This window comes from Leguminivora glycinivorella, chromosome 6, assembly GCF_023078275.1.
Source record: "Leguminivora glycinivorella isolate SPB_JAAS2020 chromosome 6, LegGlyc_1.1, whole genome shotgun sequence".
Taxonomy (NCBI): domain Eukaryota; kingdom Metazoa; phylum Arthropoda; class Insecta; order Lepidoptera; family Tortricidae; genus Leguminivora; species Leguminivora glycinivorella.
The window spans coordinates 64,135-128,352 of NC_062976.1; the positions used below are offsets into that span (position 1 = coordinate 64,135).

Genomic DNA, 64,218 nt, shown 5'->3' on the forward strand with positions numbered 1-64,218 from the left:
GTCATTATGCAGGTTTTGTCCATATTCATACTTAAACCGCATTTTCGACTCTCTTCATCAAGCGTTCTTAGCATATATTCCAAGTGGCCGTGATTGTCGCTAATGAGCACGATATCATCGGCGAATCGCAAGTGGTTAAGCAGTTCACCGTTGATATTTATGCCAATATTTTCCCAATATAAGTGCCGAAATATAGTTTCGAGGAGAGCGGTAAATAGGTTAGGAGATATCGGGTCACCTTGACGGACTCCGCGTTGTATTTTAAAGGCTCTCCCTTCTCTCTCTAGCTTTATTTTGGCTTTACCTCGTTTATATATCTCCTCTAATATTTTAATATATTTAGATGGTACGCCCTGTTGTTGTAGAGTTTTCCATAGAGCTACGTGCGAAATAGAGTCGAAAGCTTTCGAATAATCAACGAAAGCTAAGTAAAGCTCTCTGCCATATTCCTGAAACTTCTCTATGATCTGTGTGACTGTAAATATATGGTCAGTAGTAGAAAAACCTGAGCGAAAACCAGCTTGTTCTTTCGGCTGATTGTCATTTAAGATGGGCATAATCCTTTTTTGGAGAACTTGTGTAAACAATTTATATGTTGTCTGCAGTAAACTAATCGGTCTATAGTTTCCAATATCTTTGGGATTTCCTTTTTTGTAGAGCAATGTAATTATTGAAGTTTCCCGTTCTGATGGTATTGTTTCGTTTATTATTATGGAGTTAACTTTCATCATTACCGATCTTAATTTCGCAATGTGTCATAATCTCATCCCTTTCGAATACCATTACTTTCGTCTTACTGACATTAATTCTCAATCCTTTCTTCTGGAAGGATGAAATAAAACTATGGAAACGGATTAAATCGCGTATTTAATTTACAATTCATCCCAACGTTACGAACACTTTACCACTATTAATCACAGTCTTCGTCGTGCTTGTTCCATTATCAGATGTACGACTGGATGCCAAGCCAAGCTGGATGCTGTGAGGTATTTGTGTTGTATGGTGTTGGACATTTACAGTTTGTTTTTGTCATTTTCGTGTAGATTAATTGATTAACTGTTTTTTAACATAGTATGTAATGGTATTTTTTTTGAATATTGTATAACTACCTTTATAACCCTGCTTACCGAAAGTTTTCGTCTTGCATTGGCCCTGTGCGTCGGCGGCGGCGAGCAGCGCGGCGAGCGCGAGCAGCGAGCGGGCGAGCGGCGACATGGCGGCGGCGGCGGCGGCGGGGGAGGCGGGGAGGGCGGGGACTCGGCGTGCAACTCCACAAGCAGACCGGAGTCTCGCTGATGGATACTGATATGCTGCCACTGTCGTCCTTTTATACCACGCGATACACTTAGCCACTGGCCATAGCCAATCCTGACTACATGGAGATTTCTTTACTTATAGTAATCAATCAAATAATAGAATTAGAAACGTCCATGAATTAATGCGAATAGACTTTAGATAAGCATAATTAAGTCACCCGACGACTATAGCTGATTAACTGAAGGCCGTAGGGTCACTGTGTTCGTTTTCGTCCACACAGCAATACATATAAATTAATAATTAAATCGACGACCGGTCTGGCCTAGCGCGTACCTAGTGACTCTGCTTACTAAGCCGCGGTCCTGGGTTCGAATCCTGGTAAGGGCATTTATTTGTATGATCTGGTACAATTAACTAAATGTTACACTATTAAGAAGAAACAATCTTAAAACATCTTGTATATATTCTTTAACAGAGTAAAGTTATATATTTATTTGTTCATTAAGACCTCAAAAAAAAAATGCAAATAAATTTTATTCATAAACACATTTGGAGTTAGCCTTATTTTCGGACAAAGTAAATATACGTAATGTTTTAGATTATGACAAAAAATAAATATTTTATCACGACAATAAAAGGTAGGACAAATAGAGAGAACCCTTTACAATTACCATTTAATCAATCTATGATTTTATTTAATTATGACATAAATTTGACAAAAACTTTGATAATTACAGCCTGAAATATGCAAATAAATACTGGTGTACCTTTGAAAAATACACTAAAAACATTACATGTGCCTATAACATTTGAAGAGTTCCCTCGATTTCTTCAAGATCCCATCATCAGACCCTGACTTGGTGCCAATGGGACCATCTCGGGGTTATACCCGTTCGATCAAAAAAAAAATTTTGAAAATCGGTCCACAATTCTTGAAGATATCGAGTAACATACATACAAAAAAAAAAAACATTTAGTCGAATTGAGAACCTCCTCCTTTTTTGAAGTCGGTTAAAAAGGCTGAACACTGGCGCATGGCTGGGCACTGGTGATTTTACCCTATCTACGGATGAAACATTTCGATTTGTTATATTTACGGAAATAAAAATTACAAAGTTTTTCAGAAAAATCGTAGTATTTATTGATCGCTTTTATTAGTGTTCCGCTTTGTTAGTGTTCCGCTTTGGTTATTTAATTCTAATCACTAGTTATATACTTAGGTCGGTACTCTCGAACAGGCCTTGAACCGACTACATATAGTCACGTTTGTGAGTTTTGTGACAGCCACCTAAATAAAATAAAACTTAATATAATATCAATACTATTATCAGTTATCGCAAAAAAGCTATAAGCTATAGGGCTTGGTATTGATACAATAAAGTATATATTATTATTATTTGTTTGTCCTTTGCAGTACTCGGGACCACGGGTTCCCGGACATTTGGGAGGCATGTGTGCGGCCGAAGCCAACAGCACAGAGGCCCTGTCAGACCATTTATTATTGATAGTACCTAATAGTTACCTGAGAAACAAGTATAAGATAATAGGAGATAAATCAAACACGACCGGTCTGACCTAGCGCGTAGTGACCCTGATGCCTGCTAAGCGGCGGTTCCGGGTTCGAATCCCGGTAAGGGTATTTATTTGTTTGTGTGATGAGGCACAGATATTTTTTATTGAAAACAAAGGTTACAGTTATAAAACTGTAACCTTTGTTTTCAATAAAAAAAATAAAAACACAGTTTCTAGTTTTTTTCGCCAAACTTACGTTTAACGGCGAAATGAAGCACTCATTTTCAGAGTTAGTACCTTAAATTATATTAAAAGACTTATTCTAGTATTAATACATAATAATATCTTATCAACTCAACAACTTATTCAGATATTTGTTCTTGAGGCATGAATGTTTTCTATGTATATTATATACATATATTATTATTGTCTGATATACACATTACGAGCCTTGGCTTCTTTGAGCTCACCGTGGGACTCAGTCAATCTGTGTGAATGTCCTATGATATTTATTCATGTATTTTAAAAACAAAAGTTAAATATAATAATTATTTTATTTTATATGAAACGCACAGATTTATCTAAAACTATACAACGGAACGGATGTTGAGGGTCCCATATAACCATAATCGGTCGTCGTTCCTACGCAAATCGTCCTATTTTGTGTACACACAGGTCTTCGGGTCTCAATGCTTAGTCGCAGTACGGTCGACGTTTAGTCGAGGCGACCCAAATGGGGACGATTGGTAACAGGCACAAATGGTCACAGAAGTGACATTGTTACCGTTTGGCGACTACTTTACCAAAATCATTCCTTCATTTCATTCTTTTCAAATGGCGACTGTCAGAGACATCAAAGTAAAAAAGAAATAAAAACATTTGACATTAAAATGTAATGGCGTAAGAATTTGTTAAAGATAAGATGTTTGCATTTGTAATATAATGTGGGCTAATTACTATGGCCAATTAAATTGCTCGAGTGATTTCATAAAATAAGTGTAAATTTATCAACGCGCCATCAATTTATCTCAGTTTAACCATCAATAATATTATTGGTGAATAATAATACATGGTGAAGTTTTAGTGCTTCGATGCATATACTATACTGAAATAATAAAAATAATGCCTAGAAAACCAATAAAGTTGTTAAAATATGGATTAAGACTGGGTAATATTCTATGTAAAAAACAGTCGAAAAACGGTCACCAAACGGTCAACAAACGGTCGCAAAATGGCCGTAGCGTACACGCGTGACCGAAAGCAGTGAATCTTTATTGGATTTTTTCCAGGTATCCTCAAACTTTATAAACAATTAAATATGCCGTCGCACTCAGTTGTCCTCACTGAAGAAGATATAAAAAAATTGTAACATGCGTACCGAGCTGCTGGGTTGTAAAGGATCGGGGGACCATATTATTATGGTCTTCTATAGGCAACTAGTATTTTGCGGCATTTTACAATGTTAAAGTGTCGTCATTAATATTACCCCCCCACCCCTCCAACTGAGGGGGGACTGAAATCTTTTCGAGGCTGAGGCGTAGGGTTAGAGCCGGCGTAGCTTTATTTACGTTCATAAGCGCATTGTAATATGCCTACTTGGAAAATAAATATTTCATTTCATTTCATTTCATTACTATCAACATTAATTTCAGCGATCTGAACTTCTTTTGTCAAGATTTTTGTAGAGATAAGTGTCCACAAATTTGTAATTTATTTTTATTTTTTATTTATTTATTATCAGAAAAAGGTACATTTTATGCAGTAACACGTGTCCCACAAAACGGTTTACACAGTTTGACTGTGGAATCAGAGTCTCTTCGCTAATAACTAAGAATAAAATAACACTTACAAAGTATCAATTAGGAACTTAAATAGTCTTCTTTTGAATATATTTCTATTGGCCTCCGACCTGATATCTGCAGGCAGACTGTTTAAGATGTAGGGTAGACGTTTAGTCAGACACCTATCACCATAGTGATTAGACACTCTTGGCACATTGTACTTGCCTGCAGTTACTGATCTGGTGCCGTAATGTTAGAGATAAATAAAACATAGTAGAGTAAATAATTTGTTTTTTTTTTGTAACCCAAACAAAATACTTGTAGATGCAAGTGCTGTGACGATCCGATAATCTCGTTTCGTACAAATCTATGCATGCATATTTAATAAGAATAGGGGTCAATATTAATCATTATTTTCATTCCAAATAGAAACATCATTCAAAACATCGGTAGCAAAAGTTCTAGGAAACAGGTCGGAACTCGACTTGGCGTCAGGCGATGGTGCGCAGCCAATCACGATCGAGATGAGCGCGTCGGCGCTGGAAGGTGCGCGTCGGATGTCCATATATGGTAATACAAGCGAGCAGGGTCGTCGGGGCGCCGGGGGGACGCTAGCGTGGCAGGTTCGGGCGGGGCCGGCACCCGAGCGGGCTATATAAGCCAGTACACGGGGCGCAGGGGGATCATTCAGGAACGAGTCACGGGTCGAGGCAGCCACGGGGAGATCTCTCCAAAGATAAAAAGGGGTCATGTGAGTTCTTTATTATTTATCACTGTTTTTCTTTATGATTTCATTATGATGTTCAATTGTGCTTTGTTATATGACTATTTTGTGGTACTTTGAAACATAACTGATTTATTAAGGGTTTTTATTATACACTTTGAATAATCTATAGATTTTAAATAATTCTCTGAAATTCTGGAGCATATTATATTATAATTTTATTACAATGCTTATCTGCATATTTTCTGTGTATGAGATCCAAGGGTCTTACATTAATTCCAAAGAATGCTGAAGCAAACTAAATTATTTTATATGAGAACTTATTACAATGTTAATTATATGGTTATCTGTACAAGCTTTTGCTTTAAATGGACTAAGGTTCTAAACAACTTCAGAAGAACAATGCTTGACTGCATGCTTTTGTGTTTGAGATCCAAGGGTCTTACATATTCCAAGAAGTCCTGAAGCAAACTAATTGATATTTATATGTTAATTAAGTGGTCAACTGTACAAGCTTTTGCTTTTAAATGAACTAAGGTTCTTAAACAACTTCAGAAAATGCTGAAGCAATTTATATTTTATTTATTTTTTCAGAAATAAAAGATTATTTTATTTCTGGATATTTGATAATATTGTGATATTATATTTTTATTATTTATTATATCTTTAGAATGAGCTGCTAAAGGGGACTATATTTTTTGGAGATTTAATTGCTAAAGTATATGGGATAGCTGGGTTTTGAGAATAAAAAATAATGGGACAAGAAGATATTTCAGTTTGGTTTTAAAATTATTTTTATTATTGAATAATTCCTGGTACAATTCTTACTTCTTTTGTCAATAAAGTTAAAGAGCTTAGGGACTAGGTTCTGTCGGGAATGCCAGTTTGAATTAAATATTTTTATTTCGGATTTGTTTTTGATAAATTAAAGAGACTCAGGTCTTTTCTCTTGCTGCTTGGCATTGAAGTTATGATGCTTGTTTGGGCAGGAGGTCCAGGCTTGAGTATATCAGCTAAGCGTAACGTGACAGTTGAGGCAAGTCTTGTATAGCAATGCGTACGAGCTTACCACATACAATGATGGCCATTAAATGGAATTGTCTTGTTCAAATACAGTAATTGTAATTTTCATTTGTCGATATGTTGGAGGAGAGTCTGGGGTTCTATGGTTTATAAAGTTCAAAATTTTTAAGAGAACCGGTTGATAGGTTCACATTCCAGAAAAGATGATTCTAAGAAAGGATCCAAGACCTGGCATTTTAGATGATAGAATAGGCGACCTTACCTCATGCGCAAACCAGGGGGTATTTGCCTAAATAAAGCCCTAAATACAAAATAAAACAAGGGGTTCTTGGAATTCTTGAATTGCTGAGAGTTTTCCTTTAATTATCTTTGAATAGTATTAATATTGAAGTTGTATTCTCATTTTCGCTGATTCTCACTGATAATATAAAATAGAAATAATAGAAATAGAATTCCAATTTCATATTCAATTCAAAGAAAGAGTTGAATTGGCAAATAGCTTTACGTTGATGGTCCAGTCTCGTATGTATTACCGACTATGTATTGTAATTCATACTAAGACGCGTTGGGGATAAAACACCTTTAAAAATAAAATTCCTAAAAATTTGACTAATAAATTGAAATTTTCACCTTAATTATTGTATTTTATTTCTTTCTACTTCATAAAGTGTATATTTGACTATGAAAATTGAATGAACATGTTGGTTGTAATTGCTCTATAAAATAAATTATGTATCGGTACTCATCTATAGGGAATATCAGAATAGCGGAAACTATTATCATGTTGAGGGTAGAATTTGTAAAAGTAGGGAAATATCTGGTGTGTTGAAACTTCCTACACTTGAGAAAAGGATTTGTGGTTACTTCGTACAACTTAGGCGTCCTTCCTCTACTAAACGATCACATTTTATTATTTTTCTTATGGCCAATCGTTTTAAATGCAGAACAAAACAAACAAAATAAATTGGGATTAAATTTAGAGGGAAGTTCTTAAGCTTAATGGGTTCTTGGGTTGTTAAATATATGGGGTGCTTATGGTAGAGTATAGGCTGGGGTAGGTAGGTCACCTTTTGACTGTTACAGTGCGGAAAAGAGGAAAATCGATACGAGTAGCGATAAATTAATACACGAACGAAGGGAGTGTTTTAAATCGACACGAGTTGCGAATGTCCTTTTCGCACGTGTATCGTACGACGATTTTCAGTACCTAAATCTAAGCTAAGAGTTTCGACCAGACAAGAAATGAATCATTGCTCGCACTACTGCGTTAAAAAAAGCAGCATCTGTACTGAAAAAAACTATTATTGCGCAACAGAAGAACCCAATACATTTATGTAAAACTGCTTCACAAATACTAAGTAGTAACTATCAGCATTCATAACAATATAATATACGTCGATTTTCATTAATATTACTATCAACATTAATTTCAGCGATCTGAACTTCTGTGCCATTTCTGCCTAAACATAATGAAGGTTAGAATAATATTAACTACGTTATGTATAGGAATTTACTCTAGTATCCACTTCACAAGACATCTATTAATATCACAGTAAATACTCTATTTCATTTGATACCTACTTTTATTGTGTAAAGCAATACTACACATCTTTTTTATCAATAAGAATTAAAAATTATATATATTAAGTACTATAAAGTGCTTATCTATTTGTATTATCGTTCTGTACTTTTCTTAACTTTCCCACATTTCTATAAAATGTCGAAGAGTGCTTAAATGGTCGTCGTTGTTTATTATTATTTAATTCGCTCATATTTAAATGATTCAAAGCAACCAGTCCACAACTTCACAATACAGTTTGAGAAACCTTCGTATTTCAGATTGTCATTTGCGGGTACAGTGGTTTAGGAGCAGTTCGGTAATCAGACCTACACATGTGTGTACAAATTCTGTCAATGTCACTGTCAGAAGCCGTTCTGACAGTGACAATGACAGCCACAAATTCGTCCACATGTTGTTACCGTTATGTGTGCATACGTCGACTAATAAGGTGTCGTTAAAAATCATTCTGACAGTGACATTGACAGCCACAGATTCGTACACATTTTGTTACCGTAACAAGTGCACACGCCGACTACATTTTGTTATTGTATCAATACGGTCGCATTGTTTGCACGATATTACCACGCGTTATGTCACATTTGACAGTTAGTTACTGATTTGAAGATTTTGCGACCGAAATGGTTGTAAATAGAAAAAAAAAACCGGCCAAGTGCGAGTCGGACTCGCGCACCGAGGGTTCCGTACAAACCTGCATTTGATATGAATTTCAACTTGATAGCTCTACGCGTTCATGAGGAAAAAAGTAATAAGTTTATATTTATTAAAAAATATATATTTTGTAATGTAACTAAAAATTTAAGGTTTCGGAATTTTTCCTTTATGTGTGCTATAAAACGTTGCTTCATGCCAAATTTCAAGATTCTAGGTCGACTGGAAGTACCCTTTAGGTTTTGATTCCCTTGCGAGTACTTGCGAGTTTCAAAATATGCAGCTTAAATTGCTGTTTCTTTTGATTACGTTGACATAGAAGTTTGATTTTGTTACAGCTTAAAGGTATTATAGACCTGAGTATTTGGTATGAATTTCAATTTAATACCTCTACGCGTTTATGAGGAAATGGGTAGTAAGGTTAAAATTATTAAAAAAAAATATATTATGTGATGTAACTAAAAATTTATGGTTTTCGTAATTTTTCCTTTATCTATGCTATAAGACGTTGCTTCGTACCAAATTTCAAGATTCTGTGTTCACGGGAAGCACCCTGTAGGTTTTGATTCCCTTGCAAGTGTCGAAAATTTGCGGCATAAACGGCTGTATCTTTTGATTGCGTTGGCTTAGAAGTTTGATTTTTTCACAGCTTCAAGGGACAGTAGACCTGAGTAATTGATATAAATTTCAGCTTCATACCTCCACGCGTTCCTGAGAAAAAGGGTCTTGACAGACGGACGGACGGACGGACAGACGGACAACAAAGTGATCCTATAAGGGTTCCGTTTTTTCCTTTTGAGGTACGGAACCCTAAAAACATAGTATACTAATAATATTATCTTATACTTTTAAACGAGCAATTCTTGTATATTTATTTATTTATTTATATATATCGACGATCTCGGAAACCGCTCTAACGATTTCTATGAAATTTGTTATGTGGGGGTTTTCGGGGGTGAAAATTTGAAAAATCGATCTAGCGTATCCTTAGACACCGGAAAAAGCGAATTTTCGAGTTTTCACGAGTTTTTCTTTCGCGTTAGTAAACGTAAAATATGGTCGTTAATTTCGCCGCGCGCGCATCGATTCCGCTTAGCTCAGTCGTACGAGGTCGGTCTAAGGTCGCCCAGATATTATTTAGTAAAGTTTAAGTTTATTTTAATTGTAACTGGTTTAAAATGCTAAATATAATATAATGTACCTACCTAGTTCGTGTATTGCATGTGAATTACGGCAATAAATGATTTTTATTTATTTTTTTATTTTAAATAATTTGTATTTCAAGCCCATAGTTGCTACGAGTAATTTAGCATTTTGGTTATATAATGAAACGTTTTTATTTTATACTTGTATGAGAGATCATATCAATTCAATTATGCGACCGAGTATGTTAAAGGGGTATAATATGCAGCCTTTTGTCTAAAATAATAATCAACGTTTTTACTTCAAGAAAGGTAACTAACTTCCAAGGAACAAATTAGCTTTGCTCAAATGTCATATGACCTGTAGTGACTACTAATATGATGAAATAACTAACTTCCAAAGAACAAATTAGCTTTACCCAAATGTCATATGACCTGAAGTGACTAATATTATGATAAAATAATTGTAAACATTTATTTGTATTCTCCATTTAAGCGATCCTAATTAAATTTGTTTTTGGGATAAATTTAAATATGTAATTCAATTGGCAAATATGGGACATAATAAAACTGCGTTGGTTATAAATCAATGACACCAATTATATATTTACTCGTTAGAAACACATCAAATATTCAACAAGGGAGTAAAATCATAAACATGGTTACTATTAAGTTACGTATAATGAAATAGTAAAATATGCTTATTTTTAATTACAATTTCATTAGTCAGTTTCATCAATTTATTCAGGTAGTTTTCATTAATTAATTTTCATAGTTAAATACGGGTAATTATTATTAAATAATCAGACATAAACAGGGTTGTAGAGTTGTTTATAACGAAACACTAAAACATTAACTTTTTAATTACATTTTCATTAATCCATTTCATAAATTAATTCAGACAATTTTCATTGAATAAATTTATAAATGAATTCAGGTATTTATTAAATAATCAGATTAAGGTACTTCAAATAATTTCATAAACTAATTCAGACAATTATTATTATTATATAATCAGATTAAGGTACTTATCTCTGTTCGTGGCGCTGGTAGAACTAAAAGTGACTGCTCGCCGACGAGCAGTCCCTTTTATAACCAGTCCAGGTAAACTTGCCAGACCGACCCGGTTTCTTTGTCTACCGACATTATTGCCATAAATTTAAATGTTTGAGAGAAACGTACCTTAAAATGTTACAATTATTAAACATTATAATGGCAAATCCAACAAGTAGCACCGTAAGTTAGCAATGTGAAAAGTCAGTGTGCGTAGCCGAATTCACAAACGCTCACGGAACGCTTATGATATTATCTCTTTCGTAGCTATCTATCTCTGTTGCGTATTAACGTGACAGAGACCGACTACATTTCTGCGGCGTTTCGTTTCGCTGAAATGCCTTTCGGCTACGGAGCCAGGTATTGAAGGGACGGGGAATGGCGGTGATGTTCGGTGATCAGGAGTAGGCGTGCTGTGAGCACACTCTCGCGTACAACTTTGTAACTGTGCGTATAGATTGATAATCTATAACCTAACCTTAACCTGACTATGGCAACGCAAAAAAGTGGAGAAAGTTGAAGGGATGGGAGTGATATAGCCTTATTTTTGTCGATTTCTAGCCCCCATCACTTTCCTAAAATGGGGGGTAGAGGCTTGTACAGAGCATTCCGCCATATTCGAATTTAACGAGAAGCCGCTGACAAAAGCTAGTATACATATATAAGGTCCTAATTTATTAGTTGCAGATATTTTAACACATGATACTTTACATTAAAATAATTAACTTTAAATATAAATTAAGAAATCTTTTCATGTAACTTTTTTGATTTCATTTTCCTAACAAAAAAATTAATTATAATTTCGTATAAAAAAAATCATCATGTGCATTATCACATGTCACAATAACACTGTCTGTCATGTCAACAATTGTTTGTTGTAAATGTTGTAAAGGTTCGGCGGGAAAACTGCACATGTCATTGAAGTGGCCAGTTACAGTTAAGTGGTACGTAAAAGAGGTACTAGAATCTGTTCAATGAGTTTTCATTTAATAATCACATAAACAGGGTGTTTTTACGTAGCAAATTTGTTTTTCCGTTTTCTCCAAAAAAACATCGTAAAAGCTATAATGTTTCACGGTTTAATATACTCCAGAGACCGAGTACTATCAGCTGTAAAAATATCTGCATCAAAAAATTAGGACCTTATATACTCGTACATGCATAGGAGTCTATATAATGTAGGTCTAGGTATATAGAGTTGGTTACGGTTAAAGTTAACTAGGAAATATATCGCAGGGAAGAACCTAAGATTATTTTTATCACAAAAACATCGTAGCGTCGACCCAGCAGGGGTCGGCGCAGCATGTCTTCCTTTTACATACATCTCTGTCACCCGCCATCTCATTAACTTCTGCCGTTTCATATCATCTCTCACACAGTCTTTCCTCGGGTTTCCTCTTATACTTCCTTTCACTTTCATTCGTAATACTTACCTACCTTTCTCGTCTCGTGACTTCATCCCTTTGTCGTGTCCTTACCACGCTAGTCAATTTGTTCGTACTTATTGATTTGAAAGTGACGCTAGCCACTTTTTAAATCCTATTATTTTTTGCCAGAGCATGGATATTCTGCAAATGAGACTACTTACGAAACCAGGAATACATGAGGTTCATTATTTTGTTGGCATCGCTTGTTCGGGGCTATTGAAACACAACAGGAGTGAAAATGCTAAAATGGAAAGGAGCCCCCCCCTTTAAATTTGGGAATTTTAGTTAAAATATACTAGTGTTATTAACCAGATTTATCAAAAAAAAATGTCTATTAAGAGCAACTCAGTTAAAAGATATTATGAAAGAATCTTTAAAATTGAGGTTCCGCTCTCGACTGTTTCATTCAAAACTTAATCAATCGTAACGAAATTTGAGAAAATGAACAACAATGAAAATAATCTGTGTCGGACCGTTTAGATTTTTTGGCTAATTGTTACCAATCTTGAGTATCACACCGTTTTTGCGCCACAATGAAAAATGCCGTTTTTGGAAATTGTTGATTGGCTCTAGCGTCTTGCAAAATAATAAAAATATCAAAAAATCAAAACGGTTCGACACAGATAAAAATAATAATAATCTGTGTTGACAAAATCATTGCTCTATCTTCAAAAACCAGGAAGGAAATAGTCGAGAGCGTTTGTATGGAGAATTGAGCCCTCCTCTATAATGATCTGTCTACCTTTCTTACCGCAGGTATGAAGATACTGTATGCTGAAACTACACAGCATCTATAGAAAAATGTAGCAAACAGGTCTCTATTGGTTCCCATAAAGTCTTAAGTCATAACGTATCGTTTGTCCACATTTTCGTTACTCATAATTTGGTTTTTCTCAGAAACGCGTATATTTTCAGGATTGCCATAAAACAATCCTAACCTAACTTATCTATAGATGACGTTAATGAAAACCCTGAAAAGTTAACCGTTTCAGAATTAGGACTAGTGGTAATCTGGCAACTATTACATTATGAGTTTCGTTCATTATGTCAAAGAAAGGGCGACCGGTCTGGCGCAGTCGGTAGTGACCCTGTCCGCTACGCCGCGGTTCCAGGTTCGAATCCCGGTAAGGTCATTTATTTGTGTGATGAGCACATATTTATATATTATATATATCGTTGGTACTCAGCCCACAACACAAGCCTCTTGAGCTTACCGTGGGCCTCAGTCAATCTGTGTAAGAATGTCCTGTAATATGTATTTATTTATTTATATTTATATATAGGGATCCGATAGCAAACGCTTACCCACCAACCACGAGTGATTGTTACTACCAATTGTAATTTCCTTCTATCTGTGCCATCTTCATCTTCCAAATTTTATAATCGTTCATTTACTTTCCAAGCTATTCGACTGTGGAACTCTCTCCCTGTTGAGTTAAGACGTTCTCAATCTATTGCCTCTTTTAAATCAAACCTTAAAATATACTATCTTTCCCTTCCTTAGATTTTATGAATGACACTGTTGTTTGTTTCTTTATGAATATAAACCTTTTGTATTTATGTGTGTATGTTTATGTATGTTTATGGTTATACTTATTTATGTATGTCTATTTGAATGAGTGTTTTGTGTTGTTTGGTTGTATTTAAATTCTACTTCTCATATTTCTTAGAGCCACCTACCATATATTCTGATTATATTAACTCCAGTACCGAAAGGTTGTCTGGAAGAGATCGCACTTAAGCGATAAGACCGCCTGTTGTTACCTCTGTTTAATTTGTTTTGTTTCTTGTGTATTACTTGTAAACTATGTGAGGTGTGCAATAAAGAGTATTGTATTGTATTGTCGCGTATTCCTTTATAAACAGTAGTGTTATCCAAGACGGGTAGCAAGATAAATATATAAACACCACAACTATTACATCCATGAAAGTTTTAATCAAGAAAGCATGAAGTCTGGTACCCTACACAAAAGGTACTGACAACGTTTAATTTTAAAATTGGAAAATTGAAGTCGCACATCATGTTAACGAGAGAGTAAAAGGGTGATTGAATGGTGAAGAAGGTCTAGCCGCAATACTCGACCATGGGGTTGGCGGTGCAGCCGGCCAGGTCGGCGCAGTACACGCTCACGGGGGACACGGACCCGTCCGCCGGGGGCGTGATCACGGGCGCGGGGTAGTCGTTGTTGGTGTTGTTGCACACGGTTATCTTTTCACCGACGTTGTGCAGGGGAGCAGGGCAATAATTCTGTAACGTGAATAATAATTGAACATAATTGTGTACTAAAGATCTCATGAAAATTAACCAGATACAAAGTAATGGAGTTGTTTATCCCAGATAACCCTAAATGCAAAAATTCTTACCCCCGGATATTTCGGGATATTTTGTGAAATTTTTGAGCAATGCGAGGGTTTAGAAGCAAAATGTGAAACAAAGTTTGCCACCGAGTGGAAATTATACACAACAAGAAGAAGATACTAACAGAATAACTTAAACTGTAAATAGTGAAACTAAATAAAAACCGCCAATTTATATTTATGATTATATATCTTTAGACGTTAAACTCTAGTGAGAGAAACATACATTATTATTATAATTTTTCTACATTTATGATTTAAAATCATCATTTCAAAGTCTACACACCAGCCAGCATAAGAATGAATAAAGAAAACTTGTGTGTTACTTTGTATTTAAAAGAAAAAACGCAACTTTATGAGATATAATTAGTAGTCTGGCTACTTAAATAAAACAAGTTATTTTCATTAGAAGATAAGTCAATCTTAACTTGTTGATTAGAATATTATAGTGCTGCCACACTGCGATGGCGCCAGCGCGATGGCTTGCTGTCCCTGTCACACCGTGCCATGTAACATGTATAACAGCCCGCAGCATAACTAGACGAACTCCACAGCATCGGGGATAGCAAAACATTAAAGTTTTGAATAAAATGTGGATATAATGCAAAATGTAGAATTGATTGACGTATAAATATTAAATAGATTTGACTTAATTTGAGATTATGCTATTCCTATTTTTTGTGTCTGCGTAGTGATTTTTTTTTAGTTCATTCCGGGGGATTTAGTTGAAAACAGATATAACGTACCTACTTAAATTATGTATGTATAAAATGTATACATAGGTACTTATTTAATAAGAATAATAATATTGAGTAATAGTTATTTGTTATACAAGGGGGCAAAGTTGTATTTTAACGCCGAGTGTGGAATTGAAAAACGAGCAAGTGAAAGGATTCTACAGTTGAACCACGAGCGAAGCGAGTGGTTCGAGAATAGAATCCTGAACTTACGAGTTTTTTAACACACGAGAAGTAAAATACATTTGCATACCCTCACTATAGCGAAGAAACTACAACGCAAAAATTGTGTTTATCACTGCTTCCAGTAGTTCCACAGGTGGTAAATCATCTTTATTACTAGATTCACCTACTTTTATAAATTTTAAAGCAGTTAATTTGACTTCATTCAAGGTCAAAGTACTTTACCCAATAGTGGATAAAATGCGTTTTTACCCGCTGGTATTAAACTACAAAACACGTGTTTCCGAGCGAGTGAGGGGACAAATATAATTAAATAAAAATATTTGAGTAAGTAATTTCTTACTTTGAAGTCTATTTGCGACGGCCCGTAGGGTAAACCTACTGCAGCTAGAGGTTGCTCGATGTTTGTTACCTGACCTGTGAAACATAGTAATGATATTAAAATACGCAGAAAAACGTCTCACTGCTTTGCCAGTTCATTCATATACAGATACAAGTAAATCTCGCCTTAATGGCAACCGACTACCCTTGAGTTGCAGGCGTCCATAGGTTACGGTGACCGCTTTCCATCAGGCGGACCGTATACCTGTTTGCCAGTGACGTGGTAAAAAAAACGACAAAGTGGGACGTTTTAATAAACACACTCACATATTATAAAAAGCTTTTGGATGAAAAAGAAAAGCATTAATATTAGTTTAAAACAAACATTTGTTTCAGAAATCTGGTTCCATAATAGTATAGTTAGTGGCTCTAAACTTAATAAATATGTGAGACTCATTTAGTAAAAATAAAATAAAACATTAACACAAAACCAAACAGTAATTTTACAGATCCTCCTCCACTGGCTCCCGGGTCCCTCCTCGTGTGTGGATCCACAAACCGGCCGAGGATTCCAGCCCTGCTCCAGCCTGTCCGCTATCATCCGCAGGGTGCTGTTGCCGCTCTCTCGCACACCTCTTATTAAGTGGTGTCGTCAAGACTACATGCTCCAGGGGTGGAAGTAGGTGGAAGTTGGTACAGTGGCTTATCAGTCAAGAGGAGGAAGCTATGCACACCTCTCTCTACCTTGAGCCTTCGTGGACGTCTCTTTTTGTGGAACGAGTCACTCATCATCATCCTCCTTGCGTTATCCCGGCATTTGCCACGGCTCATGGAAGCCTCGGGTCCGCTTTAACAACCAACCCCAAGATTTGGCGAAGGCACTAGTTTTACGAAAGCGACTGCCATCTGACCTTCCAACCCGAAGGGTAACAAGGCCTTATTGGGATTAGTCCGGTTTCCTCACGATGTTTTCCTTCACCGAATTTATTTAATCGTATGGCATACACAAAAAAACAGGCAGTTATATGAATGTCAGAGAATACACATTAAAATACAATTACAATTTAAACTAACTTAACATTCAGTGAGCTCAGCCACGCAATTGCGTCGGGTGTTAGGCGCAGCAGGTCTTCTGGTGGTCCCGAGTATGAGTTCAGAGGGCATCGCTGAATTATATGCTCCTTAGTTTGGACTTCTTCGCCACACTCGCACATTGCAGAGTCTTTCCACCCCCATTTGTGCAGACAGTAATTGCAGCGGCCGTGACCCGTTCTCAGTCTATTTAAGCGACACCACAATTCCTTCACCGAAAAGCGACTAGCAAATATCAAATGTCATTTCGCACATAAGTTCCGAAAAACTCGTTGGTACGAGCCGGGGTTCGCACGCTCTTACCGCTAGGCCACCAGCGCTTCTTGTGTTTATATTTTGTGGAACGAGTCACTGTCTGCAGATTTTATTCACTTCGTCAAGCAGGCGTCTTATCTTTCATTCTGTAGACCAGTATTTAGTCCAGTCCATTCATCCTTTTAGTTTCCGTCAACTTAAAAATCAAATAGATATTACACCCTGCCGCCTCTGTGTGCTGCACGGCACGAAAAATAATTTAATTTTTGAATCCTATGGTAAATACGTTAATTATTCAGAAATTATACCTTTTGTACAGTCACGCGAAATCTATGTTATAAAAGTAGTATACAATGATGAACTCATTTACTCGTACCTATTATCATTGTCGTGCATCTCTGTACCAGTTGTGCGTCGGCGGCGGCGAGCAGCGCGGCGAGCGCGAACAACGAACAGGCGAGCGGCGACATGGCGGCGGCGGCGGCGGGGAGGCGGGGACGGCGGGGACGGCAAGAGACTCGGCGTGCAACCACGAGCAGAGCAAAGCCTCGCTGATGGATAGTTCTAAGCTTCCTATACTGTCTTTTTATACCACGCGATACGCTTTAGACTCTTTAGAGCCACTAGCGATAGCTAATGGTGAATGCTCCATTTTATCAAATTATACAATTAGAAACGTCCATGGATTAATGTGAATCAAAACTATAATAAGCTAATTAACTCTCCGACGTCAATGCCTGGTTAAACATTATAAGATTAGAGCTATATTTGCTTGAAACGAATTTTGAGCGAGGTCCGATTTTTTTGACGCTGAGTGTATTAGTATGGATGTGACTAGGCGTTGAGTTGCAGGTGTCCATAGGTTACGGTGACCCCTTTCTATCAGGCGGATCATATACTTGTTTGCCACCGACGTGGTATGATAAAAAAACCGGCCAAGAGCGTGTCGGGCCACGCTCAGTGTAGGGTTCCGTAGTTTTTCGTATTTTTCTCAAAAACTACTGAAGCTATCAAGTTCAAAACAATTTTCCTAGAAAGTTTTTATAAAGTTCTACTTTTGTGATTTTTTTCATATTTTTGAAACATATGGTTCAAAAGTTAGAGGGGTGGGGGGACGCACTTTTTTTTCCTTTAGGAGCGATTATTTCCGAAAATATTAATATTATCAAAAAACGATCTTAGTAAACCCTTATTCATTAGACGGACGGACGGACGGACGGACGGACGGACGGACGGACGGACAGACAGACATGGCGAAACTATAAGGGTTCCTAGTTGACTACGGAACCCTAAAAACGGGTTACAGATTTTCATAAGTTTCACTTTTTACCAAAGCCAAACACTAACATATATTTTTTTATGCTAAATTCAAATGCTAGTTTTATTATGTGATAATCTGTGTAACCGGCTTAGTTACTACTACTTAGGGCTCTAGAAATATGAAGCTGGTGGATGTGCCAAAGGGCGTAACATATTGAGATATTTGGAGTTGAAATAATTTTATATTTATATTTATACTTTCAATTTAATCAACATAGTACAGTCAACCAATTGGAACCCTGGGCCACTTCACAACCATGTCAAAATGACAAGCAGTAAGAGATTTCTTACAATGTGATTCATAACGTCACTATGATATAGTTCTACACCTACAGTGGCCTAGGGTTGCAATTGGTTGACTATACATATAATAGTACGAAAAATTATACATACATAAAATATTTTTTTTTATATATTATAAATGGGCTTACTCTTGGCCAAAGTCTAGACATGGCCTACGATGGAGTGAGCTCGCCTAGAAGATACCTGTTCACGCTTGATTTGATTTCAATTTTCTATTTCTATAAACATTATGCATAATATGCGGTTTATTTAGGCTATATAATAAATCTTAGCTCATGCTTCCACGCTCCAGCTATTCGCTGTAGTAACTCGAGGGTAGGTATTCCTCCCGACATTCTTGCCGTCGGACGGCGGGGGCGGGAGACATTTGCCACTTTGTTACAATTAGGGCCTTATCACACTTGCGGTTTAGGGCGAGTTGAAAGTGAAGCGAATTCGCCGCGAGTGCGCAGTGAGTTCGAGTTGAGACGCCATGCTTCATTCGTCAGCAAAATTCATTTCTACCCACTTTCGTTTTTTAAATCGATCTTTGTAACTAGTAGTTTATTATGATTCACGACTGTGGGCAGATGGACAAGCAACAATAATGGCACCGTCGAAAGATTCAAACACTGTTGCAATGGATATCGTGACGCACTCGAGGCGAACTCGCTGCGCGTTCGCTTCGCTTTCAACTCGCTCGCAAATCGCATGTGTGATAAGGCCCTAAAGGTCACTTTCCGGTTTCGACTGCATTGAGTCTAACTGCTGCAAATTAAGTGAACTCATTACTGTCGTAACTTATTGCTAGTAAAATGAATTAAAGGCACTAAATGACACTTAAATAATTAACCTATTTTCCATCGATTAGGTAAAGATAAAAATAAAAATTAGTTTATTGCACATAAACACAAAAACAATTGTTGAAGGATAAGGTTAAATCCATTTGTGCATATATATCCTAATTATTATGAACACAAGTTTCCAGGGGTCCCCGCACTAGGCTAGGCCTGTACCGCGGGCGCGGGAGACCAGTATTGCATTTATGGGTCATGTTTTTCACTGTTTCAAGGTTTAAAAGAAAATAAAAAAATATCGCCTTTCTCTTTTCGTTCGTGTTTCCAAGAAGAAATAACTAAGCAAATAATAAATTACCCACAAACTGGCCACAAGCGGTGGCCAATTCGTATACGACATTGTTGGCGTAGAATTTCAGTAGTAGGAACTTGTATGATGTGACATGGTCTAGCTCAATATCCTAAATTAGTAGAAATAGGGTAATGCCGGGATAAGTGTTCATATTGGCCATAAGGGACATTTATTGTCTAACGAAAGATTTCGTTGTTTTGAATTTTTAGTATCCTGTTCATCATACTTTTTAAGGTTCATTAGAGCATACAATGTAGGTTATAGGAGACAAACGCGTCGAAAATAAAAACAAAAAATAGATTAATTGGAAAAATAACTGAGCCAGACTCTATTGTCAAAATTGAACCAATATTTATTATTGGTTCAAGTGCGCTGTTCTCTTGTAACTGTCACTGTTTGAATTGAGGTCTGGTTTATTTAGATTTTTTTTAAGCCATCCCATCCTATCCCATTTATTTTATGAAAATCAACGTTCAAAGTTTACGGCAAAAGTTATGGTTTACAAAAAAACTATGGCCTTGGCGGGATAATCATTTACCCTAAGTTACATAACACACTGAATTTGTATGATTTATCCTGCCAATGGCTCGGCTTGTATGTTGCCGAGATAAGTTCATTTTGATTTTAGCTAATTTTAGCAAATTGACGACGGATACAGCACTCGCATCAAGATGCAGCAGCAGTGTCGCAGCAGCAAAACAGCCACAGCTGGCATGCGAACTCGACTTACTCTCATTAGTAACCAATTTCCTTATCGCACGTGGATAATTCCAATCCTTGAGCATTTCAAATTCCCGTATAAAATTATCCCATAGAAAACATTTCCGTAAAAAATGTTGCCAAGATCATAAATAAGGCTTGCCTGTCAAAAGTTATCAGATCTCAAGTAGAGTCAAACTATTATAGTCATTCAGAAACCGTACTTGCCTTAGCCGTTTTGTTACTACAAGATTTATCTTGAAGTAGCGAGACAGCTAACATAATAATTATGTTTTGTTTATCTGCGGGCCCAGCACACTATTAGATATAGCCTCTCGCATCGTTGCGTCCTTGACGCACTTGACGCATATACAGATCGTGTGAAAAGGACGCGGCGACGCGATAGGCTATATCACACGGCCGTGCTTGCCCAACTGGTTTATCCGACGACCACCTCGAGAAAAGATAGCTTTGCTTGGCTGGTCTTGGCGGTGGCATTGCCGTGCCTACTGATGTTTTTGTTCCATGGTAATTTTGAATATTATGACCTTCAATAATTAACTGCATCCAATTCACTGTTGACAAGAGAAGTACCTAGCATACTTTATTACCCTTTTCATTTCTAATTGGTTTTTAAGGATAAGATTTTAAGGATGTTTATAATTTTATACACATATTGTTAATTCGATACCATTGTTTAATTACAATGCCATGGAACTAATTGTATAAAGTATTGAAGATTTTATATTGGGTATGTTGAGTAGGAAGAGCGGGGTGCGTGGTATAAAAGGACGACAGTGGTGGCATAGCAGTATCCATCAGCGAGGCTTTGCTCTGCTTGTGGTTGCACGCCGAGTCTCTTGCCGTCCCTGCCGCCCCCGCCTCCCCGCCGCCGCCGCCATGTCGCCGCTCGCCTGTTCGTTGTTCGCGCTCGCCGCGCTGCTCGCCGCCGCCGACGCACAAATGGTACAAAGATGCTCCACAAAAATAATAGGTAAGTCCATTATTATATCATACTTTAATTACATAGCTTTCGTGTGACTGCACTAAAAGGTATATTTAATACCTTAAGATTTTAAAAATAAAATTAAAACGTAGAGCAGGTAATGCCCTTTTCCGTGCCATGGCGCAAACAGAGAGGCAGCACCCGCCAGGTTGTAATATCTATTTATCGGATTGTAAAATGAAGTACATATTTAAATGGAATTTAAAAGGAAGGATATACTGGTCTAAAACAGACGGCTGCTTGAAATTCTGCAGAGAATGACTCGTTGTACAAAAAGCGACATCCAAGACGGCTCGGGTCGAAAGATGCTTTTACTAGTCCCGAATGTACCGATGCAGTTCAGTTCGTCTAGTTATACTTACTCAAATATATATATATATATATATATATTTAATTCTACTTTACTCAATATTCTTATGTATATACATACATTATAGCTGTTTTCATGAAAATCTCCCGGAGTGAAACTAAAAAAAAATGACTACGCAGACACAAAAAAAATACGAGTAGTAAATCGACAAGAGAACAAAGAAATTTCATAAAAAAATTAAGTTGATGTCCGCAGCCTTTTAAGTGACGGTCTTGAATCATTAATGTTATGTACATGAATTGATGGATTTTATTTATTTTGGCGATTAACAGTTAGTATGGGGTCTCATTTCGTATAATCAATTCAAATCAAAATTGTTGGAGTGCCATTATGACCTATTTATTCAATAAATTTAAAGGTCTCAAAGGTATTATTTTAGTCTCATGCATTAAGAATATCATTAATTTAATACACAAATCCACACAAACACGAATTCAATGCAATATTTTTCAAAATTCGAATCTAAAATTTATTACACGACTGAATACAACATCAGCAAACTCGCATTGAACGTTATTGAGTCGTCTAAGCATTATTACCTCTCGTCACTAGATGGAGTGACTGTGCATAACGTACGTGATACAATTAGAATAGCCACTTGAGTGCGGGCTAGTCATACGCTTAAAAAACCAGTGTAAGGGCGCTCTCCGGAACCATGATCTTCTTACGCGTCTGGACGGCACATTTTAGACTGGTTACGTAGCCGTATTCAACTCGTGTGCACTCCGTAACCACATGGTTTCGTTAATGAAACTTATGAATGAATGGCGTTGTTGGTAAAACGAAAAGCAATATGTGAAGCCTGGCGTCCACTAAGCGATTAGTCACTAATGCACGCACTTTCATAACAAATTCAGAAGGCGAATTAACCCTTAAGAGGATACGATACCGAAGCACGAATTCAAATTTGAGATTTTTAGGTCTTTATCGCCGTCGCGCTGACGGGGGTGGAACCCACAGAGAGGCCCCGCACGCACACAACCGCGTCCGCCGCCGGCGCAAGTAGCTACTCGCGATCGAGCGCTCTCTATATTTCTCTAGTTTCGGACTTCTGATGCGACCGAGCGGCACCGCCCCCGACTGCGCGATGGCAATAAACACAAAAATCACAAATGAATTCGTGCTTGCCTACCTTATCGTGTTAGTTCTTCATTATTAATAAATCATTTTAATTGTTGAATGTTCTCACATATCTGCATATCGCCGTCGACTGAACTGGCTTCCTGTCCGGGAACGGAGGTCCTTGCGAATTCTCTCCACATTATACTCTGTGTTATTTGACCCGTGTGCGCCAGACTATCTCAGATCTAGATTTAATTTCATAACCGCCCGAACAGGTTGCACTCTTCGCGAATCCCGTAGTCTCAAGCTTGCAGTTCCTTCTCACCGTACTGGATTTGTCTCTAACTCCTTTACCGTTCAGGCGATCCGGCTTTGGAATGATCTTCCGCTTGAGATCAGAAAGGCGCAAACTAAGCTCTCATTTAAGCGCATGTTGCGCAAGCATTTTTTTGACAAGCTCACTGGTTAATTTGTTTATCGTAGGCATAGTATTCTTTGCACTGGGTACATAAAATATGTAGTATATATATGTATATATATATATATATATATATGTAAGTTTATGTAATTTTATAGATATATATGTGTGTATAGTTTATTATTGACAATATGTATTATTTGCTACATTTATGTTTCATTTTCAGTTACCTTTTTTTTTTTTAAGCCTGCACCCACTACTCTGTCTGTTTAGCCTGTTGGTTGACTGGTAGAGAATGTCATTAGGCATTAAGTCCGCCATTTGTACTTTATTTGTTATATTGTGCAATAAAGTTTAAAATAAATAAATAAATAAATGTTGATTAGAACTGTTATCTGGGACATTTTTATTTTTGTCAAAGTTGTACGTCCACCCGACTTTTTTTGAATTTGGAAATTTTTATGTGGTTTCCACTCAGAATCGTGAACTCTTTCACTCCTAATAGGAAAAAGAAGTCTCCCAAGTTTTTTCCCATTCCGTTACCAATTTAAGGGTTCCGTAGTCGACTAGGAACCTTTATAGTTTCGCCATGTCTGTCTGTCCGTCCGTCCGTCCGTCCGTCCGTCCGTCCGTCCGTCCGTCCGTCCGTCCGTCCGCGGATAATCTCAGTAACCGTAAGCACTAGAAAGCTGAAATTTGGTACTAATATGTATATCAATCACGCCAACAAAGTGCAAAAATAAAAAATGGAAAAAAATGTTTTATTAGGGTACCCCCCCTACATGTAAAGTAGGGGCTGATATTTTTTTTCATTCCAACCTCAACGTGTGATATATTGTTGGATAGGTATTTAAAAATGAATAAGGGTTTACTAAGATCGTTTTCTGATAATGTTAATATTTTCGGAAATAATCGCTCTTAAAGGAAAAAAAGTGCGTTCCCCCCTCTAACTTTTGAACCATATGTTTAAAAATTATGAATAAAATTACAAAAGTAGAACTTTATAAAGACTTTCTAGGAAAATTGTTTTGAACTTGATAGGTTCAGTAGTTTTTGAGAAAAATACGGAAAACTACGGAACCCTACACTGAGCGTGGCCCGACACGCTCTTGGCCGGTTTTTTTTTCCTACGTTTTGTATGGCAGTAACGGAATGGAAGGTTTGAAAAATGTATGGATATCTTAAGACATTTTTTTTACTTCCTATCAGGCAGGATCGAAAGACCTTGAGATTCTGAGTATGAATCGCGTAAAAAACACCCATGTTACAAAAAAACAGGGGTGAACAACTTTAAAAAAAATGGCTCATCTGGCCGGCAGCCATATGTAACAGATAATAGTAATTATGTGTTGAAATGAAATGAAAATGAAATATTTATTTTTCAAGTAGGCATATTACAATGAACATGTGAACGTCAAGTTTCAGTAAATAACTAATTTCGGTGTTTTTCTCAATTTCATGAGTAAAAATTACTCTAGACAATGAAATAAAACTATGGAAACGTTAATTAATCCGTTTCCATAATTTTATCTCATGAGTAACTATCGCGGTAACCGAAGACAATATTACTCTAGAAAATGTTTTGTCAAATACCTAGCTACATTACCTTTTATTTTTTATATTAAGTACATGTATTTGTTTACTTAATAATATACATTTCCATATTTATACATTGAAATAGATATCATACACGAAAGGAAAAACGACACCGACGACGGTTTTTTTCCCACATTTCTAATTAACTACGCGCCTGCTTTCGAGTGCTTTAAATTTTAATAAACCAACTCATTCTTTGATTGGGGGCTCGGGCCTCTCAAGGTCAGTGCAAATGTGATGCGTAGAATAGGTACTAGTATAGGTAGGTAGGGGCGCGGGGCGCGGGGCTCTTGTTCATTCACATCCGCTTGCATGTGTCGCGGATAGAGCGAGTACGTAAGCGGCGAGCACACATACTAACCGCGCGGAGGCCGTTTGCCACCCTGATGTATACCTCTATGTACCTAAATGAATTTATTAGTGTGAGAGACCCTTACGAATAACATTCAAGTTAGTGTCAAGTGATTGACTGCACATGTCAAAACAAAAAACATTAGGAATTGGTCACACACGTGTTCAGTAATTATCTTTGGTAAAGGCAGTCACACACATGTTCAGTAATTATCTTTATTTTTTTAATAACTCGATAACCGTAAGAGTTAAGTTTCTTAGAGACATTAAATTCATTTGATCTTCCCTTAAAGTTATCAGAATTCAATAAAAACAGTGTGTATAACAAATAACAATTTTATTTACATGATTTATTTTAACTTGCATTAATATGCTGTTCTCGAACATATTGTATCGATAAACTACCTCTCTAGTCGATCTGTGTCGATACTAACCCAACGAAGTAACTTTTCTAAGACGTCACCAGGTCACCACTCACCACGCGTCCTTTTCTTTAGGGAGCTATAGAAAAGGATACCTATAGTTTTCTTTGTTCTTATTTACTGACAGACTTGTTTGACAGATTATATCAATTTATAGAGCAATCAATTTGATTAGTGAAACTAAATAATTTGTTATTCATGTTACCTACTTAAAACTGGAGTTTTAACATTTGGTATATAAACAACAATGTGCCACAGGACTCATAATAAAACGGCTCAACATAATTTTTAAGAAAAAAAAACCGTCGCCTTTCGGTTTCTGGTGAAAGCTACTTGCGAATGTTGGATTATGTAGAAATGTGTAAGTATTTTTTAAAACTGCTTTTAATGCTTCAATTATTAGATGGCAACACAAATGAATATACGTATAACGTTAAGGTTTGAGGAGTTTCCTCAATTCCTCACGAATCCGATTACATTATAAGAAATCGAAGCTTGACAAACTTTGACTTGAAAACTCAATATGCTTAACAAACATAACTAAATAAATGTCACTGTTTTGGACTTAAATGCAAGCTTTTCTTCCAAAAATACCAAAGTCACTATGAGTGTGCCGTTCAGATTTGAGGAGTTCGGTTCTGACTATCATCAGCAGTTCCACTGCACCAAATGTTACTGTTCTGGACGTAAGTGCATGCTGTTCTTATAAAAATACCAAAGTCACTATAAGCGTGCCGTTCAGATTTGAGGAGTTCGGTTCTGACCATCATCAGCAGTTCCACTGTACCAAATGTCACTGTTCTAGACGTAAGCGCATGCTGTTCTTATAAAAAATCGGCCAAGAGCGTGTCGGGCCACGCTCAGTGTAGGGTTCCGTAGTTTTCCGTATTTTTCTCAAAAACTACTAAACCTATCAAAATCAAAATAATTTTCCTAGAAAGTCTTTATAAAGTTCTATTTTTGTGATTTTTTTCATATTTTTTAAACATATGGTTCAAAAGTTAGAGGGGGGGGGGGGGGGGGGGGGGACGCACTTGTTTTTCCTTTAGGAGCGATTATTTCCGAAAATATTAATATTATCAAAAACCGGCCAAGAGCGTGTCGGGCCACGCTCAGTGTAGGGTTCCGTAGTTTTCCGTATTTTTCTCAAAAACTTCTGAACCTATCAAGTTCAAAACAATTTTCCTAGAAAGTCTTTATAAAGTTCTACTTTTGTGATTTTTTTCATATTTTTTGAACATATGGTTCAAAAGTTAGAGGGGGGGGACGCACTTTTTTTTCCTTTAGGAGCGATTATTTCCGAAAATATTAATATTATCAAAAAACGATCTTAGTAAATCCTTATTCATTTTTAAATACCTATCCAACAATATATCACACGTTGGGGTTCGAATGAAAAAAAAAAATCAGCCCCCACTTTACATGTATGGGGGGTACCCTAATAAAACATTTTTTCCCATTTTTTATTTTTGCACTTTGTCGGCGTGATTGATATACATATTGGTACCAAATTTCAGCTTTCTAGTGCTAACGGTTACTGAGATTATCCGCGGACGGACGGACGGACGGACGGACGGACGGACAGACAGACATGGCGAAACTATAAGGGTTCCTAGTTGACTACGGAACCCTAAAAACGATCTTAGTGAACCCTTATTAATTTTTAAATACCTATCCAACAATATATCACACGTTGGGGTTGGAATAAAAAAAATATCAGCCCCCACTTTACATGTAGGGGGGGGGGTACCCTAATAAAACATTTTTTTTCCATTTTTCATTTTTGCACTTTGTTGGCGTGATTGATATACATATTGGTACCAAATTTCAGCTTTCTAGTGCTAACGGTTACTGAGATTATCCGCGGACGGACGGACGGACGGACGGACGGACGGACGGACGGACGGACGGACAGACAGACATGGCGAAACTATAAGGGTTCCTAGTTGACTACGGAACCCTAAAAATGGCAAAGTCACTATAAGCGTGCCGTTCAGGTTTGAGGAGTTTAGGTTCTGGCCATCATCAGCAGTTCCACTGCACCAAATGTCACTGTTCTGGACGAAAGTGCATGCTGTTCTTATTAAAATACCAAAGTCACTATAAGCGTGCCGTTCAGATTTGAGTAGTTCGGTTCTGACCATCATCAGCAATTCCACTGCACCAAATGTCACTGTTCTGGACGAAAGTGCATGCTGTTCTTATAAAAATACCAAAGTCACTATAAGCGTGCCGTTCAGATTTGAAGAGTTCCGTTCTGGCCATCATCAGCAGTTCCACTGCAACAAATGTCACTTATCCGTACCCAAATGCATGCTGTTCCTTTAAAAACACAAAAATCAGCATATGTATGCCTTTCAGATTCGAGGAGTTCCCTCGATTTCTCCAGGATCCCATCTTCAGAACTGGGTTTTGAGAAAAATGGGACCAATCTGTATGCATATACATTCAATCAAAAAAATTTTTTTCAAAATCGGTCCAGAAGCGACGGAGATATCGAGGAACAAACATTAAAAAAAATAAAAAAAAAAACATACAGACGACTTGATAACCGTCCTTCTCTTCTTGAGAGATGAGGCGACGGTTAAAAATAATACCAATAATAATAGGTGCGTGCTATATTTTACTCAGCAGCCGGCGTAGCCGAATGGCAATTGTCGACACCATATGCCGAAAGAAATGTAGTCTAGCTCTGTCGCGCAAGTACGCAACAGCTATAATTAGAGGTAGATAGATACAACGAAACAAATATTATCGTGAGCACGTGTGCATTCGACTACGCACACTGATGAGCGGACCCAGCGCGTACGTACATTGCGCACCACCTGCACGCACACTGGAGTGGTGAATATTTGCATGTTGCACTCGGTGGCAAACGCCAATATTACTTTGTATTTTGGTAATAGCAATAACATAATTAGGTTATTCTTAATATAGCATTTAAAACTATTTTTGAAACTTATTTAATTATTACAATCATATCTGAATATATTACACCACAAAAATCTCACCTAAGGAACCGACTTCTGGAAGAGAACCCAGGATGCTGGCGGCGTTGCCCTTTTGCACCGATAGACTGTTTTTGGGCAAAGGATCACTCTGCCATGTAGTCTCCAGAGACGTAGTATTTAATGTTCAATTATTATTCTCATTACAGAATTTATGCGGATCAGCCATGATTAACGTCGGTGAAAAGATAACCGTGTGCAACAAGTCCCTGAACGACTACCCCGCGCCCGTGATCTCGGCGCCGGACGACGGCTCCGTGTCCCCCGTGAGCGTGTACTGCGCCGACCTCGCCGGCTGCACCGCCGAGCCCATGTCAGAGTCCTGCAACTTTAATTATTAGACCTTCTTCGCCATCCTGCTTCCTTTCTCTTTAAAACGTGCTAAGTTACTTAATTTTCAATTGTAAAAAATATTTCATGCATTCTACTTGATTAAAATTTTCATGGCCCTAATGATTGTGTTTAATCAAACCTGTTTTCATTGATTTCCGTTAAATTTAAGGGTAATAGGTTGTAATTGACCTAAAGAACCTTGCCTTAGTTATTAACAATGTCGAGACTAATTGTCACGAAAGGAGTCCGATAGTCTCCTCCTGTAGCCCATTAACCAGTCCATCGCAAAACAATAGCCTTATGACCTTAGTTCCCATCAACACAAAAGTGTTGCACTGCAATTGTCTTTGCACCTGGTGGAGAACATCTTCGGGTGTATCACATTGTGCGCTCGGGGATGGTATCCGCCACGTGTATCCCTTGCATTTAGATTAAAATATCTTATAGGGCCTCTGTGGTGTTGGCTTCATCCCCACGCATGCCGCACAAAGGTCCGGGACCCCATGGTCCCGAGATATGGAAAAGACAAACAAATAATTTAATAAGTAAGGGAAGGTTCTTTGGGTCAATTACAATTAATTTCTCTAAGAAACTAGAGACTCATCTCTTACCTACTGTTATCGACTTAACGGGAGAGGAAAATCGAAAAAGGTGGATAGACAGCGTCAGAGATAATATGAAACGAAAACAAGTTAATGGTGAGATGACGGGAGATACGATACGTCTCTGTATGGTAGACAAGACACGCTGGGCCGACCCCAAATGACTGGGATAAGCGCAAGTGTGAGGAAACGAGATGATACTGTGATAAAAACAATTTTAGGTTCTTCCCTGCGACATAAACTATGTCAATGTCAATTTGACTTAATTTTATTTGGTTTAGTATGAGTCACTTATGTAACAAAAATGACTAGTAACATAAGCAGGAGATTTCCAGTGGTATGATTTGTCCTTAGGACTCAAGGATGGATGAGCCATCACAAACATTTTTGATGTAAGTTTGAGGGGAACTGACTTCCAACCTTTCAAGATAAATATCTTATTAAAGCTACAAAGACATGTTTAGCATCATTTTTGTACAATTCGAGGATACTAAATTAATTTCTGATTTTATATTGGTACAATCCTGAAATAAAAAAACGTGAAACGCATGAAAGTAACTTACTTAAATCCTCTTTTAGCTCGAACTGTTTTCTCAAATTTTGTTTTTAAAAGAGTTAGTAAAAAATCGTAATAGTCATACTTTTATGTACCCAAAAGGAGGTGGATATGGAGAACCAATAATGGCTGAACCTATTACTGTAGGTAACTATCAAACTATTAGCGGGAAAAAGGAAGGGAAGGTAACGGTAACGTGTTGCAACTCCTTCGATACCAACGAGGCTTGCCGAGTGGCCTAAGTAAAGTACGACACTTTTATAGCCTTCATAATGTTACGATTGTATACTATACTTTTTCTACGACAGCCAAATACATACCGAAAAAACTGACAGAGGCCAGCGGTGACCGTAGAGCTGGCAGCTTCCTCTCCCAAAGAATAAGCCTAGCGATACAGCGAGAAAATGTTGCCAGTGTCTACGGCACCATGCCTAAAGAGTTCACCTAGTTTTTAATATTTTTAATTTAGTTAGGTATTTATTTTTAGATTAAGGTTTAGTTTATGATGAGTATTATTGTTTTTATTTATACAATAAATTGTATACGTTTATAATACATACCTATTCGAGAATAATAATATGGGAAGTCCTTACTTACCTAATTCATATATGGGAATGAATGAATGGGAATATTTGTGTTGATCTTAGAGCATTCTGTCTACAATGTTGATGGCGAGAACTTGTTGCAAAATTTTTCTAAATATGCCTACAACCTACAACACGGTTTCAGAGAAAGTTGAAACATTTTTTTGCAATTTCCATGTCATACAACAAACATTATAACATTAATCACATTTATAGCGCGCTTCATCCGACTTTTCAGGTAACAAATTGTCAGTCACTTTGAGCGCCATAGCCTTGATTTCTTCGGGAGTACATTGTTCATCAGAATCAATCGTAATAACTTAAGTTTTTGCACAATAACGTCGACCCATAATAAACTACAAAACACTGAAATTCAGTTCAGTTTTTAAAATTAAATGAGTAAAAGAAAAATAAATTATTCACGACACGAAACCGCTATGATGGCGTCCCAACCGGAAGTCCAAAAACACTGAAATAGTTTCGTCAAAAGTTTACAAATGTCAAACATGCCATAGACAAGAGAAATTGAAAATAAGCCGGTTTTCAGTTACGAAAAATGTGCTTGCGTTCAAGAATATTTAAATGTCGAATGTAAAATTATTTGATAGACTTATGATGTTTACCTTTGTTGTACAATATCTAATATGCAAAACGTATTTCAGTTTATTTTTCATCTTGATTTAAATTATGAACCGAACTATTATATTATTTATAATGACTTATTACTGCAAAGTAAATGAAAACATACCTGATAAATGGAAGTTATACTTTAAAAAAAAACAGAACTCTTATATTTATATGATTACTGCTAGCAGTAATCATATTAACCTATAGACAAATAGACTTTCTTATAGTTACTCAAAAAAAAAAAAATCTAACTGACAGATGGAGTAGAAAAAGTAAATTTGATTATTATACTTGATTTCACTTTTAACTATTTCTAAATAGTTATTTTAATTTTTTATACATATATTATAAAACAAATGGTTCCATAAATGTGTTAGTTAAATCGCTTATTATTCAAATAACATTTAATAACATAAGTAATACTAACTTCGTCCTCTGACTCATTGCCCAAAACAGAGGACAATCCAGCTTATTTGCTATCATGTTTAGAATACTGATGTTACTGCCACGCACTCTATCAAGCAGTGAGGCAGTTTTCTTGCGCCTCACAGCATCGAAACCATCTGTGCGCGCCTCTGCAAACTATTTATAAAGTGTCATGTGAATATTATGTAAAATGTATTAAAATAAAGATTTAAATTGCATTTATTTTATTTTGTTCGGTGCAAGGCGTGAATAACTCGATGAATTCGTCGTATCTGTTTCAATCTATAATTTATTTATACTAGTGTGATTACTTGAAAAAGAACAAATCAAATAATATTCATTAAAATAATTTGATTTGTTCCCTAGTTCTCTAATATGTTTTGTTTATCAGCGGGGCGAGACATCTAGTTGTCTGGGCCATAGCCTGTCGCATGCGGTGCATTCTTGACGCACATACAGATCGTGCGAAAAGGACGCGGCGACGCGATAGGCTATATCACACGGCCATGCTTGCCCACCTGGTTTATCCGACGACCACTTCGAGAAAAGATAGCTTTGCTTGACTGATCTTGGCGTTGGAATTACCATGCCCACTAATGTTTTTATTACATGCCATATTATGACTTTCAATAATTAACAGCATCCAATTCACTGTAAAAGCGACATTTTCGTGAAATGAAAAAGCCCCCAAATAAAATTGAAAACAAAAAAAATTGTCAAGAAAAGTACCTAGCATACTTTATTACCCTTTTCATTTCTAATTGGTAAAGATTTTAAGGATGTTTATAAAATTTTATACACATATTGTTAATTCGATACCATTGTTTAATTACAATGCCATGGAACTAATTGTATAAAGTATTGAAGATTTTATATTGGGTATGGTAAGAGCGGGTGCGTGGTATAAAAGGACGACAGTGGTGGCATAGCAGTATTCCATCAGCGAGGCTTTGCTCTGCTCGTGGTTGCACGCCGAGTCTCTTGCCGTCCCCGCCGTCCCCGCCCCCGCCGCCGCCGCCGCCATGTCGCCGCTCGCCTGTTCGTTGTTCGCGCTCGCCGCGCTGCTCGCCGCCGCCGACGCACAAATGGTACAAAGATGCTCCACAAAGACAATAGGTAAGTTCATTATTATATCATACTTTAATTACATTGCTTTCGTGTAACTGTTATAAAAGGTATATTTAATACCATAAGATTTTAAAAATAAAATTAAAACGCATAGCAGATATTGACCTTTTCCGTGATATGACGCAAACAGAGAGGCGGCACCCTTTAGGGTGTAGTATATTGACGGACTCAAGTGAAGTATTTAATGGAATTTAAAAGGAAGAAAATGCCGAATAAAGGAAGTAATTGGGTATCAATCCAAAATCTTAGGTCAATCTTAATATTATTATTATATTTCACAGGTCCAGTAACTCTCTACCAGCAACCTGTGGCTTCAGAAGGTTTACCCTACGGGCCGTCGCAAATAGACTTCAAAGTAAGAATGTTTTACTAGTCCCGAATGAACCGATGCAGTTCAGTTCGTCTAGATATACTTACTCAAATATTTTGTTTATTATACAGCTGTTTTCATCAAATTGACATATTGTGTTGTGATGACGAATTTTGCGCCTTCCGCCGGATGGGGCACCGTGCCGCACGCAACCGGGCACGGCAGTAAACGCGGCACCGTGTCATGGCATGACCGTACCGTGACACGTTGACGGCACCGCGCCATGACACCATGGACGGCACCTCACCATGGACATGTGTCCAGGTCCTTAGGTTGTTTTCAACTCTGAGTATCTATGCTCAATTATTATTCTCGTTACAGAATTTATGCGGAGCACCTATGACTAACGTTGGTGAAAAGATAACCGTGTGCAACAAGACCCTGAACGACTACCCCGCGCCCGTGATCTCGGCGCCGGACGACGGGTCCGTGTCCCCCGTGAGTGTGTACTGCGCCGACCTCGCCGGCTGCACCGCCGAGCCCATGTCAGAGTCCTGCGACTTTTATTAGACCTTGTTCGCCATCCTGATTCCGTTCTCTTTAAAATGCTTCGCAAAATCACTTAATTTCCAATATAATTTATTCCAGATATCAGATTTCATGCATTCTATTTGATTAAAATTTTAATGGCCCTAATGATTGTGTTTATAATGATTGTGTAATGATAATCAAACCTGTTTTCGTTGATTTCCGTTATCTTTAAGGGAAGGTTCTTCGGGTCAATTACAAATAATTTCTATGAGAAACTAGTGACTCATCTCTTACTATTAACGGGAGAAGAAAAGGATGGATGGAAGGAGGATGGACAGTGTCAGAGATAATATGGAACGAAAACAAGTCAATGGTGAGATCACGGGTGATAGAGATGTATGCAAGAATAAGACACGCTGCGCCGACACCAAGTGACTGGTATAAGCGCAAGTGAATTATGGAGTGTGTGGAAACGATATGATACTGCTATATTTTTGGGATAAAAACAATCGTAGGTTGCGAAAACCGAGCGACTTTTACTAAACCTTAAAGTCGATTTTCTGGACCAGTATAAGGTGCCCTCTTGGTGGTTAAAAGGTTGTTCATTAATTACCGGGCACTCGGTTTATCTTACTGAAGTTAGTAACGTTTTTGTACAATTCCAGGATGCTAAATTAATTTCTTTATTATAAATAAGTAACTCTCTTAAATCTTCTTTTAGCTTGATCTGCTGTATCAATTTAGTAAAAATTTTGTTTTTAAAAGAGTTCCGAAGAAGAGCGTAAAAAAGTTCTTATATCTGCGATCTTACTACTTTAATATAGTCAAAAGAGAGGTGGGTATGGAGCACCAATAGTGGCTGAACCTGTTACTGTAGGTCGAACTATTAGCGGGGAAGGACAAAATAGCTAATATATATTACTCCGAAAAAATCCTTTTATAAGGAAAGGAAGGTATAGGTTTGTTGTTTAAATGAAAGTTATTCAGGCAAACACAGACAGAAATGTGAATCTTTGCGTGCCGTGTTCGAAATCCGAGCAAAGCTCGGTCGCCCAGGTACTAATGATTAAAAAAAATCTATTAAATATATTTCAGACCAAAGTCCATACAGTGAGGAATAAACCATCTTTAAAAACTTATTCTAATTATTATGTTTACAACCAAAGCGGAACTCTAATTATTACAAGCGAATAAGAAATACGATTTGCTATTTTGAGTAGGTAAAACTTCTTATGCGACTTCCAACTGAGCGTAACACGTAACGTAAAGCGATAGTTCTTTAAAATAAGCATCATAATTTCACCACTCTACGTATAAGTAGTAGGCACACACGGTTTCATATTTATAATTTGGATGTTTTTTTAAACCTAAACGTTTAAAAAAACATCCCCTATACCCTATAATTAACCGCCTTCCAAATCTCAAAGGAAGGGGTTCTCAATTCGTTTTTTAATGTTTGTTCCTCGATGTCTCCGTCGTTACTGGACCGATTTTGAAAATTTTTTTTTTTGATTGAATGTATATGCATACAGATTGGTCCCATTTTTCTCAGAACCCAGTTCTGGTGGTGGGATCCTGGTGAAATCGAGGGAACTCCTCAAATCTGAAAGGCATACATATCGACGTTGGAAAGGCTAATTGACTAACGTGCCTTTTGCAAACTTTACAGGAGAGCCAAAATAAACTTTTTTTTTTAAATAAAAATCATAACTTTTATTTATCTATTATACAATAAAACGACGTACTACGAAGTTGGAGGTCTTTGTGTTGTTTATTTGATCAATATGATTGTATTCCGATATATGTACGTATTGTACGTATTTACGAAATAAAGTGCGCGTCAGACAATTGTCATTTTTTCAAAGCCAGGATAAAGTTCTAACCACCATATTCATAGTTTTTTAGGGAACGGATACTTAACTTATGCAACTATTAGCTTTAAAACCCAACCCAAAAGAACATATAATAAGACGTTTCAAACAAAAGTAGAATCGAAGAAAATGCATAACAGCCACTAGCTAACATTATGAAACACTGGTATAACAGCTAAAAAGGCACTTCACCAAAAACTAACACCTGTTTTTAGAAACTGTCATACTGAAAACTATTGTATTTGTCATGAAAGAATCTTTAATTAAGTTAAACTTATTTGTGCAAGATATTGTAAGTGTATGTATGCACTTTTGAAACACAATACAACAATTTCACTTAAAAAAACAGCATTGTGTCATACATTCAAATTGTTTATTAGCGGTTCAAAAAATATAAAATTAGAAAAGTGTTTAGGTAAACCACCTAAGCCACTATTTCGCCGGTTGGGATAAACGACTAACGTGCAGTTTTTGACTGCCGCGGTTCTGGTTAAACGGCTAACGTGCAGTTCTTTACTACCGCGGTTCTAGAAAAATGGTTAACGTATAATCATAACATTTTTTGATTCCGGTAAAATGACTTATAAACTAAAACATATAAAATTACACTAAACGTAACTGACTAACATCCAAACAAGTATTTTTGGCTTTAACATATAGCCAGTATCTCAATAATTTGTCAAAAAAGTGTTAAGTACCTAATACCTATCAAAAGTTTCATTGCCAGTGTACAAGACACTGGTTTATAATTTTTTTGCGTTTATACATTATCTGATCCGATATCGGATGTACTTAGGACCGATATCCCATACATTTAAGCCGCCACCTTTGATTTACCTTTAAATCCTTCTTACATCCGATATTGGATCGGATAATGTGAAAACGCACTAAGTACCACCGTGGCTTAGTTGAAAGTGGTCGGCTTCGTACCCTGGAGGTCGCAGGTTCAAATCTAACAAAATATAACTTTTTAAAGATTATTTACTGGATCTCATTTTTAACTAAGTATTTATAAATTTATATTTATAAATTGCCCTGTGAATATGGGGTGTTCTGTGATATTATGTAATGTATTAAAATAAAAATTTCATTGCATTTATTTTATTTAATTCAGTGCAAGTAGTCGTAAGGACGGAACCAAACTGAAGTTCAGTTCAGTGAGCGCGACCAATATGGCGGAGGCGGCGGCGGCGGAGACGGCAAGAGCATGCCGGTGACGCCGATACCGTTAAAAGTATACTTATGAGCTCCTTCGTAGGTGCACTTTAGAAAGGTTCGATTCAAGTCAGTTAATGCAATGTCTTAACTCATTCTATTAAATTAAATGTGTTATATTATAGCCTGTGTGGTGACGGGTTAAGAATTTCACCACCCCCTTTCTTCCCGTGAGTGGCGTGAGTGTCGTAGAAGGCGACTATGGGATATGGGTTAAATTGTGGTGTGGGCGAGAGGCTGGCAACCTGTCACTGCAATGCCACAGTTTCGTTTTCTTTTAACCCCTTGTTTGCCAAGAGTGGCCCTGAGGCTTTGGTGGTTTCATGTGCTCTGCCTACCCCTTTATGGGATGCAGGCGTGATTGTATGTATGTATGTATGTATATTATAGCCTACAAACAGAGATGGAATGAAACTGTTTTTTCGTCAGCGTCGCATAAGTTTGGTGCTGTTTTTTTTGTTTCTTTGTAAAAAAACGATTCTATTTATTTATATTTATTATGTAAGTGAAAATAGGGAGATAATGAAGAAAGAAGAAAATATTTTCACACTGTATTGATCGGATTCAGGTTTTGATATCAATATGATACGGCCTCTTTACCGATTGGTGCACAAAATGCTCTGTCACTCACATTCACGCGTAAGATGAATTACGAGAGTTTCTAGGTCATATCATAATGATTCAAAAACAAGTTAGTTCTTATCCGCAGTATTGCACGACGGACACGTAGCCGCCTCGCGGGCACCCGTCGGGGCACTTGACGTCCACGGGCGAGATCGTGTTGGCGTACACCAGGTACACGTCGGGCGCCAGGCCGTTCTGATCGCTGTTGCACGCCGTCACGTAGTTGCCCCTGGCTACTCCTTTTAGTTGTTGTAGACACCACTGCAAAAGAGACAAATTGATATTTTACTATTCTGCAGTTAGACTTATAATTATTGGCGGGGAGGTAGATCACCTCATTGATTTTTGCCGAGCTCCTGATATTTTTACGCAACTACCTATACAACTTTGACATCCACTCTATTCATTTTTAACCCCCGACGCAAAAACGACTGGGTGTTATAAGTTTGACGTGTCTGTCTGTCTGTCTGTATGTCTGTCTGTCTGTGTGTGTGTGTCTGTCTGTGGCATCGTAGCTCTCGAACGGATGAACCGATTTTGATTTAGTTTTTTTTTGTCTGAAAGCTGTTAGTGTTAGCCATGTTTCATAAAAATCGGTCAACTATGACGTGGTCGGGGGTTTTTTCAAAATTTTAATTTTATGGTTAGGTTATACTATGATGATGCATGTATCTGTAAAAAAACACATAGGAAAAATATAATAAAAATCTGATCAACGATTTCTTACAACGCATCTAACTAACGCAAGTTATGATTTTGAGCAATATTTCAAGAACTAATAGTATACACATATTTTTACAGGATTTTGATGTAGGAGTAGGTATCTGCTTGTGGTTTCATTCATTTAATTATTAAAATATCAACCAATCTTCAATTTTAAAAAGGGAGGTAATCTCAAATACCTGCAAAGCAACATTGACATAGGTTTCACCTTTTTTCTAATATACAGCCCCGATAATATGGTGTTTAAAGTAGGAAAAAAGTATTTACATCATCAATAGTGACTCGCCCACCTCCAGCAGGAAACTGAACTGCTTCGGAGATTATTGGAATCGAAGTTGTTATGCCTGTAAAAAAATAGATAAGTACTTATAAACTAACATTTTTAACTTTATTTCAGATAAGTTTTAAGAAACGAGTTAACATAACACAACACTACGAGTGACAAACTTCATCACATTTTTAAGGACTAAGTATGTATTAGGTATGTTTCAACTGCCTTTTTCTTTAAATAGTTTTTAATTTAGATTCAGATTCAGAAACCTCTTTCAAGCACAATCTTAAACAGTATCTACTTGAATCTCAACTAAATTATTAACACTAAGCGGCCACATTTGCATTTATTTACATTATATAAATATTATGTTCTGTCAGTAAATACACACACACTTTTTCTATCACGTCCAAACATAGTTTCTATATAAGTGCTATTTACGTTCTGTTTAGTTATAAGACTTAGTTATTAATTTTCTGGGTGGCCTGAAAACCAGTGCCGCGTCTATAAGACACGGTATTCGCTGAGTGGCATCCTATTTGGTGTACTAGTTATTAAGAATTACTTGTTGTTTTTATTATGTATCTCTTTGCCAAATAAATATTTACTATTCTATTCTATTCTATTTTATAAAAAGATGAATGGCTAAACATTAAATCAAAAACTATTACCCGAAATTAAAGAGAATTGATATAGATCATTATTATCAAGTAATGTTATTTAATCGTGATCGGCCTGTGACTTTAAATATGTATATGTATACAAAACGCGAGACCTTTGTATATATCATGCTTAAATATCCCACATTCTGCTGCATATAGTTACCGAAGAGCACAGATTTGCAGTTCTGCTGAGCGCGGGCGGCGGCGAGGAGCGCGGCGAGCGCGAGCAGCAGGCGGGCGGGCGACATGGCGGCGGCGGCGGCGGAGTGGTGCAGAGTCGGCGCCGCCGACGCCGTTATATACCTCCTATAACGTAACTAACAGTTTACTATTATCCGAATCGAATATTTTCTTACGATTTGTGACAAATGTTGAGTTTTAATTAGTTTTATATTGCTAATTAAGAAAAAAAACACGTGTATCAGTTTATGCGTTTAGCATAAATTAATGAGTTATTACCTATATTTTTTAAAAATAATAATGTTCCAGCAAAGATTTATATACTTACTCGCACCTTAATATATTGGCATATTCGCAAATACTATAAAGTAAATACAACACAAGACTTCATTGCATTACAGTTCATGTTACTATGTACGCTTATACAGTATCATGAAGCTATAGATATTTTTATCAGTCTGATTTTTTATTGACACTAAGCCGAAACTCTGTGAGCGATAAGTACCACTCATACTAGCTACACATTTTTTTTAAATTATTCTATTTTTTTCCTTTATGTTACAAAAGTCTGAATAATGTAAAATTTTCTATATAAGTACCTATTACTGTGGATTTCTTCAAATATCGAGTGATTGCCCCCCCCCCCCCCCCTGAAAAGCTGGTCATCAACACCACATCAAGTGAGTCTCTATGTTGGAACCCGCTATCAGAATTAACATACAATTACCATGAAGGAAACGTCAGCTAACTAACTACTCGAAAAAATACTTTGTATTAGAGCCGGTAGAACAGACTTCAAAGATGCCGAGTGTTAAGGTTAACAATGTGCATGCGTCAAAAGTGTATAGCGAATGTATCAATGAATTCATTCATAATTTCTTCATGCAATATCGCAGCTCACTGACTAAGATCAGAGTACAAACTACTGTTTGACTAGATCAAATCATAAATTGCCAGAATCACCCGTACTAGTTTGCGTAAATTTAGATTTATATACATAGATAGTAATATTCTCGGAGGTTGTGATCTCTTCTAGAATAGTCTGGAAGTACTAGGAAGTAGTGAATTTAGATTAAAGTAGTTAAACGGTAGTACTTAGTTCACTGTATTTGCCACGCTACTTATATTTTAGCAGTGTTACTTACTACCTAAATACGCAGTTACAATTACATGGAATGAACAAATACTTTGAAAATCACCTGCAGCTGATTTTGCACGTGTCGTTTAATTTATTTAGTTCGTAATTTTTCATACAAGACGAGTAGGTAGTAGACACACACGGGTACGTACATATTTATAATTTAGTTGGATGTTTTTTACAATTGCTAGGTTCTCCGGAACAATTTGCCTTGCATTAAGTACCTATCAAAAGTTTCATTGCCTGTGCACAAGACACTGGTTAAGGACAGGATATTAAATTGGAAGAGAATAGGGAAAAATAATTCTCATAGCCAGACTTTCATTATTTAAACATATTACCGATGAACAAACTAGTGACGTAGCATGTGGCATATTACACCAACTCAAATGAACTCGTATGAGCTGAATCGTAAGAGAAACTCGTATTACAAACTCGTATGAGCTGACTCTTGACAAATTACACGAATAAGAAAATTTTAAAAGGCACAAAGCATCCATTGACTATTGAAGGTTTACAAACAATTACTGTAGTTGCAGTAAAGGTGATACATTTAATTACAGTTTTAACAATTAATGTATCACTTAAAAGAATACTCTCTGGTGCTAACTTTTTATCTATTTTAAAGTACACTGCATACACAAAACAAAGTTTAATTCACATTAATTTGTAAAATCTCTCTTTCTCTCTCTAAATACAAGTAAGTAAACTAGCTGTAAAAATAGGTAACAAATAAAACGAAGAGTTATTTCTTTGTGTAGTGACAGTACTGCGTATAGGTCAACGAGCCGCCGCCAGGGCACCCGTCGGTGCAGGTCACGTTCAGCGGTGAGAAGTCGTCCAGCTCTGTGACGATGGGCCTCCCGTTCTGGCCTTTCTGGTTGTAGTTGCAGACCCGGACCAGCACGCCTGCTATTGAGTGGTTTTTTTCTTTACAGCCCTGGTAAGGAAAAGGTACCGTTAAGAACTCCAGTATTTTCTGTTGTAAGGATGATAAGAGTCTGGTCAAAGTCTGTCGAGGTAGTGTAAAACGAAGTTGTAAAAATGAGAGCAGCACTGTCTTCGGCCCGTCATATTTTTGCCGTAAAACAAAACTAGCGTGTTTGTGAGTTTGCACGAAAAATGTTGAGCCATAATTATAAGATTGTCTGGCCGTCACAGAAAAAGAAATAACAATAGTCTGAGCCCGAAACCGGACGGTCGGTCATTACGGTAAAAAGTAAGTTTATAAGAAACAATATTTAAGTAAGTACTTAATCTTACATCTGGAATCTTAATTACGCCCCCTCCAGTCCAAAACCTGATTGGTCTCCCATTTATGTCCTTTATAGTTTTTCTGCCTGTAAAATGTTATTTAGTAAGCGTCAAGTAAGTAAAAGTTAATTACAGTGTACCTTGAGCATTTCACCACTAATTTATTTGATCGATATATTTTTAGAGCAGATTCCATTATTTAAACAACAGAGTTCTTCAAAGATACTGTTTTAAGATTTGTTCGGTCCCTTTTTCTAAAAAATAGCTACTACTTAGTTCAATGAATCAAACGTAGCTAATAATGCTTGCTGCTCTTTTCATCTGATTTACCAATGTTTTTTCTTCTTTAATATATTTCTCACTCTTAAATACCTCGTGTAACTTCATCGATTATTAAAACGTTATAAAGTTACAATTTATGATTTCATTGTCGATACTGGCCACGCAGTTAATGATTTCACATGTGATTACCAAATAGTTCTATAGTGCATATTTCTTCATGTGACGCATTAGTAAACAGTGCTAAGAGCGTGCCAAGCGCGATCAGCGCTAAGAGCGCGAGCAGTGAGCGGAAAAGCAGTGACATTTTGGCGGCGGCGGCGGCGCGGATGGCGCGCTCGTACCGCCGACGCCGTTATTATAGTGTCCAATTAGCAATACTTACAGATGAAACCAATGTTATTACGCAATTTGTCACAACCGAGTTAATTAACGAATTATTTCATAACTTTGCGTAGAGATATCGATAAAAACTCTTATACCTACGTGTTGAGGTTGTGATTTTTATTTTTTTTTATTTTATTGGTTTACCAGTAACTGTTACACTGATGCATACATGAATTATACAGTTATACAACTAAGAACTAAGTGTACAATAAAATGGAGGTAAACACTGCATGCAAATCAAAAATGTTTAACATCGAAAATTAATTACGAACTAATTACTTAACTACTATTTCGTGAAGCTGACGTTTAAGTTTATGTAAAAGAACGCAAAACATGTCAATTTTACTGTGGTTGTTATGCAACTTACACAGCCTTTGAATTGGGGAATTTGAGCCTAGGACAAGTCCTACGGAAAGGCGGAGATAGAAGGTTAATAGGGTTTCTAGGATTTCTAGAAGGTACTCTAAATTTAAATTTTGATAATAATTCGGGACAGTTAATTTAGCCACTAATAATTTTTGACAAGAATATTAAATCTGAAATGTTTCTTCTATTCTCTAAAGTTTTAATTTTAAAATATTGAAGACGATTTGAATAGCTTTTAATTTTCCTGCTGTTAGATGTAGAATATGCTAAGTGATTCAGGAGCCGTTTTTGAATCCTTTCAATCCGTAGACTATGCACTGCGTAATGGGGGCGCCAGACTATCCCACAATATTCGAGTGTGCTGCGTACTAGTGAGTTGTATAGAAACATTTTTTTTTTTTAAAGATTTTGTATTTCTAATTATGAAACCGAGGGATTTTGATGCTTTTTTTTATAGTTGAATCTATATGAGGAATAAACGTGAGTTTTTTATCTACGAGGACTCCTAGGTCTCTGACAGTGTCTACTTTTTTTTTAAATATAAGTTGTTAATAGAATAATTCTGTATAGTAATGGGGCTGATTTCCGTGAATAGGAAACGTTTTATCTGAAATTATGGTCAAAAATTACGCAAATTTTCGAGGTTGAACTTTATGAGGTAGAAAGTTCTAGTAAGAAGAAACTTACCCCCAAAGAACTAAACTCTATTGGTAGTATAATGTTCCTGCTAACACCTGGGGAGTTATAGTATGAAACATAATATAAAAAAGCTATAGGCTTTTAGAAAGTGGTCGTCTATTTGTCGGGGTACGGATCCGCCAAGCAATCCTGCCACTCATAGAGGTTGGGATGGCATCTTATGTAAGAAGATGGTGGCAGATTTGCTGGGTGAATCAGTCAGCTCGGATTTGGCCCGCCTCAAGGCCGCATCTAGGTGTGAGTCAGGAGAAAGGCTTCACGCGCTACCTTTCCCCCCGTTAGGCACAATGGGCGATTGGGATCGAAGGTTTGCGAGGTGCACAGATGTGTGTGTGGAGCCATAAGTTCAGGAGGACGGCCACCATGGCCTTAGTTGCCAGAGGTGCGCGGGGAGTTTTTCACGTCACCACGCGATAAATGAGGTAATTCGCAGGGCTTTGGTTTCTGCTAATATACCCTGTGTCTAGGAGCCTCCGGGATTATGCCGTGATGATGGCAAAAGGCCAGATGGTTTTATGTTGGTTCCTTGGCAAAGAGGTCGGTGCCTCTTATATAATGCAACGTGCGTTAGCACCTTGGGTTTGGGTTATGACTTTGACTTTTATTTCATTGTATTTTTTTTTAACCCTGAATGAATGATTTACTTATATAAAAAAATAGCAGAACGTTTAGGTATAGAAGAGTGATTTATTGATTAATAGCAGTATTGTATAATTTTAGCAACGCCTCCTCCGGGGCAGCCGTCGGCGCACGTGACGTCGATGGGCGAGAGGTGCGGCGCGTTCGCCTGGCTGATCCCGGGCGTGGCGCCGTATGCGGTGATGCCGCACGCCGTGATCAGCTCGCCGGCTAACAGTCTTCCCTGCTGCTTTTGACATTCCTGCATCAAAAAATTGAATTAAAAACAATTTTAGTGATCTGACAACTGAGCCACTAAGACCAGACCTCATAAAAGTTCTAGTTTCGTTCAAGAAAGTAATTTATGCTAACATACGTCTCATTCTTAAGCTTGACAGCATCGTTTGTAGATGTTTCTGCACGTTAATAATTAATATGATTCGTAAAATATTTTGATTGTTTTTCTATTCACAATCGACCGTGTCATAATGTACAAAATGACATATAAAATTGAAAGCAAGGGCGTACATCGAATTCTAACGAAGACGAAGGAGATTTTATAATAGTTTATAAATTTCACCTAATTAATATCAAAACTGGGTTTCTTTCTTTTTCCAAAACATTGACCAAATAATGAAAATGTGTCTTACATTGTCCACGTAGAGTCGTGCTCCTCCAGACGTATACTGGGTCGGCATGAAGGTTATTGGATTACTAGTCGCGAGGCCTGTAAATAGACAGAATAACAAGTGCACAAGAATAGGTACAAGACTGCAGAGATCTGATACCTATTTCGCGACTTACGAATTTTTCTGTAACGTATTTTTGTTTAATTACTGATAGCCGATTGACGCTAGTCACACAATATGTATACAAAAAGAAACTGAACTGTTACGCGTATTCTTATCGTAATACCAAATTATACAGTTTAAATAATAAACGCGAAATATAATACACTAAATATTATACGAAATTGTACGTTGGTTTATTTATTGTATTTGTTTATTTTATAATCGTATCGACTTGAACTCTTTGACTCTCATACTGGCTCTATGTTTAATCTTGCACCAAACTATCTTCTTTTTGCCCAATGGTTGACTGGTAGAGAATGCCTAAAGGCGCTAAGTTTTATTGTTATTCCTGCAATAAACATTTCAATAATTAAAAAATACGGCAAAAGATAAGATATAAAATAAAATTAATTGTTAAACACAATGTATTATATGTTCTGAATAATATTGTCTTCGGTTAGCGCGATAGTTACTCATGAAATAAAGCTATGAAGACGTATTATATCGCGTCTAGTGAATTTATAATACATCTCGACGTATCGACCTCTTTACAACGTTAATTCATACTTATACTTATCCATACTAATATTATAAATGGGAAAGTGTGTGTGTCTGTTTGTTTGTCCGTCTTTCACGGCCAAACGGAGCGATGAATTGACGTGATTTTTATGTGGAGATAGTTGAAGGGATGGAGAGTGACATAGGCTACTTTTTGTCTCTTTCCAACGCGTGTGAAGCCGCGGGCAAAAGCTAGTAATATTATAAATAGGAGAGTGTATGTGTCTGTTTATTTATCCGTCTTTCACGGCGAAACGGAGCCACAAATTGACATGTTTTTTTAAGTGAAGATAGTCGAATTGGTGGAGAGTGGCATAGGCTACTTTTTGTCTCTTTTTAACCCCTACTTTCCTGAAATGGGAGCTGGGAGTTTGTATGGGGCATTCCGCAATTTTGAAATTTAACGCGATCGAAGCCGCGGGCGCAGGTTCTAAACTTACAAATAAAATGCGAGTAAAAATAAAATGATAACATTTGTAATTTTTTTTACTAGAGAAATTATTGAACTTGGTCTATAATTAACACACATATTTACCAAACAGCACAGTTTGACAGTTGCTCTGCGCGTGCGCGGCGGCGAGTAGCGCAACGAGAGCGGTGAGGGAGCGAGCGATCAGCGACATTTCGGCGGCGGCGGCGTCGGAAAACTTAGCGCGCCGACGCCGCCGACGCCATTATATAGATCGCACTCGCAATTAGTAGTAATTAATACTTATAAAAGGTTATTAAATTAGTGCAAACCGAAGTCTGATTCGTTACAAATAGCTAATTAGGTAAATGAGTGCTTAATTATTTTCTTTTGCCGTTATTGAAAAAAAAATATTGGGGACACCTTACACAGATCAACTTGGCCCCAAACTAAGCAATGCTTGTACTATGGGTGCTAAGCGACGATATACATACTTAAATAGATAAATACATACTTATATACATAGAAAACATCCAAGACTCAGGAAAAAATATCTGTACTCATCACAAATAAATGCCCTTACCGGGATTCGAACCCAGGACCGCGGCTTAGCTGAGCAGGCAGGGTCACTATCGACTGAGCCAGACCGGTCATCAATAGGCATGTGTCTTCGGTGTTTTGTGCAAAGGATTAAAAGGAACTTGGTATCTGTAGGTACTATTAACACTAAAATAGCCTATTCATAATCACGATTCGTTAATTTTCAGACCCTTTACGATGTTCTTACTAGATTCCAAATCGTTGTTATTAACTAGTGAAGTGAACACGTTATTTTTTCGTAAAACCTTGTCCTTTTTCTACTGAAAAATTGATTGAACTTTGACAACCATTCGAAAAGTTACTAATAATTGTAATATTTATTAAACATGTAACGATTCGACCTAGCTGGAAGACGGTATTACCTACGTACGACGCCGGTAGTCCATGTGGATGAGCCCTTAGCGAATGACGTAGTGAGTGTAGTGTTCAACCCAACAAATGACAATTATGCCGAAAGTGAGGGTAGTTTCGCACCGCCCCTGCCGCCACCGACCCCCGCGCCGAGCCAACGGTCGCAGCGAGCTGCGGCCCGCAGTCTGCGTCGGGGTACCATCGGCATCACGCGTGCTCAATGAAAATGCTCGTCGCTCGTGCTCAATGAAATGTCGAGTGACCTTCGACAATTTTACGTGAGTTACCCGATTTTACATGTTTAATATGTCAGTGTCTCACGGTAGTTTTATTATTAAATAGTTGTTCTTCACGTCATCTTTATATCAACCGCAAGCAACACCAAAGTCTTTATTGTTATATTTTAGGTAGGTACATTAAAGTTTACTATATTAGCGTAAAGCGTAAAGTAACTTATAGCGTTAAATTCGATATAGCTTTGATATAGGTACGCTGATGGCAACGATACAACAAACCTAACTGACAAACCTTACAATATATTACTTCTTCAACGCGGTAGCGTTTTCCCGGCCTAGCCCCAGGGTCCACTCTCCTGCTCAATCCTCCACTTTGCCCGGTCTTCGGCATCCTGACGCGTGAGATTGTCGCTGTCATAATCCAGCCAGCGCCTCTTAGGCCCACCGCGGCTAAACCAACTTTAAAATATAAAAAAATTGCCAAACTGTATAGCAGTTTGTTGGGGTAACGTGCCTGACAGAGTGGCGCTGATTGTCACAAATACACGTCATCTTGTGGACATGTCCAACATTAATGCCAGTGGCGGTCGTTGGAACTTAATATGACGCCTTACAAGGTTTGCTCGGAGTTATATTTTATTGTATCATGGTTTTAGATGTTAAACCATACAATTATGTACCATATTTTGCGCATTCGCGTCTCCTGGAACCTAAGAGTGAGCTGTATCTATTATTCACCCCCAAAAACTCCCACATAACAAATATCACCAAATCAGCTGTTTCCGAGATCGCAGGTATGACAATTCCCGAAGGCTTGTGGTGCCTTTGTTATTATTTATTTTTATATAACATTTATTTATATACACTAAACATACAATTTTATAGCAGGTAGGTACTAATAAAAATAATAAAGTGAAATATTTTCTATGAAAATAATTTAATTTTTCAAGGCTTTCCAGTCCATACATAAATGTATCGATCTATCGCATACGTGCTGCATAGGCTGCCATGAAAGGTGGATATTCTTATCAGTTCTCTTACGTGTCGTTTTTCACCTTGAACAATTTTCCTTGCTAATTAAAGTTTAATGAACCAGCAAGCTCCTTCAGATATTTATCCTTAAATACTACTAAACTACGCGTGATGGACCATGAATGTAAGGCCTGCGATACACAATTACACATGCCTGTAGCTTGAACTGGCATTCCAGCCGCGAACAAATTTACGGACTGGGATGAAAGTATTTTGTACGTGACTGACATGCCAGCTGTGCAAGCTACAGGCAACGCATCATGTGATCGACAGCCCGCCTGTTTCCGGCCAGGCGTCCCTACACTACAGGCATGTGTACAGCCTTGAACTCATTTTCCCAAAAATCTTATTATCTATTTGTCACATTCAGTAGGACCACGAGGCTCAAAACTTGTTGTATTGATAGTTACTCGTTATACAAAAAACATAACCTACAAAAAACATTGTGATGCATCCAAGAAATTCATAATAGAAGAGAGAAAAATAAAGAAGGCATAACAAAGGATATTTTTGAATGTCTTACATTTGCCTTTTAATATGGCATATTATTTGAAAATATTATGTAATTCATTCTAAATTAACCTGTAGTGTTAGTGTAGACTACGCATTACAACTGTAATTAAAAATGTCTACTTATATTAACAGCCTCGCCGCCGACGCGCTATGCACCGCCGCTCCTCCGCCGCCGCCGCCGCCGCCGCCGCCGCCATGTCGCCGCTCGCCCGCTCGTTGCTCGTTCTCGCCACGCTGCTCGCCGTCGCCGGCGCCCTTGCAAATCCTTCTTGCTCTAGCGTGGTGCTAGGTCCTGGTGGAGGTCTAACGTTTAAGGATTTTATTTTGATGATTTATTTAAACAATGTCTTTTTCTCAGCAAAAAATTAGTAGTAACACTATTTATTTATATCATTTTGAATCTAATCCATAGTTCACTTGAACACCTATTGAAGTGAATGAAGTACACTCAATCGATTAATACATTTAGTGATTTTCTAAGTAAAATCACCAATAGAGTAAAGTATAAATTAAATGTTACATTATTGAGAATAAAAAATCTTAAACTATACTTAAATACTATACTATAAAAAATAAAAAAACCTAAAAACTACACTCCAGGCCCTGGCCCCTCGACAGGCTCCAGGCCTTGGCCCCTCAATCGATTTATTAAATATTTTCAATATTTATTACCACCCTATACACTATACACGACATTGTGTACTATTAACAAAACACACACAGAATACAAATATAAATTTGAAATTGATTTCTTAAACTTAGCTTATACAATTTACCTAGAAATGATGATTTTGAATCATAAATGATTGAATAAATTGATGGATTTGATTTAGTTTGATGTTTTATAGTCAGTGTTTTGTTCGTGTTGGTGTGGTGAAAAAATTTGTGTTCCACTCGGTGGCAAAGTTTGTTTAACCTCCGTGCCTTGAAACCTCGCAACGCTCAAGATTCCATTTTTTGAACCACTCGCTAAGCTATTCAATATTGGAATCTTTCGCTGGCTCGGATATCAATGTTGCCAATATTGGCACGTGCGGTTAAACAACAACTTTGCCCCCTTGTGAAACAAATAACTATTGTTTAACAGGCAAGGACCCTTACAACAGTACTCAAGAAATCAATAATTCTGACCAAGCAAGTGGCACGGTCAATATTCCTGATGTAAGTTTTTTGAATAATCTTTTTTTTTTTTAACCGTGTGGTGACGGGTTAAGAATTTCACCACCCCCTTTCTTCCCGTGGGTGTCGTAGAAGGCGACTGTGGGATATGGGTTAAATTTTGGCGTAGGCGAGAGGCTGGCAACCTGTCACTGCAATGTCACAGTTTCGTTTTCTGTCAACCCCTTGTTTGCCAGGAGTGGCACTGAAACCTGAGTGGTTTCATGTGCTCTGCCTACCCCTTCATGGGACACAGGCGTGATTGTATGTTGTTGTTGTATGTTGTTATTTTTTTTTCATTCTGCCATTCTGAGATGAGCACAAATATTTGCTCCTGAGTCATGGGTATTTTCTATGTATTTATATTAAAATGTATTTGTATATCATATAAATATCGTTGTCTGAATACCCATTAAATTTCCCACGCCGTTTTGAGCTTACCGTGCCGTGGGACTTAGTCAATCTGACGTGTAAGAATGTCCTATAATAAATATTATAAAGCCTTACACTACTCCACGTGAGTCCTATGACACGGGGAAGGCCAGCATCTACTCGTTGTTTGCCTTACTTACATGTCAAAAGGGCCTAATAGTATAGTATACGTGTTGGCTTCGGCTCCGCGCACGCCTCCCAAAGGTCCGGAATACCCTGTGGTTTCCGTGATGGGAAATACTTATATACAATTATAAATCCTAACCTGAGAATGAAAATAAATAAAGAGAATTATATTTTTGCTCGACACGGTAGTGCCTCCGCCGAGTCGAGCAAAAAAGTGATACCTCAAATCGCATGAAACTAATACAATGTCTTACCTCACAAGTCATATTCATATGTTACTTGGCCTCTTGGCCTCGGCCTGGCAATTTTCTTTAAAACATAAAATATTTTTAATATTGATACTTATGGTCTCTATGAGAAGTTGTTAGGTTAGCTATAAACTACGTATAAACTTATGGCAGAAGGTCCTTTAAGTAGGGTAGGGACTGAATATCTTGGGACAGGGATTTCATAACTTTACTCAGAGCTGAGATGCGAGACTTGGTTTTTTTACAAGTATTGTTTTTGATGGGATTTTAATTCACAAACTCAGAAATGCACCGATTCCGAAAAACACCTGGTGAGTCAGGACGTGGGCGCCTGCAGCAAGGGAGGCAGCGCCCCCCACATCACCGTCATGGGCAACCGCTTCTCCCCGGTCGTCATCACCTGCCCGGAGGACGCCGGCGGGTGCCCGGTAGTCGAGCTGTATGTCATGCAGTATTGTGCTTTCAACAAACACACATTTTAATTAATATATTACATATTTAAGTGTTTCATTTTTTTATCTTTAACTCAACTGGGTGCCACAAAATCGAACCCGGGGTCGGGGCAAACCTTCACGGCGTTGGCGAGATGTGGGACGGACCAAGACCGAGATACGTGGAAAAGGAAGAGGGAGGCCCTTGCCCACTACTGGGACATTCTAGGCACAACACAAATAAATAATACTTACTTACTTGGCTGGCGCGATAACCCAAAATGAGTTTTGGCCTCCAACACTCTAGCACGCCACTTTGCTCGGTCTCGAGCGGTATCGCGCAGCAGTAAATGAATAATAATAAAGTATATAAAGGAGTGTAATTAAATCATTTAAGGGTATATTCGGTATCGTGTTTTGACTACAGAAAAGTGGAATGAACATGTTTAATGCTACGAAACACGTTAATCTTTGTATGGAGGGCTGGCTGACTAGGCATACTTTACATGTTACGTAGATAACAAAACTTCATGATTTTTTTTATACCCTTCCTCGTCTGCACACGATATACGAATACGAGTAAATAACCTTAACCTTTAGTGGAGCCCCACTACCACCACTACTATTTTAATCACCTTACAGATAAAGGTTTATTATGTACCTTATTCTAATTAAGCGGAATCATAGGAACTACAATCTTATTATAGGTTGTTCGTGGTAGGTTCGCCTAGAAACTGCTGATGCTGGGATACTATTTTATACAACCCGGTCATTGGCAGCAAGCGTCATTGGTTCTACATAATCTTGCTAAATCGCAATTTGAGGAAACATAATTATTATTTAGACAGAAATAAAATTAAATAGCTGCCAAAAAAACTAACGCCATAGACATCTAGGCCACGTCAAAGGTTAAAACGAAGGATTTAAATGCAACAAAAAGATTATCCATACTTCTCAATCCTGAACCAAATTGTAATATCGATAGTAGATAAGATCAAATAAGATGTAAGAACGAAGTCGCAGTTAAAAACGAATATTGAAGAATGCGAATTATTCAAAAAAAGGTAGATACCACATTTTTGGCTGTCGAGCAGAATTTCAAAATTAAATGTCTAAGGAAACGGCGCCTTATTTACAATTAATAATATGAAATATAATATGATTTTGTATGAAAACAGAACGTAAAACAAATGAAAGGCCTTAGCAAATAATTTCAAAAATGTATTAATGAGAATAATAAAATTGGAAAATGGATTATTTACGGCATCGAATCAATTTAAATGCCCGTCACTCAAACTTTTTCAATGAACTATAGGACTATAGATACACAGAATGCCATAATTATTGCCACGTTTTTCTGATAAATACAATTAGAAATAGATAATGTAAAAGATCCTATAATGGACGGTGACGCCAATTCGGACAAAAAAGCACAAATCTAAAATGAATTTCCAATAAAAGCTGACGGCATTGTACCAAAAACGAAAGTCATAGAGCTGCTTAATTTTGACGTTTCATTTAATTCCGTTATTACTAAAGGAATTTGGAGTCATCAGTTTACTGAAAAAATATCAGGACGAGTTCTTATTAAAGTTGATAAGAGAGATGAGTTCATATATGTATATAAATAATAAATAAATAATACTCGGTGTAAACTGGGGAACTAGGAACAATTTACGAAACAAAGATTTACACGGAACAATCCGGAAAATGACGGAAACTAATTTTATTTGGGCTATATAAAATTGACTCATTGAGTATGAGTTGGCTTTAAAAGTAAAATTATGGGGAATCCACTACTGGAGGACTGACCTTTGACGGGAAAAATAGCTCATTTTAATTTGTTAACTATGAGGAAACCAATAGCAGTATCTATTCTGCAATACGCTTGAAATGTATAAGAAAGATAGGACATTCAAGTTTTAATACGCGGCCCTAACACTTGCACCATCCGCTTAACTCAAGGTTAGTGGGCTGTCAACTGTCAAATTCCATATAAAATGGCGGGTTAACCATGGGTCAACCCTCTCATTTTCGGTGGAGCAAGTGACCCTTAGGCCCACTTGCACCGACCACTTAACTCAGAGTTAGTGGACTGTCAACTGTCAAATTCCATATAAAATGGCGGGTTAACCCTCCATTTTCGTTGGTGCAAGTGGCCCTCAGTGGTAGAATGTTTACATATATAAGCGAAATATCAAAAAAGGCAAAATATTATCTTAAACTGTCCACGATTGGGTCCGTCACTCTTTTATTTAATAATTAAAAAAGCAAAATTTTTATGTTTTTCGCTCGCCCCTACAGTTGTTATTAAACTCGACCACTTTTTAACCGACTTCAAAAAAGGAGGAGGTTCTCAATTCGACTGAATGTTTTTTTTTTTTATTTTTTTTTTTATTTTTTTTTTGTATGTATGTTACTCGATATCTCCGAGAATCGTGGACCGATTTTCAAAATTTTTTTTTTGATCGAACCGGTATAATCCCGAGATGGTCCCATTGGCACCAAGTCAGGGTCTGATGATGGGATCCTGGAGAAATCGAGGGAACTCTTCAAATGTTATAGGCACATGTAATGTTTTTAGTCTATTTTTCAAAGGTACACCAGTATTTACGTCTGATGGTAATAATTTTATGTGGCTGAGCTGATGATGGAAGGTCAACTCCTCAATGGTTATGAGTTTAAGGATAATTCTTTCACTACTGTACATGTATTCGGACTGATACATATAATATCACTAGGAACCACTAAAAATCAACTGAGCTGATGATGGAAGGTCAACTCCTCAATGGTTAGGAGTTAAAGGATAATTCTTTCACTACTGTACATGTATTCGGACTGATACATATAATATCACTAGGAACCACTAAAAATCAACAAATAAATAAACTTTTTAACAAAAAATAAAACCGCCTTCAAAAATAAGCGCGTTACAAAACACGGAGAAACTAAAAAGCCAAAAATAATAAACCTTTCAATTCAGATTTCTTATCGTATTGCAATAAGCTAAACATCCAAATTATAAACAAATCAATTATTTTTGGAGTCGGTACCAGCCTGTGTATGGTTGGGTGGGGCAAACAGGCTATATTTAGCAAGGCGACGAACAGGTCTGGTACCGACTACAAAAATAATTGATTTGTTTATAATTTGGATGTTTAGCTTATTGCAATACGATAAGAAATCTGAATTGAAAGGTTTATTATTTTTGGCTTTTTAGTTTCTCCGTGTTTTGTAACGCGCTTATTTTTGAAGGCGGTTTTATTTTTTGTTAAAAAGTTTTTTTCTCTGACGAATCTGGGTTACAAGACCATTTAGCAATATTGAATGCGATACTTAACTAACCTAGTGTGAACGGGCCTTATTAAAGTATATTAATTAAATTAAAGTGTAACAAAGTTTTATATGGATGAAGAACAGTGCGTGTTTATATGTATACGACTTGTTAACGCCGCCGCCGTGACATTCCCGCCGCCGCCGCCGCCATGTCGCCGCTCGCCCGCTCGCTGCTCGCGCTCATCGTGCTGCTCGCCGCCGTCGACGCCATTCCAAGTCCTTCTTGCGCTGGCGTTTTGCTAGGTCCCGGTGCAAGTAAGTCACATTTATTTAGATTGTTACGTTTTATTAAAAATAAATGTCTTATTCTCTTGAACAATAATGAATCTATCAATGGTCTATTCAATAGATACACTCAATCGATTAATTATAATTTGTCAATGTTTGTTTACCGCCCTTAACCACGGCACTGTGTATTATTAAAATAAGAATACCGCTCTTTTTTTTGCAAGTAAATAAAATCATTTGTTTAATAGGCAGGGGCCCTTACAACACTACTCGTCAAATCAAGGAAAATAACCAACCAAGTGGCACGATATACATTCCTGACGTAAGATTTTCATTCTGTTTTATTATAGTTTTGCATTATTATTATAATTTTATTGCTGTATTCATTTTATAATACCTAGTATACCTACCGTACTAGTATGTTTTTACAAGTCATTGTAGTTTTAAAGTAAATTATAAAATTGATTACTATTTTATTACTAATTATAATTACCTATTTTACTCAGAAATGCCGCGAGTCTGGAAAACGTCTACTGAGTCAGAGCGTGGATGCCTGCAGTAAGGGAGGCAGCGCTCCTTACATCACCGCTGTGGGCAGTCGGTACTCCCCGGTCATCATCACCTGCCCGGAGGATGCTGGCGGGTGCCCGGTTATTGAGCTTTTAGTATTGCAGTTTTGTGCTGACAACAAAGGACCATATTATTAAATAAAATGTGGATAGTTTTAGTGTTTTATTTATTTTCCCTTTATTTAGTATACAAAGGAGTAAACCGACCATTCGTTATCGTGTTTTAATTGAGAGAAATTGGAATGAATATTTTTAATGCAAAAATACGTCAATATTTGTATGGAGGGCTGGCTGACTTGGCTGATTTTTTTCTACATTTCCTAATCTGTACAAGATAGCGAATACGAGTATAACCTTTAGTGGAGCCCCACTACTACCACTATTTTAAACCTTATAGATAAAAGCTCAGTATGTTCCTTATTATAATTAAGAGGGACTTTGGGAGCAGGTTCGAACCCCGGTCGTACCAATGTGTTTTTCGGAACTTATGTGCGAAATGCCATTTGATATTTGCCAGTCGCTTATTTTCGGTGAAGGAAAATATAGTGAGGAAACCGAACTAATTCCAATAAGGCTTAGTTACCCTTTGGGTTGGAAGGTCAGATGGCAGTCGTTTTCGTAAAACTAGCGCCTACGCCAAATCTTGGGATTAGTTGTTAAAGCGGACCCCGGGCTACCATGAGCCGTGAAAAACGCCGGGATAAAGCAAGGACGATAATGATGATGATGATGATTCTAATTAAGAGGGACCATAGGAAATAATCATTTGTAGATTGTAGGTTGGTAGGTAGGTCCACAGAACTGCTGAGATACGTACGTACATTAGGTATATATGTGCAACCCGATCATTGGCCGTACATATACGATATTGGTTCTTCTTTATTGATCAGAACGATTCTTAAAAGTATTTTCTGAGTCCCCTTATTAATATCTCGCGAAATCTCAATTAAGGGAACAAAACAGTAATATTATTAAGACAGAAATTAAAAATAAATAACTTAATAATTAACTTATTAATAAAAAGCTGCCAAAAAAATAAAGACCACTATATAGACATCTACGCCACGTCAAAGGTTAAAACAAAAGATTTAAATACATTTAAAGATTATACCTACTCCTCAACTCTTAAATCCAACAAAAAGAACCAGTTTTATAAGCACGAAGTCGCAAAAAGCAAATAGTGAAGAACAGGTATATGCGACGGTTTTAAGTAAAATGTACCACATTATCGGTTGTCGAAAAGAAGGGTATGAAATTAAAGCTTTGTGCCTTATTTAAAATAGAAAATAAGTACACTTTTGATTGAAAACGGCACATGAAATTAAAATTTGAAAGGCGGTTAAGAATATAATTTCAAACATTTATAAATGAGAATAATTGTTGGATTATTTACGACATCAAATCGATTTAAGGGGCTACTAAAGGAGCGACTGACAGCTCATAGGCCACGCTTGTCAATTACCTCAGCCCCCGCAAGCACGCACACATAGAAGCGCCGAAATGCGTTCCGCGGAGCAATAGCCCAGCTAAAGCTCCATCTAGCTTCATAAATGTAAACTACAACTATCGGCAGTCAGCCAAAGAAAAATATTTCGGCAAAATGACATTGACAATTTCACGCTTCACAGATGGCGTTGTAACTAATATTGTATTCAATTCATTCGCCCAATGTCAAATAACAAAACGAATGGTTCTTAATGTTTCTATCAAAGCTACTATACGTTACTATAGCTTATGGAGTTTTTTCTACACTCCATATTATGCGCCTTAGGAGATTTATAGAGACAGCTATAATATCTATATTAACGAATTATTCTTGGGTATAGGTTTAAGTAGTTTATTTAACCCCTCTTACAAATAACATTTCCTTGCTACCTAGGTATCTAAATCGCGTTGTATTTTTTTTATTGTTTTGCAATATTTACTTTACTTACCCTTTGGAATATACCATACGTTCTGCAACACTGCTAGCCCCGTGATGTAGGTAAGTGCGTTTTCACATTATCCTATCCGATATCACATGTAGGACCGATATCCCATATATTTACGCCGTCATCTTTAAATTTTTCCTTGTACTTCTTTCCTACATATATCCGATGTCAGATTGGATAATGTGAAAACGCACTACGTACCTACAGCGAGTCACTAGCCCCGCAATTCCCGTTTAGTTTGTACATTTGGATCACGTCTCTGATTTGGATAAAAATTGGTAGGCTGATAGTCCATGATGCTGAGCAAGATTCACTAGGTTTCCCAAAATGTCCTAGATTGATTGTATGAAACTTTCCTTTTTTGTTACCGAAAATGCATAGAAATCTGGTAACAACAAAGGAAGGTTCTTGCTCAGCATCATGGACTCTATCAGCCTACCAATTTTTATCCAAATCGGAGACGTGATCCAACTGTACAAACTTAATGGGAATTGCACAGCCGGCCTCTTCACCATTTTTTAGTTCTATTTTTCACACCCGTGGCGCAGCAGCTACCAGATCTTGCTATGCCACTATGCGAATACAGATGGTACTATACGGAAACGGTCTAAGGAAACCTCTAGATTTGAAATTAATGAAAATTGGCGTAATTTACAGATTTTGCAAGAAAAAAACACTTCATTTTAATAACTGTCAAAATTAATTTTCTGAACTTTTTGCTGATAGTCATACTAGTTATGAAAAAAAAGCTGCACTTTTAGATGGAAGCAAGCCGCTTTGCATGGTGATAGTAGACATCATAGTAAACGATTTTTTCCGAGGATATCGAAATTTCATCCCTTAGGAAGCCGAGCGCAGCGAGGTGTTTTATGAAAATGAAAAAAATTCTATCTTTTTATCATATGGTCCGATTTTAACAAATCGTGTCTCAAATGAAAGATATTGATTAGTGCAACTTAAAAAAAAATTAAAAAAAAGTATTGTTCAGAAAAAGTAACAAAAAAATTGAAAAATGTAAATTTACGTATCGCATTAAACAACTTCAAAGAATGAATGACAAAATGTACAATAACGATATACGAGTTTTTTTATATCAAAGACAGATAAATTCATAATTGAAAACTAGAAACCGCATCGAAATCGGATCAGTAGTTTTTAAGGTACAAGTTGCCAAAGTTGGAAAAGTTTAGTTTATATGATCACTTTGCAATTCCTTTGCCAGAAAGTCAGAAATAATCTATTTTTCTTAGACATAAAAGTACACAGTGACAGTACACATCAAAATAAAAGTTTTTTTCTCGAGGATATCATAATTTAAGCCCTTAGAAGGACGAGCGTAGTGAGGACTATTAAAAACTGTTAAAAAAAATTCTATTATTTTTGTGCTTTGTCCGAATTTGACAAATAATGTGTCAATTGAAAGGTTTTGTTTAATGTAATCGAAAAAAAATTTTAAAAAAAATTGCTAAAAACGTGTAAGAAAAAATTAAAAAAAACCTAAATTTTCGTATCACGCTGAATAACTGCTAAGAACGACAGATAAGATATACAATGTCGATATATGAGTTTTTAAAATCAAAGACAAATAAATTCATAATTATAAACTGAAAACCGAATCGAAATCGGATCAGTAGTTTTTAAGATACAAGTTGCCAAAGTTGGCTTAGTTTGTTTATATGGTCGCTTTTAAATTATTCAGCCAAAAAGTCAGAAATAATATATTTTTCTTACAGCTTAGAGTATGCATTGATAGAAGACATCATAATAAATGATTTTCGCTGAGGATATAAAAATTTCATCCCTTAGGAATCCGAGCGTAGCGAGGTCTGCAACGAAAAACAACAAAAAAACAAGTTTTTTTTTTATGTTACATAAATTAATTTTTTTCAACTGACGCACGTTTTGTAAAAATCAGACCACCCAAAAAAAAACTTGTTTTTTTGTTGTTTTTCGTTGCAGACCTCGCTACGCTCGGATTCCTAAGGGATGGAATTTTTATATCCTCAGCGAAAATCATTTATTATGATGTCTTCTATCAATGCATACTCTTAGCTGTAAGAAAAATATATTATTTCTGACTTTTTGGCTGAATAATTTTAAAGCGACCATACAAACAAACTAAGCCAACTTTGGCAACTTGTATCTTAAAAACTACTGATCCGATTTCGATTCTGTTTCCAGTTTATAATTATGAATTTATTTGTCTTTGATTTTAAAAACTCATATATCGACATTGTATATCTTATCTGTCGTTCTTAGCAGTTATTCAGCGTGATACGAAAATTTAAGTTTTTTTTTAATTTTTTCTTACACGTTTTTAGCAATTTTTTTTTATTTTTTTTTCGATTACATTAAACAATACCTTTCAATTGACAAATTTTTTGTCAAAATCCGACAAAGCACAAAAATAATAGAATTTTTTTTAACAGTTTTTAATAGTCCTCACTACGCTCGTCCTTCTAAGGGCTTAAATTATGATATCCTCGAGAAAAAAACTTTTATTTTGATGTGTACTGTCACTGTGTACTTTTATGTCTAAGAAAAATAGATTGTTTCTGACTTTCTGGCAAAGGAATTGCAAAGTGATCATATAAACTAAACTTTTCCAACTTTGGCAACTTGTACCTTAAAAACTACTGATCCGATTTCGATGCGGTTTTTAGTTTTCAATTATGAATTTATCTGTCTTTGATATAAAAAAACTCGTATATCGTTATTGTACATTTTGTCATTCATTCTTTGAAGTTGTTTAATGCGATACGTAAATTTACATTTTTCAATTTTTTTGTTACTTTTTCTGAACAATATTTTTTTTATTTTTTTTTTTTAAGTTGCACTAATCAATATCTTTCATTTGAGATAAGATTTGTCAAAATCGGACCATATGATAAAAAGATAGAATTTTTTTCATTTTCATAAAACACCTTGCTGCGCTCGGCTTCCTAAGGGATGAAATTTCGATATCCTCGGAAAAAATCGTTTACTATGATGTCTACTATCACCATGCAAAGCGGCTTGCTTCCATCTAAAAGTGCAGCTTTTGGTCAAAAATTCTCCATAACAAGTATGACTATGATACGGAATTAATATGAAATTGAGTCTCACTCAATTGTTCTAAAATGATCAATGGACTCTATTGTCAAATGTCACTAGTAACTAGAGTTGCCAAAAGCAACTGAGTAGCTACTGACGCCACGGCCAACTCATTTATTTACTTTACATATTTTTATCAGACTTAATAAAATTTTAATTCAAAATGTTCATGTTTCTCGAACAGTTATCCCTTATGTTTTATTTCTGAATGGTATATAGTACCTACATTACGATACAAGTGCAGAAACTCGTGTCGAATTTTTGACAGCTTTTTTAGGATTTCCTCTTCGCACGTGTATCGTACGATGTTTTTCAGTGCCTACCCTACATATGACCCTTTGAAATTTCGACCTGACAGAAATAGCCTGGTATGCGAACTTGTTCTGAAAAACACCATACATGTAAGAACTGAAATAGTAGGTACATTATTAACATTTGGCATTTTCGCGAGAATAATCACCAAAAATATTTTTTCTAAGGTAGGTAAAATTTATGGTTTTCCTACTCAGAATCACGAGCCCTTTCGATCTGGGGCAAAAAACAAGAGATAAAAAAATGGTCCCGAAATTTTCTATTATTTCGCATACTTTTCACTTTGTAACCGCAGCACAAAGTGTTTGAAAAATGGTAACGAAGTGGGAAAAATTAAGTTTTTTTTGCAAATTCAACAAGCTGCAAATTCCACTTCATGCCAATTGAAATTTAAGAAAATTCATCTTTAGGTATGCAAATTCGTCATTTTAACACAACATGCAGCAAATACTTTTTTTTTGCAAATGCAACATTTCAGAAATTCAACTTCTGGCTGGACACCACCTCAACTCACTGGCACCTCAGATACGAGTACTACGCGAAGACCAATCAACATAGACTTACATTAGATTATAATTATATTGTCTTCGGTTAGGACGATAGTTATTTATTACTCATGAAATAAAACTAGCTTTTAATGTCGTCGTCGGAAAACATCAGGATATATTTTTAAGTAAATTAATTATACGCGATTTAATCTCTTTTCATTCTTAGAAAGAACGTTGAGTTTGCGGTCCCTTCATTGTTACACGGATCCGAATTAGGGTCCATGTAATGAACGTCCGTGTACCCGTGTTACGTCGTATGTCCAAATTCATGGAATTTAATTTTGAAATGAATATTGCTAATCACAACAATAAATTGCTGTAATATTTAAGGCGAGATGATCTGTCAAACTAACCAATCCAAGGGGGTGAGGTGCGCGGCGTCCGGGCAGCCCCGCCCGCGCGGCTCTGTTCGCTTGTCGCACACGGGAACTCAAATTCGCGCGGCAGCATGGCACAGACGGATCGCAGTATAATGATCGCCGTATTTTAACTGGGCCCTCTTAGTTTTTTCATGAAATAGGAGGCAAATGAGCAGCTGTATCGCCTGATTGTAAATGATCACCGCCTTTATTTTCTTTATTAGGTTCACAGACCAACCCCTATAGACATCTATTACAAGACGACTCGCGGTGGCCAGCCTTCCTAGTATTTGCACTGATATAAGCGCGGGCGCTCGCCGTGCCCGATCAGTATCGACCAAGTAACAGACCCGAAAGCAGCGCGTGTTTTTCGCACAAAAAAATTGGAAAAGGGTATTTTGATGCCTTAAAGATGTCCACCTGTAGTGTGAAATGGTGTGGAAAGGTAACAAGAAGCTCAAATTTAAAAACAGACGGCATTACATTCCACAAATAAGTCATATTTATAATTTATTCAGAGCCGGCATAGGTCAACTTACATTGGCCACTTACGCGTCAGTAGAGGGACAGTCATACTTCTGTCCCTTTTCATCTGGCGCGACTGCCCGCCGTCCTTGAAACGGCCAATCACAGCGCGCTTAACACATTCCCCGCCCGCTCCTCGCACCCCAAACACTGGTGACTCGTATCGCGAACCAAATATACAAGACTGCCACTCTATAGGAGGTTCTCTGTGATTAGGTTTCATTATTTGTGTAAGTAATACTAATTATTTATAGTTACAGTGTGTTTGGTCAGCGTTGTCGGAGATTTTAAGGACGTACCTAAACTACAATCAATTTTATCGTTTTTTTTGCATAGTGAATTTTGAGGTCATTATGAACAACTTTTATTAAGGGTCCAATGCTGATACCACGAAATAAAAATTGGATGTTCCATAGAAATGAGCTGTAGGTATCATGACAGTCGAAATGTATAAAAAAGATATTTTTTTTTGCGTTTTCAACATTAGTCCCATAGTAAATAGGAGCACAATTTGAAAATAACGAGTTACAACTATTTACCTGCAAAGATAATACTGTGTAGAGAATTTTATGGAAATATACCTACTTCTCCTAAACATCATAACTGTAGCTTTTACGGTTTTCCTGGATATATAAAAAAAACTGAAAATGAATATATGAAAAACTGAAGGGAGGAGGGGAAAGATTAACATCTCGGCGAGTTTTCTACTTCATGTAGAAGTTTTTTCTTATAAACATATTGTTAACAGAACACAGTAACCGTCAGCTTCTTTGACCATAGACTTTATGTAAAAAAAATATTATGTCATGTCACTGTTGTTTAAAAATACACATTAAATTTGTCAGTCGTGAATAAATAACGCTTTTTCATTTTCATATTGAAAGCTTTTAAGCTGTATACATGCCAGGGTCGAATTTTATTCTTGTTGTTTATGAACCTACTAATGGCAGGTTACTTACTTGTATATTTTGATGATCATCATTCAAACATGATGAAATCACTCATCTAGTCACTGATGAAATCTATGCTATTTATATTAAGATATGAATAAAATCTATCTAGATATCATATCCTGACAATTATATTTATCTGGTTTAAACCAGACCAAAATTTCGAGGATTCAGAAGAACGACAAAATGCTTCAACAAACAGCTTTTCTCTTCGCTTCACTCGTGTTGGCGTGGGCACTACCGCCACTACCGTACCTCCAAATAAAATACAACCCAGCACAAGATAAAGTATCAATACCATTCTATGCCTACCTTGAATTCTTAAGTATATTCATATCAAGTATCAACTGTTGTCAAAGGAGTCAGACAGCTTTTTGAAGGATTCATATAATCTTGCAAATTAGGCAAATATCTGTAAATATAAAGTACCGTAATCATTGATTTAAACTTTCACGATTATTACACATCATTATTTTTAAAATCGGGACTTAATCGCGTATAACTACATATTAAACTGACCTCCAACGTTTCAAGGACGGCGTTGTCCCCGTGGTCTCGGAGAAGACTGGCTTGAAATGACATCAACACCTTCTGACAGCCGCGCGAGTTTTTCGAACTACCCGCACTTGGTTTTGATTATCAACTTGAACTGTTTGCGCACTAGGGATGTTACTCTGTCGACATACAACACTGACGATATTTGATTTAACGACTGTCGATATTATTTTCGGCTTACACTTATTAATGACAGGATTCCATGTGGATGAGATCCTAAAACCTTCGTCCCGATTGAAATTGCGATGTTTTTTGATTTCAATGATATGTAGTTATACGCGATTAAGTCCCGATTTTAAAAATAATGATGTACCGTAATCATACCCACCAAATAAAAGTAAAAAAAATTGTCCAGCTTTATCAATGTATGATTATGGACTTTCATCAAAATTTATTGAGAAGTTAAAATACTGAAATCTTTTAACTATTGTGGAAAAATGGCGACAGTTGTCAAACAAAATTTCTGTCAGGCTGGCCACATGTTTGGCATAGACACAGAAAAAATATAGACGGAGGGTAGCACGATCTAATTAACCTTATACCAAATTTTGAAAGACAGAAATACCTACCCTACCTGATCTTCAATCAGTACTGTACCTACCGCCGCCTTTTCTTTCGAACAACTCAATATTTTTAAGAAAATTATACGTAAGTTTCTTCACTAGCTGGACATCAGTCATATATTTTCCAAGTGGAAAAGTTGTGCTGTAATGACGTCACAGACGCGTCATCTAGGGGTTTCTAAAATCTATGATGTTTAGATAT

At 36.9% G+C, this 64,218-nt stretch overlaps 7 protein-coding genes across 8 annotated transcripts; 3 read left to right on the forward strand and 4 right to left on the reverse strand.

Annotated features, from left to right (window-relative positions):
* Positions 1-14,063: 14,063 nt before the first annotated feature.
* On the reverse strand, positions 14,064-17,635 carry LOC125227378. Its single transcript, XM_048131683.1, has 3 exons — positions 17,472-17,635; positions 15,771-15,844; positions 14,064-14,397 (listed from the first exon to the last, which is right to left on the reverse strand). The coding sequence occupies exons 1-3, from the start codon at positions 17,563-17,565 to the stop codon at positions 14,215-14,217; spliced, it is 351 nt and encodes a 116-aa protein (XP_047987640.1). The 5' UTR covers positions 17,566-17,635; the 3' UTR covers positions 14,064-14,214.
* Positions 17,636-32,842: 15,207 nt separating this feature from the next.
* Positions 32,843-34,040, forward strand: LOC125226771. The gene is made up of 3 exons (XM_048130841.1): positions 32,843-33,022; positions 33,316-33,389; positions 33,726-34,040. The coding sequence occupies exons 1-3, from the start codon at positions 32,929-32,931 to the stop codon at positions 33,912-33,914; spliced, it is 357 nt and encodes a 118-aa protein (XP_047986798.1). The 5' UTR covers positions 32,843-32,928; the 3' UTR covers positions 33,915-34,040.
* A 3,459-nt stretch (positions 34,041-37,499) lies between these two features.
* Positions 37,500-39,526, reverse strand: LOC125227546. Its single transcript, XM_048131882.1, has 3 exons — positions 39,405-39,526; positions 38,576-38,652; positions 37,500-37,846 (listed from the first exon to the last, which is right to left on the reverse strand). The coding sequence occupies exons 1-3, from the start codon at positions 39,487-39,489 to the stop codon at positions 37,661-37,663; spliced, it is 348 nt and encodes a 115-aa protein (XP_047987839.1). The 5' UTR covers positions 39,490-39,526; the 3' UTR covers positions 37,500-37,660.
* A 1,574-nt stretch (positions 39,527-41,100) lies between these two features.
* LOC125227616 lies at positions 41,101-42,412 on the reverse strand. 2 transcript variants are annotated; one of them, XM_048131971.1, is made up of 3 exons: positions 42,285-42,412; positions 41,823-41,899; positions 41,101-41,499 (listed from the first exon to the last, which is right to left on the reverse strand). In XM_048131971.1, exons 1-3 carry the CDS (start codon positions 42,397-42,399, stop codon positions 41,305-41,307), a joined length of 387 nt encoding a protein of 128 aa, XP_047987928.1. In that variant the 5' UTR covers positions 42,400-42,412; the 3' UTR covers positions 41,101-41,304. The 2 variants fall into 2 exon arrangements, with proteins under 2 accessions (XP_047987928.1, XP_047987929.1); XM_048131972.1 differs by lacking the exons at positions 41,823-41,899; positions 42,285-42,412 and adding an exon at positions 41,954-42,274.
* A 1,799-nt stretch (positions 42,413-44,211) lies between these two features.
* Positions 44,212-46,173, reverse strand: LOC125227598. The gene is made up of 3 exons (XM_048131940.1): positions 46,047-46,173; positions 44,813-44,889; positions 44,212-44,424 (listed from the first exon to the last, which is right to left on the reverse strand). Exons 1-3 carry the CDS (start codon positions 46,132-46,134, stop codon positions 44,239-44,241), a joined length of 351 nt encoding a protein of 116 aa, XP_047987897.1. The 5' UTR covers positions 46,135-46,173; the 3' UTR covers positions 44,212-44,238.
* A 934-nt stretch (positions 46,174-47,107) lies between these two features.
* On the forward strand, positions 47,108-51,123 carry LOC125227630. Its single transcript, XM_048131986.1, has 4 exons — positions 47,108-47,149; positions 48,785-48,953; positions 49,740-49,813; positions 50,901-51,123. The coding sequence occupies exons 1-4, from the start codon at positions 47,123-47,125 to the stop codon at positions 51,096-51,098; spliced, it is 468 nt and encodes a 155-aa protein (XP_047987943.1). The 5' UTR covers positions 47,108-47,122; the 3' UTR covers positions 51,099-51,123.
* Positions 51,124-54,479: 3,356 nt separating this feature from the next.
* LOC125227580 lies at positions 54,480-55,335 on the forward strand. The gene is made up of 3 exons (XM_048131920.1): positions 54,480-54,638; positions 54,860-54,933; positions 55,118-55,335. Exons 1-3 carry the CDS (start codon positions 54,533-54,535, stop codon positions 55,316-55,318), a joined length of 381 nt encoding a protein of 126 aa, XP_047987877.1. The 5' UTR covers positions 54,480-54,532; the 3' UTR covers positions 55,319-55,335.
* The last annotated feature ends 8,883 nt before the right edge of the window (positions 55,336-64,218 follow it).

Bases quoted from the DNA above. Each gene is read 5' to 3' on its own strand.
- LOC125227378 (XM_048131683.1), bottom strand. From the start codon at position 17,565: ATGTCGCCGCTCGCCTGTTCGTTGTTCGCGCTCGCCGCGCTGCTCGCC. The intron at 15,845-17,471 runs GTACGAGTAAAT...TATGTTTCACAG, and splicing joins ATGCACGACAATGATAATAG to GTCAGGTAACAAACATCGAG. The intron at 14,398-15,770 runs GTAAGAAATTAC...TTCACGTTACAG, and splicing joins CGTCGCAAATAGACTTCAAA to AATTATTGCCCTGCTCCCCT.
- LOC125226771 (XM_048130841.1), top strand. From the start codon at position 32,929: ATGTCGCCGCTCGCCTGTTCGTTGTTCGCGCTCGCCGCGCTGCTCGCC. The intron at 33,023-33,315 runs GTAAGTTCATTA...TATATTTCACAG, and splicing joins ATGCTCCACAAAGACAATAG to GTCCAGTAACTCTCTACCAG. The intron at 33,390-33,725 runs GTAAGAATGTTT...TTCTCGTTACAG, and splicing joins CGTCGCAAATAGACTTCAAA to AATTTATGCGGAGCACCTAT.
- LOC125227546 (XM_048131882.1), bottom strand. From the start codon at position 39,489: ATGTCGCCCGCCCGCCTGCTGCTCGCGCTCGCCGCGCTCCTCGCCGCC. The intron at 38,653-39,404 runs GTAACTATATGC...ATTTTTTTACAG, and splicing joins CTGCAAATCTGTGCTCTTCG to GCATAACAACTTCGATTCCA. The intron at 37,847-38,575 runs GTAAATACTTTT...TCTCTTTTGCAG, and splicing joins GGCGAGTCACTATTGATGAT to TGGTGTCTACAACAACTAAA.
- LOC125227616 (XM_048131971.1), bottom strand. From the start codon at position 42,399: ATGTCACTGCTTTTCCGCTCACTGCTCGCGCTCTTAGCGCTGATCGCG. The intron at 41,900-42,284 runs GTAATCACATGT...AACATTTTACAG, and splicing joins ATGCACTATAGAACTATTTG to GCAGAAAAACTATAAAGGAC. The intron at 41,500-41,822 runs GTAAGATTAAGT...TTTCCTTACCAG, and splicing joins GCGTAATTAAGATTCCAGAT to GGCTGTAAAGAAAAAAACCA.
- LOC125227598 (XM_048131940.1), bottom strand. From the start codon at position 46,134: ATGTCGCTGATCGCTCGCTCCCTCACCGCTCTCGTTGCGCTACTCGCC. The intron at 44,890-46,046 runs GTAAATATGTGT...GTCTATTTACAG, and splicing joins CTGTCAAACTGTGCTGTTTG to GCCTCGCGACTAGTAATCCA. The intron at 44,425-44,812 runs GTAAGACACATT...TTTTTGATGCAG, and splicing joins CACGACTCTACGTGGACAAT to GAATGTCAAAAGCAGCAGGG.
- LOC125227630 (XM_048131986.1), top strand. From the start codon at position 47,123: ATGTCGAGTGACCTTCGACAATTTTAC. The intron at 47,150-48,784 runs GTGAGTTACCCG...TTATATTAACAG, and splicing joins GTGACCTTCGACAATTTTAC to CCTCGCCGCCGACGCGCTAT. The intron at 49,814-50,900 runs GTAAGTTTTTTG...TCACAAACTCAG, and splicing joins GCACGGTCAATATTCCTGAT to AAATGCACCGATTCCGAAAA.
- LOC125227580 (XM_048131920.1), top strand. From the start codon at position 54,533: ATGTCGCCGCTCGCCCGCTCGCTGCTCGCGCTCATCGTGCTGCTCGCC. The intron at 54,639-54,859 runs GTAAGTCACATT...TTTGTTTAATAG, and splicing joins TTTGCTAGGTCCCGGTGCAA to GCAGGGGCCCTTACAACACT. The intron at 54,934-55,117 runs GTAAGATTTTCA...TATTTTACTCAG, and splicing joins GCACGATATACATTCCTGAC to AAATGCCGCGAGTCTGGAAA.